General features: G+C 59.4%; 3 protein-coding genes across 6 annotated transcripts in view; 2 read left to right on the top strand and 1 right to left on the bottom strand.

Annotated features, from left to right (window-relative positions):
• Window positions 1–1316, top strand: part of GLG1 (golgi glycoprotein 1) — a 24523-nt gene extending 23207 nt beyond the window's left edge. Inside the window, exon 27 of the mRNA XM_073565325.1 lies at window positions 975–1316. Within this exon, the coding sequence (XP_073421426.1) occupies window positions 975–996 (22 nt within the window). The 3' untranslated portion in view covers window positions 997–1316. The remainder of the gene's footprint in view (window positions 1–974) is intronic.
• A 16243-nt stretch (window positions 1317–17559) lies between these two features.
• Window positions 17560–39884, top strand: PDPR (pyruvate dehydrogenase phosphatase regulatory subunit). Of its 3 annotated transcripts, none has more exons than XM_073565327.1 (18): window positions 17560–17709; window positions 17922–18145; window positions 25872–26005; window positions 28747–28828; window positions 28896–29059; window positions 29166–29287; window positions 33139–33256; window positions 33516–33665; window positions 34118–34310; window positions 34389–34513; window positions 34595–34750; window positions 34847–34980; window positions 35134–35282; window positions 38059–38171; window positions 38242–38336; window positions 38413–38502; window positions 38572–38754; window positions 38943–39884. In XM_073565327.1, exons 2-18 carry the CDS (start codon window positions 17931–17933, stop codon window positions 39312–39314), a joined length of 2595 nt encoding a protein of 864 aa, XP_073421428.1. In that variant the 5' UTR covers window positions 17560–17709; window positions 17922–17930; the 3' UTR covers window positions 39315–39884. The 3 variants fall into 3 exon arrangements, with proteins under 3 accessions (XP_073421428.1, XP_073421429.1, XP_073421427.1); XM_073565326.1 differs by having other exon boundaries at window positions 17586–17716; XM_073565328.1 differs by lacking the exon at window positions 38572–38754 and having other exon boundaries at window positions 17585–17716.
• Window positions 39885–65482: 25598 nt separating this feature from the next.
• LOC141079420 (fibulin-7-like) overlaps window positions 65483–66969 on the bottom strand; it is a 15757-nt gene continuing 14270 nt past the window's right edge. For both annotated transcript variants that reach the window (XM_073565330.1, XM_073565331.1), the window contains 3 exons: window positions 66255–66392; window positions 66048–66186; window positions 65483–65958 (listed from right to left, as the gene is read on the bottom strand). In XM_073565330.1, coding sequence (XP_073421431.1) covers window positions 65598–65958; window positions 66048–66186; window positions 66255–66392 — 638 coding nt within the window. In that variant the 3' untranslated portion in view covers window positions 65483–65597. The remainder of the gene's footprint in view (window positions 65959–66047; window positions 66187–66254; window positions 66393–66969) is intronic.

Raw genomic sequence — 66969 nt, 5'->3', positions numbered from 1 at the left:
GCTTCCAAAACTTTCACCGGACACCGACGGTTCACCCAACTGCTCATCAGAAGTATTAGTGACTCCAGCAGGGGGGAGGCTGCCATGACTTTGGGGGTCTCCACTCTGCTCCCTCCAGACTGACACATTGCACCAGAAGTTCTGCTCTCCGTCGTGGCCTGGGTCGCGCCCTTCACCTCGCTTTGTCTGAATTTGACTTTTCTTCTCTCATTGTGATGTCTGATATTTATCGGTTCCTTTCTTGTTTTGCTTGGTGTTGTGCTGCTTTCTGCTTCCCCTTCTCCCATGGCCAGGGCTCCCGAGCTCCACGGGCGGCCCCGAGCTCTCGAGCTCCACGATTGGACCCCGGGCTCCCGAGCTGTGACAGCGCCTGCTGGTGATTGCACTACTGTACCCGGCACTGGACACTCATGGGGGGGGATGCTGCGCTCTGCCTGCACCGTGCTGCCGCTGGGGTTCTGCGGGGCGCAGGGTCCCCCCATACATACCATGAGCACAGTGCCCCCCGTAGTGACGCAGCTGGAACGTTTCGCTGTGGGGGAAGGGGACGCACGGGGGAGGTTCTTGGTTCTGTGACTCTGCCTCAATGTGACCTGCAGGACTGACGGTTCTCGCAGCCGGTGCGGTACCGCTGGATTGTAAGTGCGCTTTTTTGCCCCGACATTAGAGCATTAACTTAACCCTTTGTCTTCCAGGATAGCTCTTGGTTTCCATGTTTTTCTGTTCCTCCCCACTTTAGCAGAGGCTCCCCCCAGCCCGTGCGCCTCTCCTACACTCCACTCCTGTCAGTGCAGGTACCGCCGCTGCCTCTGGGGGGCGCTCCCCCTGCTGTAGACCTGGATGCACTGTGGCAGGTGAAGCCGCCATCACAGTGTCACGTCCTGCATATTGCAGGGCTATCAGGGACGTGTCGCCCCGACACCAGGCAGCGCCGATCTTAACCCTTTCACTAAATGTTTTCCTCTTTTCATCAGCTACGGGAGAGTGTTCCATTAACTGCACTCAGACTCCAATCAACCCCTCCTGTATCTAACGCCAGGACTGCACCCGCACCCCAGACTCCATTACTGCTTTAACCCCTTCAGTCCTGTCCGGCCGTTCTGGTGGTGCCGTATACACTGGAGCTCAGCCCTCCGCACACAGGGAACGCGTCGCACCCTCATCTCCTCTGTAAATGGTTCCCCGCTGTGTATAGATACCCTCATTCTGTTCATGCTGTGTCATAATGAAATGTTACCGATGTTTAAGGCAAAATGTGCATTTTTTTTTCTGTACAGAAAATGGGAAGATTTAATAAAAAACAAAAATGCTACCTACACGCCTGTGCCGTCATGTGCCGTGGTCACAAGGAAGGCGAAGAGGGCGGCAAGGCCTGCTTGTGCCGAACTGGGGGACGTTACCGATGAGAAGCAGGGAAAGGGCAATTGTGTGATGGAGAGACTCGATTGTCCACTCTGGGGTCAGACTTTCTGTAAGATGGCGGATAAAATGAGCTGCAGCCGACCCATAGATCTCATACTGGAGGCTTGGCTGACGCTGACTGCGCGCCTTCTGCTTACAACTGCATACATCTGTGCTATGGAAAGGGCAACCCGCTGCCGGCCTCAGTCGTCCCAGCTCTTCTCCCCCTCTGGTTTCCCCTTCTCCTCTAGCTTACCCTGACCCAATCTCCTCTGGCTTCTGCCATCCCCACTACCTCCCCTGGCCCTGTCCCCTCTGGTTTCCCCAGTCCTCTCTAGCCTATCCAGGCCCCATCCCCTCTGGCTTTCCCTTTAGCATCTCCTGGCCCCATCCCCTCGTTTCCCCCTTCCGCTTTACATTCCCCTGCCCCATCCCCTCTGATTTCCCCTGTCCCCTCTAGCCTCCCCTGGCCTGTCCCCTCTAGTTTCCCCTTTAGGCTCTACTGGATCCATTGCCTCTGGTTTCTCCCCTGGCCCTGTCTCTTCTGGTTTCCCCTGTCCCCTCTAGCCTCCCCTGGCCCCATCCCCTCTGAGTTCCCCTTTAGCCTCCTGGCCCCATCGCCTCTGGTTTCCCCATTCTCCTGGCCCTGTCCCCTCTAGCCTCCCCTGGCCCCGACCCCTCTGGTTTCCCCTTTAGCCACTCCTGGCCCCATCCCCTCTGATTTCCCCTTTAGCCACTCCTGGCCCCATCCCCTCTGATTTCCCCTGTCCCCTCTAGCTTCCCCTGGGCCCATCCCCTCTGGTTTCCCCTGTCCCCTCTAGCCTCGTCCCGTCTAGTTTCCCCTTTAGCGTCTCCTGGACCCATCGCTTCCGGTTTCCCCCTTCCTCTATAGCCTCTCCCGGAGCCATCCCCCTCTGTTCTCCCTGTCTGGCTTCCCTATCTTCTCTGATTTCCTCTGTCCCTTCAGGCCTCTCCTGCCCCGTCCACCTCCGGCTGCTTATGTCCCTTTAATGAGAACAATAGTTACACCTGGACAACTTGTAGGTGGACATAACATGATGGAGGGGGCTGGCTTACAAGGGTTTTCCACTTTAAAATCATGCCCAAATGCTTTTATACATCAGAAGTATCAAACTCAGATGATCTTCGCCCTCCCTGGATCCTGCGCTGCTGCTTTGGTCACCATGTATTGGCTGCAGCGGTGACGTCCTTGCAGCCAGTCGGTGAGCTCTGCAGATGACCTCAGTGATTGGCTGCAGCGGCATTGGGCCCTGTAGTCTTAACGTTCCAGCTGCAGGCAGTATGCGGTAATAGGAGCAGCAGGGGAGACCCGTGCAGGATCCGGGGAGAGTGAGCGCTGTCTAGGGTCTTGATGTATAAAAGTGCACACTAGTGGGAAAATTTTCAATAAAAACCGCTAACCACCACCGCACCTCGAGGGTGGAGAGCAGGGGGGGCCGAGCCAATGACACCGCCGGTTCTGTGCCGTTACCGGTAAAGAGGTGAAGCCCCTAGTGCTGGGATGTCACTAGGAAGCAGGCGAAGCCCCCTATGCTGGCACGTCCCTAGGAAGCAGGCGAAGCCCCCTATGCTGGCACGTCCCTAGGAAGCAGGCGAAGCCCCCTATGCTGGCACGTCCCTAGGAAGCAGGCGAAGCCCCCTATGCTGGCACGTCCCTAGGAAGCAGGCGAAGCCCCCTATGCTGGCACGTCACTAGGAAGCAGGCGAAGCCCCCGATGCTGGGACGTCACTAGGAAGCAGGCGAAGCCCCCGATGCTGGGACGTCACTAGGAAGCAGGCGAAGCCCCCGATGCTGGGACGTCACTAGGAAGCAGGCGAAGCCCCCGATGCTGGGACGTCACTAGGAAGCAGGCGAAGCCCCCGATGCTGGAACGTCACTAGGAAGCAGGCGAAGCCCCCGATGCTGGGACGTCACTAGGAGGCAGGCGAAGCCCCCGTTGCTGGCACGTCACTAGGAAGCAGGCGAAGCCCCCGATGCTGGGACGTCAGTAGGAAGCAGGCGAAGCCCCCTATGCTGGGACGTCACTAGGAAGCAGGCGAAGCCCCCGATGCTGGGACGTCACTAGGAAGCAGGCGAAGCCCCCGATGCTGGGACATCAGTAGGAAGCAGGCGAAGCCCCCGATGCTGGGACATCACTAGGAAGCAGGCGAAGCCCGCGATGCTGGCACAACACTAGGAAGCAGGCGAAGCCCCCGATGCTGGCACATCACTAGGAAGCAGGCAAAGCCCCCGATGCTGGGACATCACTAGGAAGCATGCGAAGCCCCCGATGCTGGGACATCACTAGGAAGCAGGCGAAGCCCCCGATGCTGGGACATCACTAGGAAGCAGGCGAAGCCCGCGATGCTGGCACAACACTAGGAAGCAGGCGAAGCCCCTGATGCTGGCACGTCACTAGGAAGCAGGTGAAACTCCCGATGCTGGGACGTCACTAGGAAGCAGGTGAAGCCCCCAGTGCTGGGACGTCACTAGGAAGCAGGCGAAGCCCCCAGTGCTGGCACGTCACTAGGAAAGAGGTGAAGCCCCCGGTCATGTGCCATCACTATGAAGGAAGTGAAGCCCTGGTACCAGGAAATAGGTTAAGTTCCCGGTGCTGGAACGTAACTAGGAAGAAGGTGAATCACCCGGGCCTACGGTGTCACTAGGAAGGTGGTGAAGCCCCCGATCCTGTGCCGTCACTAGGAAGGAGGTGAAGCCCCTGATCCTGTGCCGTCACTAGGAAGGAGGTGAAGCCCCTGATCCTGTGCTGTCACTAGGAAAGAGGTGAAGCCCCTGATCCTGTGCCTTCACAAGGAAGGTGGTGAATCCCCTGATCCTGTGCCGTCACTAGGAAGGTGGTGAAGCCCCTGATCCTGTGCCGTCACTAGGAAAGAGGTGAAGCCCCTGATCCTGTGGCGTCACTAGGAAAGAGGTGAAGCCCCCGATCCTGTGGCGTCACTAGGAAAGAGGTGAAGCCCCCAATCCTGTGCCGTCACTAGGAAAAAGGTGAAGCCCGATCCTGTGCCGTCACTAGGAAGGTGGTGAAGCCCCTGATCCTGTGCCGTCACTAGGAAGGTGGTGAAGCCCCTGATCCTGTGCCGTCACTAGGAAAGAGGTGAAGCCCCTGATCCTGTGCCGTCACTAGGAAGGTGGTGAAGCCCCTGATCCTGTGCCGTCACTAGGAAGGTGGTGAAGCCCCTGATCCTGTGCCGTCACTAGGAAAGAGGTGAAGCCCCTGATCCTGTGCCGTCACTAGGAAGGTGGTGAAGCCCCTGATCCTGTGCCGTCACTAGGAAAGAGGTGAAGCCCCTGATCCTGTGCCGTCACTAGGAAAGAGGTGAAGCCCCCTGATCCTGTGCCGTCACTAGGAAAGAGGTGAAGCCGTCACTAGGAAAGAGGTGAAGCCCCTGATCCTGTGCCGTCACTAGGAAAGAGGTGAAGCCCCTGATCCTGTGCCGTCACTAGGAAAAAGGTGAAGCCCGATCCTGTGCCGTCACTAGGAAGGTGGTGAAGCCCCTGATCCTGTGCCGTCACTAGGAAGGTGGTGAAGCCCCTGATCCTGTGCCGTCACTAGGAAAGAGGTGAAGCCCCTGATCCTGTGCCGTCACTAGGAAGGTGGTGAAGCCCCTGATCCTGTGCCGTCACTAGGAAGGTGGTGAAGCCCCTGATCCTGTGCCGTCACTAGGAAAGAGGTGAAGCCCCTGATCCTGTGCCGTCACTAGGAAGGTGGTGAAGCCCCTGATCCTGTGCCGTCACTAGGAAAGAGGTGAAGCCCCTGATCCTGTGCCGTCACTAGGAAAGAGGTGAAGCCCCCTGATCCTGTGCCGTCACTAGGAAAGAGGTGAAGCCGTCACTAGGAAAGAGGTGAAGCCCCTGATCCTGTGCCGTCACTAGGAAAGAGGTGAAGCCCCTGATCCTTTGACGTCACTAGGAAAGAGGTGAAGCACCCGATGCTGGGATGTCAATGATAGAATGTTAATGTTTTAGTGATTTACATTTCCAGCCCGTAGATGAGATGTTTTCTGTCCAGAGAATCCCTGTGAGAAAGCCGAACAGCTTTTCAAGCAATTTTTGCAAGAATTATACTGTAGCTTAAAACTGAAATGTGGCAACAATTTTATGCCACTTTTAAAAATTGGGACTTGTGGTGGATTTCATTGAATCCTACACTGTTTGAGTTGGAAGGGACCTCCTGGGCCATCTGGTCCAACCCCCTGCTCAAAGCAGGATTCGCTAAATCATCCCAGTCAGATGTCTGTCCAGCCTCTGTGTGAAGACTTCTATTGAAGGAGAACTCACCACTTCTCGTGGCAGCTTGTTCCACTCATTGATCACTCTGTCAAAAAGTATTTTCTAATATCTAATCTGTCTCCTCCCATTCAGTTTCATCCCATTGCTTCTAGTCTTTCCTTGTGCAAATGAGAATAAAGTTGATCCTGCAGAATCTTATTCCACCTCCTTATTCCATGGCCATCCACTGGGAGGATGGAAGAGAAGACCACCTGCGCTCCCAGTTCTTTCACTTTCTTACCTAAGTTTTCAAAGTCTCTGCAGATGGTTTCTCTTCTCCTGTCTCTTCCTCTGTCTCTCTTCTCCTCCTGTCTCTTCCTCTGTCTCTCTTCTCCTCCTGTCTCTTCCTCTGTCTCTCTTCTCCTCCTGTCTCTTCCTCTGTCTCTCTTCTCCTCCTGTCTCTTCCTCTGTCTCTCTTCTCCTCCTGTCTCTTCCTCTGTCTCTCTTCTCCTCCTGTCTCTTCCTCTGTCTCTTCCTCTGTCTCTCTTCTCCTCCTGTCTCTTCCTCTGTCTCTTCCTCTGTCTCTCTTCTCCTCCTGTCTCTTCCTCTCTCTTTCTCCTCCTGTCTCTTCCTCTGTCTCTTCTCCTCCTGTCTTTTCTCCTCCTGTCTCTTCCTCTGTCTCTCTTCTCCTCCTGTCTCTTCCTCTGTCTCTCTTCTCCTCCTGTCTCTTCCTCTGTCTCTTCTCCTCCTGTCTCTTCCTCTGTCTCTCTTCTCCTGTCTCTTCCTCTTTCTCCTGTCTCTTCCTCTGTCTCTCTTTCTCCTCCTGTCTCTCTTCTCCTCCTGTCTCTTCCTCTCTCTCTCTCTTCTCCTCCTGTCTCTTCCTCTGTCTCTCTTCTCCTCCTGTCTCTTCCTCTGTCTCTCTTCTCTTGTCTCTTCCTCTGTCTCTCTTCTCCTCCTGTCTCTTCCTCTCTCTCTCTTCTCCTAATGTCTCTTCCTCTCTCTCTCTTCTCCTAATGTCTCTTCCTCTCTCTCTCTTCTCCTCCTGTCTCTTCCTCTCTCTCTTCTCCTCCTGTCTCTTCCTCTCTCTCTTCTCCTCCTGTCTCTTCCTCTCTCTCTCTCTCTCTCTCTCTCCTCCTCCTGTCTCTTCCTCTCTCTCTCTCCTCCTCCTGTCTCTTCCTCTCTCTCTTCTCCTCCTGTCTCTTCCTCTGTCTCTCTTCTCCTCCTGTCTCTTCCTCTGTCTCTCTTCTCCTCCTGTCTCTTCCTCTCCCTCTCTCTTCTCCTCCTGTCTCTTCCTCTCCCTCTCTCTTCTCCTGTCTCTTCCTCTGTCTCTCTTCTGTCTCTTCCTCTGTCTCTCTTCTGTCTCTTCCTCTGTCTCTCTTCTGTCTCTTCCTCTGTCTCTCTTCTGTCTCTTCCTCTGTCTCTCTTCCTCTGTCTCTTTTCTCCTCCTGTCTTTTCTCCTCCTGTCTCTTCCTCTCTCTCTCTCCTCCTCCTGTCTTTTCCTCTGTCTCTCCTGTCTTTTCCTCTGTCTCTCTTCTCCTCTCTTCCTCTGTCCCTCTTCTCCTCCTGTCTCTTCCTCTGTCTCTCGTCTCCTCCTGTCTCTTCCTCTGTCTCTCGTCTCCTCCTGTCTCTTCCTCTCTCTCTGTCTCCTCCTGTCTCTCTCTGTCTCCTCCTGTCTCTCTCTGTCTCCTCCTGTCTCTCTCTAAACTAAACCAAAAAAGGTGAACACAAGGCCGTAATAACATATAAAAAAATACAATTTTATTAAAGATCAAATAAAACCAATCGACAGGTAAGTATGGGAACGATGTAGGAAAACGCACACATAATGGTGGTACAAAGGGACGTACACATCCAGATTAATACATATCAGCCATAAGTATAGTAATCACACAATTGTGATTTAACCCACATGGGGAAAAAATACAATGTATAGTATCAAAGGGAAAATGATGGACACATAAATGCACAACTGGGATATATACCACAATTATTTCCCTAAGCCGTATCCATAAAGATCCCACTCTGCTGATAGCAAGTGACCACCATATATTAATCACTACCCCAAAAAACACCATGTAATGAAGGGGTTAAATTACCAGCAGGTCACAGCAGCAGCAGGGACTATGATGTATACTGGATGAGCACGTCAGCCCCTTTGACGCGCGTTTCGATCCTCCTTCATCAGGGGGCATAACTACAATGATGGCTGCCTGTCATTTTATACCGCCCGGTAAGAGCGCGTTTAACCGCGCGACCGGAAGTAGCGGTCCCGAACCGGAAGTGACGCGCACCGTTGTTAAGACACCGACGACGCCAGCCCGCGTCAGCGTCATGCTGGAGGAGGAACCACAGGAACCACCAATGCATAGAGACGCCGAGAGCAGGCAGGCGCAGGGGGTGATGACAAACAGGCGCGTACAGGTCGGGAGAGCTAGTCACACAGAAATCAACCTATTTAATTAAAATACATCAAGGTGACTACGGTGTAAAACTGGAGTATCGTAAATAGAGGCATATACAAAAAGTATACAAAAGATATATAAATATCATATATATACAAGAAGGAACAAGTGGATTAGGGAAATCCAAATATATAACAGCAAGATAAACATATATATGGGTATCAATCGCTTCTTCATCAGCGCTCCAACACTGATCATTAGACGTAGTTCCTCGTATGTTGTCAAAAAAAGCCGCTACTCCGATATACATCCAGCACACATAAGCCATCATCACGATGATAGTTTTACTAAAAAATAAAATAAATGTTAAAATATGGACCACACAAAACACGAGCGTTCTCACAACAACAGGGCAGTGTGATCAAAGGAATGGGGCGAAACTAATGTGTTCATTTAATCCAGATGGATGGACAGTACCCAATGTCCAAATCCACCTGGACTCTAACTGGGCCAATCTTTTAGATATATCTCCACCACGAATACCAACATTCAACATATCGATACCTCTAACCCTGAGAAGACTACCATTGCAACCATGGAACCTCCTGAAATGACGGGGAATGGTTTTTAGCGAAGTGGGGTCCTCAGTGGACATTGCTGCCTCAATACCCAATACGTGTCTTTCGGGGCTGACGTGCTCATCCAGTATACATCATAGTCCCTGCTGCTGCTGTGACCTGCTGGTAATTTAACCCCTTCATTACATGGTGTTTTTTGGGGTAGTGATTAATATATGGTGGTCACTTGCTATCAGCAGAGTGGGATCTTTATGGATACGGCTTAGGGAAATAATTGTGGTATATATCCCAGTTGTGCATTTATGTGTCCATCATTTTCCCTTTGATACTATACATTGTATTTTTTCCCCATGTGGGTTAAATCACAATTGTGTGATTACTATACTTATGGCTGATATGTATTAATCTGGATGTGTACGTCCCTTTGTATGTGCCTATGTACCACCATTATGTGTGCGTTTTCCTACATCGTTCCCATACTTACCTGTCGATTGGTTTTATTTGATCTTTAATAAAATTGTATTTTTTTTATATGTTATTACGGCCTTGTGTTCACCTTTTTTGGTTTAGTTTATGTGTTTTTGGTGATAGGTAGTTAAATCCGCAATAAATGTATGGTAGATGTACAAGCTAAATACCATGTATATATGTTTGACCTGTTGGTGTCCTGTCTCTCTCTGTCTCCTCCTGTCTCTCTCTGTCTTCTGTCTCTTTCTCTCTCTGTCTCCTCCTGTCTCTCTCGTCTCCTCCTGTCTCCTCCTGTCTCTCTCTGTCTCCTCCTGTCTCTCTCTGTCTCCTCCTGTCTCTCTCTGTCTCCTCCTGTCTCTCTCGTCTCCTCCTGTCTCTCTCTGTCTCCTCCTGTCTCTCTCTGTCTCCTCCTGTCTCTCTCTGTCTCCTCCTGTCTTTCTCTGTCTCCTCCTGTCTCTCTCTGTCTTCTGTCTCCTCCTGTCTCTCTCTGTCTCCTCCTGTCTCTCTCTGTCTCCTCCTGTCTCTCTCTGTCTCCTCCTGTCTCTCTCTGTCTTCTGTCTCTTTCTCTCTCTGTCTCCTCCTGTCTCTCTCGTCTCCTCCTGTCTCTCTCTGTCTCCTCCTGTCTCTCTCTGTCTCCTCCTGTCTCTCTCTGTCTCCTCCTGTCTCTCTCGTCTCCTCCTGTCTCCTCCTGTCTCTCTCTGTCTCCTCCTGTCTCTCTCTGTCTCCTCCTGTCTCTCTCTGTCTCCTCCTGTCTCTCTGTCTCCTCCTGTCTCTCTCTGTCTCCTCCTGTCTCTCTCTGTCTTCTGTCTCTTTCTCTCTGTCTCCTCCTGTCTCTCTCTGTCTCCTCCTGTCTCTCTCTGTCTCCTCCTGTCTCTCTCTGTCTCCTCCTGTCTCTCTCTGTCTCCTCCTGTCTCTCTCTGTCTCCTCCTGTCTCTCTCTGTCTCCTCCTGTCTCTTTCTCTCTCTGTCTCCTCCTGTCTCTCTCGTCTCCTCCTGTCTCCTCCTGTCTCTCTCTGTCTCCTCCTGTCTCTCTCTGTCTCCTCCTGTCTCTCTCTGTCTCCTCCTGTCTCTCTCTGTCTCCTCCTGTCTCTCTCTGTCTCCTCCTGTCTCTCTCTGTCTTCTGTCTCTTTCTCTCTGTCTCCTCCTGTCTCTGTCTCCTCCTGTCTCTCTCTGTCTCCTCCTGTCTCTCTGTCTCCTCCTGTCTCTCTGTCTCCTCCTGTCTCTCTCTGTCTCTCTCTGTCTCCTCCTGTCTCTCTCTGTCTCCTCCTGTCTCTCTCTGTCTCCTCCTGTCTCTTTCTCTCTGTCTCCTCCTGTCTCTCTCTGTCTCCTCCTGTCTCTCTCTGTCTCCTCCTGTCTCTCTCTGTCTCCTCCTGTCTCTCTCGTCTCCTCCTGTCTCTCTCTGTCTCCTCCTGTCTCTCTCTGTCTCCTCCTGTCTCTCTCTGTCTCCTCCTGTCTCTCTCTGTCTCCTCCTGTCTCTCTCTGTCTCCTCCTGTCTCTCTGTCTCCTCCTGTCTCTCTCGTCTCCTCCTGTCTCTCTCTGTCTCCTCCTGTCTCTCTCTGTCTCCTCCTGTCTCTCTCTGTCTCCTCCTGTCTCTCTCTGTCTCCTCCTGTCTCTCTCTGTCTCCTCCTGTCTCTCTCGTCTCCTCCTGTCTCTCTCTGTCTCCTCCTGTCTCTCTCTGTCTCCTCCTGTCTCTCTCTGTCTCCTCCTGTCTCTCTGTCTCCTCCTGTCTCTCTCGTCTCCTCCTGTCTCTCTCTGTCTCCTCCTGTCTCTCTCTGTCTCCTGTCTCTCTCTGTCTCCTCCTGTCTCTCTCTGTCTCCTCCTGTCTCTCTCGTCTCCTCCTGTCTCTCTCTGTCTCCTCCTGTCTCTCTCTGTCTCCTCCTGTCTCTCTCTGTCTCCTCCTGTCTCTCTCTGTCTCCTCCTGTCTCTCTCTGTCTTCTGTCTCTTTCTCTCTCTGTCTCCTCCTGTCTCTCTCGTCTCCTCCTGTCTCCTCCTGTCTCTCTCTGTCTCCTCCTGTCTCTCTCTGTCTCCTCCTGTCTCTCTCTGTCTCCTCCTGTCTCTCTCTGTCTCCTCCTGTCTCTCTCTGTCTCCTCCTGTCTCTCTCTGTCTCCTCCTGTCTCTCTCTGTCTCCTCCTGTCTCTCTCTCTCTCCTCCTGTCTCTCTCTCTCTCCTCCTGTCTCTCTCTGTCTTCTCCTGTCTCTCTCTGTCTCCTCCTGTCTCTCTCTGTCTCCTCCTGTCTCTCTCTGTCTCCTCCTGTCTCTCTCTGTCTCCTCCTGTCTCTCTCTGTCTCCTCCTGTCTCTCTCTGTCTCCTCCTGTCTCTCTCTCTCTCCTCCTGTCTCTCTCTGTCTCCTCCTGTCTCTCTCTGTCTCCTCCTGTCTCTCTCGTCTCCTCCTGTCTCTCTCTGTCTCCTCCTGTCTCTCTCTGTCTCCTCCTGTCTCTCTCTGTCTTCTGTCTCTTTCTCTCTGTCTTCTGTCTCTTTCTCTCTCTGTCTTCTGTCTCTTTCTCTCTCTGTCTCCTCCTGTCTCTCTCGTCTCCTCCTGTCTCCTCCTGTCTCTCTCTGTCTCCTCCTGTCTCTCTCTGTCTCCTCCTGTCTCTCTCTGTCTCCTCCTGTCTCTCTCTGTCTCCTCCTGTCTCTCTCTGTCTCCTCCTGTCTCTCTCTGTCTCCTCCTGTCTCTCTCTGTCTCCTCCTGTCTCCCTCGTCTCCTCCTGTCTCTCTCTGTCTCCTCCTGTCTCTCTCTGTCTCCTCCTGTCTCTCTCTGTCTCCTCCTGTCTCTCTCTGTCTCCTCCTGTCTCTCTCTGTCTCCTCCTGTCTCTCTCTGTCTCCTCCTGTCTCTCTCTGTCTCCTCCTGTCTCTCTCTGTCTCCTCCTGTCTCTCTCGTCTCCTCCTGTCTCTCTCTGTCTCCTCCTGTCTCTCTCTGTCTCCTCCTGTCTCTCTCTGTCTCCTCCTGTCTCTCTCTGTCTCCCTCTGTCTCCTCCTCTCTCTCTGTCTTCTGTCTCTTTCTCTCTCTGTCTCCTCCTGTCTCTCTCGTCTCCTCCTGTCTCCTCCTGTCTCTCTCTGTCTCCTCCTGTCTCTCTCTGTCTCCTCCTGTCTCTCTCTGTCTCCTCCTGTCTCTCTGTCTCCTCCTGTCTCTCTCTGTCTTCTGTCTCTTTCTCTCTCTGTCTCCTCCTGTCTCTCTCTGTCTCCTCCTGTCTCTCTCTGTCTCCTCCTGTCTCTCTCTGTCTCCTCCTGTCTCTCTGTCTCCTGTCTCTCTTGTCTCCTCCTGTCTCTCTCTGTCTCCTCCTGTCTCTCTGTCTCCTCCTGTCTCTCTCTGTCTCCTCCTGTCTCTCTCTGTCTCCTCCTGTCTCTCTCGTCTCCTCCTGTCTCTCTCTGTCTCCTCCTGTCTCTCTCGTCTCCTCCTGTCTCTCTCTGTCTCCTCCTGTCTCTCTCTGTCTCCTCCTGTCTCTCTGTCTCCTCCTGTCTCTCTCGTCTCCTCCTGTCTCTCTCTGTCTCCTCCTGTCTCTCTCTGTCTCCTCCTGTCTCTCTCTGTCTCCTCCTGTCTCTCTCTGTCTCCTCCTGTCTATCTCTGTCTCCTCCTGTCTATCTCTGTCTCCTCCTGTCTCTCTCTGTCTCCTCCTGTCTCTCTCTGTCTCCTCCTGTCTCTCTCGTCTCCTCCTGTCTCTCTCGTCTCCTCCTGTCTCTCTCTGTCTCCTCCTGTCTCTCTCTGTCTCCTCCTGTCTCTCTCTGTCTCCTCCTGTCTCTCTCTGTCTCCTCCTGTCTCTCTGTCTCCTCCTGTCTCTCTCTGTCTTCTGTCTCCTCCTGTCTCCTCCTGTCTCCTCCTGTCTCCTCCTGTCTCTCTCTGTCTCCTCCTGTCTCTCTCTGTCTCCTCCTGTCTCTCTCTGTCTCCTCCTGTCTCTCTCTGTCTCCTCCTGTCTCTCTCTGTCTCTCTCTGTCTCCTCCTGTCTCTCTCTGTCTCCTCCTGTCTCTCTCTGTCTCCTCCTGTCTCTCTCTGTCTCCTCCTGTCTCTTTCTCTCTCTGTCTCCTCCTGTCTCTCTCGTCTCCTCCTGTCTCCTCCTGTCTCTCTCTGTCTCCTCCTGTCTCTCTGTCTCTCTCTGTCTCCTCCTGTCTCTCTCTGTCTCCTCCTGTCTCTCTCTGTCTCCTCCTGTCTCTCTCTGTCTCCTCCTGTCTCTCTCTGTCTCCTCCTGTCTCCTCCTGTCTCCTCCTGTCTCCTCCTGTCTCTCTCTGTCTCCTCCTGTCTCCTCCTGTCTCTGTCTCCTCCTGTCTCTCTCTGTCTCCTCCTGTCTCTTTCTCTCTCTGTCTCCTTCTGTCTCCTGTCTCTCTCTGTCTCCTCCTGTCTCCTCCTGTCTCTTTCTCTCTCTGTCTCCTCCTGTCTCTCTCTGTCTCCTCCTGTCTCTTTCTCTCTCTGTCTCCTCCTGTCTCTCTGTCTCCTGTCTCTCTCTGTCTCCTCCTGTCTCTTTCTCTCTGTCTCCTCCTGTCTCTCTCTGTCTCTCTCTGTCTCCTCCTGTCTCTTTCTCTCTCTGTCTCCTCCTGTCTCTCTCTGTCTCCTCCTGTCTCTCTCTGTCTGTCTCCTGTCTCTCTCTGTCTGTCTCCTTCTGTCTCCTTCTGTCTCTCTCTGTCTTCTTCTGTCTCTCTCTGTCTCTCTCTGTCTCCTCCTGTCTCTCTCTGTCTCCTCCTGTCTCCTCCTGTCTCCTCCTGTCTCCTCCTGTCTCTCTCTGTCTCCTCCTGTCTCTTTCTCTCTCTGTCTCCTCCTGTCTCTCTCTGTCTCCTCCTGTCTCTCTCTGTCTCCTCCTGTCTCTTTCTCTCTGTCTCCTCCTGTCTCTTTCTCTCTCTGTCTCCTCCTGTCTCTCTCTGTCTCCTCCTGTCTCTCTCTGTCTCCTCCTGTCTCTCTCTGTCTCCTCCTGTCTCTCTCTGTCTCCTCCTGTCTCTTTCTCTCTGTCTCCTCCTGTCTCTCTCGTCTCCTCCTGTCTCCTCCTGTCTCTCTCTGTCTCCTCCTGTCTCTCTGTCTCCTCCTGTCTCTCTCTGTCTCCTCCTGTCTCTCTCTGTCTCCTCCTGTCTCTCTCTGTCTCCTCCTGTCTCTCTCTGTCTCCTCCTGTCTCTTTCTCTCTGTCTCCTCCTGTCTCTCTCGTCTCCTCCTGTCTCTCTCTGTCTCCTCCTGTCTCTCTCTGTCTCCTCCTGTCTCTCTCTGTCTCCTCCTGTCTCTCTCTGTCTCCTCCTGTCTCTCTCTGTCTCCTCCTGTCTCTTTCTCTCTGTCTCCTCCTGTCTCTCTGTCTCCTGTCTCTGTCTCCTCCTGTCTCCTCCTGTCTCTTTCTCTCTCTGTCTCCTCCTGTCTCTCTCTGTCTCCTCCTGTCTCTTTCTCTCTCTGTCTCCTCCTGTCTCTCTGTCTCCTGTCTCTCTGTCTCCTCCTGTCTCTTTCTCTCTCTGTCTCCTCCTGTCTCTCTCTGTCTCTCTCTGTCTCCTCCTGTCTCTTTCTCTCTCTGTCTCCTCCTGTCTCTCTCTGTCTCCTCCTGTCTCTCTCTGTCTGTCTCCTCCTGTCTCTCTCTGTCTGTCTCCTCCTGTCTCTCTCTGTCTGTCTCCTCCTGTCTCTCTCTGTCTCCTCCTGTCTCTTTCTCTCTCTGTCTCCTCCTGTCTCTCTGTCTCCTGTCTCTCTCTGTCTCCTCCTGTCTCCTCCTGTCTCTTTCTCTCTCTGTCTCCTCCTGTCTCTCTCTGTCTCCTCCTGTCTCTCTCTTTCTTTCTCTCTCTGTCTCCTCCTGTCTCCTCCTGTCTCTTTCTCTCTCTGTCTCCTCCTGTCTCTTTCTCTCTCTGTCTCCTCCTGTCTCTCTCTGTCTCCTCCTGTCTCTCTCTGTCTCCTCCTGTCTCTTTCTCTCTCTGTCTCCTCCTGTCTCTCTCGTCTCCTCCTGTCTCCTCCTGTCTCTCTCTGTCTCCTCCTGTCTCTCTGTCTCCTCCTGTCTCTCTCTGTCTCCTCCTGTCTCTCTCTGTCTCCTTCTCTCTCTGTCTCCTCCTGTCTCTCTCGTCTCCTCCTGTCTCCTCCTGTCTCTCTCTGTCTCCTCCTGTCTCTCTGTCTCCTCCTGTCTCTCTCTGTCTCCTCCTGTCTCTCTGTCTCCTCCTGTCTCTCTCTGTCTCCTCCTGTCTCTCTCTGTCTCCTCCTGTCTCTTTCTCTCTCTGTCTCCTCCTGTCTCTCTCGTCTCCTCCTGTCTCTCTCTGTCTCCTCCTGTCTCTCTCTGTCTCCTCCTGTCTCTCTCTGTCTCCTCCTGTCTCTCTCTGTCTCCTCCTGTCTCTCTCTGTCTCCTCCTGTCTCTTTCTCTCTCTGTCTCCTCCTGTCTCTCTCTGTCTCCTCCTGTCTCTCTGTGTCTCCTCCTGTCTCTCTCTGTCTCCTCCTGTCTCTCTCTGTCTCCTCCTGTCTCTCTCTGTCTCCTCCTGTCTCTCTCTGTCTCCTCCTGTCTCTCTCTCTCTCTCTGTCTCCTCCTGTCTCCTCCTGTCTCTCTCTGTCTCCTCCTGTCTCTCTGTCTCCTCCTGTCTCTCTCTGTCTCCTCCTGTCTCTCTCTGTCTCCTCCTGTCTCTTTCTCTCTCTGTCTCCTCCTGTCTCTCTCTCTCTCTCTGTCTCCTCCTGTCTCCTCCTGTCTCTCTCTGTCTCCTCCTGTCTCTCTCTGTCTCCTCCTGTCTCTCTGTCTCCTGTCTCTCTCTGTCTCCTCCTGTCTCTTTCTCTCTCTGTCTCCTCCTGTCTCTCTCGTCTCCTCCTGTCTCCTCCTGTCTCTCTCTGTCTCCTCCTGTCTCTCTGTCTCCTCCTGTCTCTCTCTGTCTCCTCCTGTCTCTCTGTCTCCTCCTGTCTCTCTCTGTCTCCTCCTGTCTCTCTCTGTCTCCTCCTGTCTCTTTCTCTCTCTGTCTCCTCCTGTCTCTCTCGTCTCCTCCTGTCTCTCTCTGTCTCCTCCTGTCTCTCTCTGTCTCCTCCTGTCTCTTTCTCTCTCTGTCTCCTCCTGTCTCTCTGTGTCTCCTCCTGTCTCCTCCTGTCTCTCTCTGTCTCCTCCTGTCTCTCTCTGTCTCCTCCTGTCTCTCTCTGTCTCCTCCTGTCTCTCTCTCTCTCTCTGTCTCCTCCTGTCTCCTCCTGTCTCTCTCTGTCTCCTCCTGTCTCTCTCTGTCTCCTCCTGTCTCTCTGTCTCCTGTCTCTCTCTGTCTCCTCCTGTCTCTTTCTCTCTCTGTCTCCTCCTGTCTCTCTCTGTCTCTTTCTCTCTCTGTCTCCTCCTGTCTCTTTCTCTCTCTGTCTCCTCCTGTCTCTCTCTGTCTCCTCCTGTCTCTCTCTGTCTGTCTCCTCCTGTCTCTCTCCGTCTGTCTCCTTCTGTCTCCTTCTGTCTCCTTCTGTCTCTCTCCGTCTGTCTCCTCCTGTCTCTCTCTGTCTCCTCCTGTCTCTCTCTGTCTCTCTCTGTCTCCTCCTGTCTCCTCCTGTCTCTCTCTGTCTCCTCCTGTCTCTCTCTGTCTCCTCCTGCATCTCTGTCTCCTGTCTCTCTCTGTCTCCTCCTGTCTCCTCCTGTCTCTTTCTCTCTCTGTCTCCTCCTGTCTCTCTCTGTCTCTCTCTGTCTCTCTCTGTCTCCTCCTGTCTCTTTCTCTCTCTGTCTCCTCCTGTCTCTTTCTCTCTCTGTCTCCTCCTGTCTCTCTCTGTCTCCTCCTGTCTCTCTCTGTCTGTCTCCTCCTGTCTCTCTCCTTCTGTCTCCTCCTGTCTGTCTCCTTCTGTCTCCCTCCTTCTGTCTCCTTCTGTCTCTCTCTGTCTCCTCCTGTCTCTCTCTGTCTCTCTCTGTCTCCTCCTGTCTCTCTCTGTCTCTTTCTCTCTCTGTCTCCTCCTGTCTCCTCCTGTCTCCTCCTGTCTCTTTCTCTCTCTGTCTCCTCCTGTCTCTTTCTCTCTCTGTCTCCTCCTGTCTTTCTGTCTCCTGTCTCTCTCTGTCTGTCTCCTCCTGTCTCTCTCTGTCTCCTCCTGTCTCTCTCTGTCTGTCTCCTCCTGTCTCTCTCCTTCTGTCTCCTCCTGTCTGTCTCCTTCTGTCTCCCTCCTTCTGTCTCCTTCTGTCTCTCTCTGTCTCCTCCTGTCTCTCTCTGTCTCTCTCTGTCTCCTCCTGTCTCTCTCTGTCTCTTTCTCTCTCTGTCTCCTCCTGTCTCCTCCTGTCTCCTCCTGTCTCTTTCTCTCTCTGTCTCCTCCTGTCTCTTTCTCTCTCTGTCTCCTCCTGTCTTTCTGTCTCCTGTCTCTCTCTGTCTGTCTCCTCCTGTCTCTCTCTGTCTCCTCCTGTCTCTCTCTGTCTGTCTCCTCCTGTCTCTCTCTGTCTGTCTCCTCCTGTCTCTCTCTGTCTGTCTCCTCCTGTCTCTCTCGTCTCCTCCTGTCTCTCTCGTCTCCTCCTGTCTCTCTTCCTAGAGCGCTTGCGCTGGACTCCTTAGGTCCCGCCCCCGTGCTGTGATTGGTTGTTCAGCTGACCGCCTTCAGGTCGCTGATTGGTTGTTCGTTGACCATGTGCGTCACCCAAACAAGAGTGGGGCGGTCCTGTGTGGCGCATTTTGATTGGCCGCGTGGGTGCGGCTAGCGCCGTGACGTCACGTGACGGGACGCGTCTCCCGGGGTCAGCGCGGTTCTATAAGTGAGGGACCGGCCGGAGCGGAGAGGTCAGAGGTGACTGCGCCCCCCGGGGAGTGCGGGAGCATGGACGGGACGGAGGCCTGATAGCCCGGGGAGCGGCGCCCCCTGCCGGGCTGACCTCTGTGTGTCCGGAGAGTCCCAGCCCTCCTGTAACGCGCGGTCCGGCGCTCCGCCGTCACCATGGCAACTGTTGGCAGAGCCGCGCGGCCCCGCTCACTGCTGTGTCTCTTCCCCGCAGAGTGGCACCATGCACGGCCGGCTGCTGGCGGAGCTCTGGGGGCCGGTGAGATGGCCCGGCTGGCGGAGACTGCGCCCCCCGCAAAGGACGGCCTCCACGGAGCCGCAGAGCCTGCCCCCGCGGGCCCAGGTGGTCGTGTGCGGAGGCGGCATCATGGGCGCGTCTGTGGCCTATCACCTCAGCAGGCTGGGCTGGCAGGACGTCGTCATCCTGGAGCAGGGACGGTGAGTGCGGCGGAACGGGGAGCGCAGCGGCGGAACAGGGAGCGCAGCGGCGGAACGGGGAGCACAGCTCCGGAGGGAAGTGCAACGGCGGAACAGCGCAGCTCCGGAGGGAAGCGCAGCGGCGGAACAGGGAGCGCAGCGGCGGAACAGGGAGCGCAGCTCCGGAGGTAAGCGCAGCGGCGGAACAGGGAGCGCAGCTCCGGAGGTAAGCGCAGCGGCGGAACGGGGAGCACAGCTCCGGAGGGAAGTGCAACGGCGGAACAGCGCAGCTCCGGAGGGAAGCGCAGCGGCGGAACAGGGAGCGCAGCGGCGGAACAGGGAGCGCAGCTCCGGAGGTAAGCGCAGCGGCGGAACGGGGAGCACAGCTCCGGAGGGAAGCGCAGCGGCGGAACAGGAAGCGCAGCTCCGGAGGGAAGCGCAGCGGCGGAACAGGGAGCGCAGCTCCGGAGGGAAGCGCAGCGGCGGAACGGGGAGCGCAGCTCCGGAGGGAAGCGCAGCGGTGGAACAGCGCAGCTCCGGAGGGAAGCGCAGCGGCGGAACAGGGAGCGCAGCTCCGGAGGGGAGCGCAGCGGCGGAACAGGGAGCGCAGCGGCGGAACGGGGAGCGCAGGTCCGGAGGGAAGCGCAGCGGCGGAACAGGGAGCGCAGCTCCGGAGGGAAGCGCAGCGGCGGAACGGAGAGCGCAGCTCCGGAGGGGAGCGTAGCGGCGGAACGGGGAGCGCAGCGGCGGAACGGGGAGCGCGGCTCCGGAGGGAAGCGCAGCGGCGGAACGGGGAGCGCAGCTCCGGAGGGAAGCACAGCGGCGGAACGGGGAGCGCAGCTCCGGAGGGAAGCACAGCGGCAGAACAGGGAGCGCAGCTCCGGAGGGAAGCGCAGCGGCGGAACAGGAAGCGCAGCGGCAGAACAGGGAGCGCAGGTCCGGAGGGAAGCGCAGCGGCGGAACAGGGAGCGCAGGTCCGGAGGGAAGTGCAGCGGCGGAACATGGAGCGCAGGTCCGGAGGGAAGCGCAGTGGCGGAACAGGGAGCGCAGTGGCGGAACAGGGAGCGCAGCTCCGGAGGGGAGCGCAGCGATGGGACGGGGAGCGCGGCTCCGGAGGGGAGCGCAGTGGCGGGACGGGGAGCGCGGCTCCGGAGGGGAGCGCAGCGGCGGGACGGGGAGCGCGGCTCCGGAGGGGAGCGCAGCGGCGGAACGGGGAGCGCGGCTCCGGAGGGGAGCGCAGCGGCGGGACGGGGAGCGCGGCTCCGGAGGGGAGCGCAGCGGCGGAACGGGGAGCGCGGCTCCGGAGGGGAGCGCAGCGGCGGAACGGGGAGCGCGGCTCCGGAGGGGAGCGCAGCGGCGGAACGGGGAGCGCAGCGGCGGAACGGGGAGCGCGGCTCCGGAGGGGAGCGCAGCGGCGGAACGGGGAGCGCGGCTCCGGAGGGGAGCGCGGCTCCGGAGGGGAGCGCAGCGGCGGAACGGGGAGCGCGGCTCCGGAGGGGAGCGCAGCGGCGGAACAGGCCGGAGGGGAGCGCAGCGGCGGAACGGGGAGCGCGGCTCCGGAGGGGAGCGCAGCGGCGGAACAGGCCGGACGGAAGCGCAGCGGCAGAACGGGGAGCGCAGCTCCGGAGGGAAGCGCAGCGGCAGAACGGGGAGCGCAGCTCCGGAGGGAAGCGCAGCGGCAGAACAGGGAGCGCAGCTCCGGAGGGAAGCGCAGTGGCGGAACAGGCCGGAGGGAAGCGCAGTGGCAGAACGGGGAGCGCAGCGGCAGAACAGGGAGCGCAGCGGCAGAACAGGGAGCGCAGCGGCAGAACAGGAAGCGCAGCGGCAGAACAGGGAGCGCAGCTCCAAAGGGAAGCGCAGTGGCGGAACGGGGAGCACAGCTCCGGAGGGAAGCGCAGTGGCGGAACAGGGAGCGCAGCTCCGGAGGGAAGCGCAGTGGCGGAACAGGGGGCGCAGCTCCGGAGGGAAGCGCAGCGGCGGAACAAGGAATACAGCTCCGGAGAGAAGCGCAGCGGCGGAACAGGGAGCGCAGCTCCGGAGGGAAGCGCAGGGTCTGCCGTGTATGTACTGAGACTTCACCAGCAGAACAGGGAGGGCAGCTCTGGAGGGATGCGCCAAACAAGGGAAAGAGCAATGCATAAGAACCCGCGCACAGCCAGGACCATCACAACACATTTTTATTATCACAACAAACTGTAAAAACCTGATTCCCCCCCCCCCATACTGAGGCAGCGGTGTACGGAGCATTCCTGGGGGGTCCCACTGCCCAAGAGCATGACAGGACACCAAGAACCCAATAAATAACATGGAATAGCACCACCCAACCATGCCACATCTAGGCAGAAAATAGGAGGTCAAGAGTTATTTTATACGTAGCTAGTTTTATTAATAAAGCAAAAATTGCATAAAAATCAAACAAAAAATACCGGTAACCAATCAGGCAACGGGGAGAATGTGGTCATAATATAAAACACTAATGACATAAATATTCCACACAGGTCAGCGATGAGGCTACGGGCTCTGTCACTCTATTATTATGTGTAGTTGAATCTTTTTCATACACCGGGCTGCTGGCACTCTCCTATAGATAGCATTTGCCTTTTCTGTGTATACATGCCCTCGTTTGTGCCCATAGACTCATCGCTGACCTGTGTGGATTTTCATGTCATTAGTGTTTTATATTCTGATCACATTCTCCCCGTTGCCTGATTGGTTACCGATATTTTTTGTTTGATCTTTATGCAATTTTTGCTTTATTAATAAAACTAGCTACGTATAAAATAACTCTTGACCTCCTTTTTTCTGCCTAGCTGTGGCATGGCTGGGTGGTTTGGGTGATGCTATAGAGTTAAGACATTTCTTTGTGCCATCTAGTGGAAATTTATGTATAAATAACATGGAATGCAGAAGACAAATCCGATCATTACCAGTGCGCCGATCACGGCTAATAATCCTACAGGAAAGCAAGGGACGCCGGAATCCATCCCGCTAGATAATTGGGGAACCTCGCTATAGCAGCAGGGGGTCAGAGGCGAGTAGCCGGAGCCCCCAGAAGGGTCTGATACACATGGAACATGAGGTAAGAGATGGGAGAGCACTGTCCACTGCTGCGTGTGACAGACGGGAAGAGATCGCCACTCCTGCACCACACCACACAGGGACAGATACACGGGCTGCGTACAACGGCAAGGTGGAGCAGATCTATATAGAATTGCCTTGTAATGTCTGCACTTCCTGTTCTGTCCAGATGTCACCGTATCCCAGAATTTTGTACCACTATTTAATGGGTTCTTTGTGTCCTGTCTCAATTTAGTTTGATTGATTAACGAGAAGAGAGAGAGCAAAAGAATAAAAAAAAAGATCTAAGCCTTAGCCTCCTATATATTCAGACATAGCTAGGGGGAGCATTTATGGAGGGGGCATTTATGCACATGTAATCGAAGTACATGTATGAAAGTACTGACAGTTATAACAGGGCAGGAGACAGGTAAGACATTTATATACCTCTATTCCCTGTACAATAGGAGTACAACAAATACACTCACTGGCCACTTTATTAGGTACACCATGCTAGTAAGGGGTTGGACCCCCTTTTGCCTTCAGAACTGCCTCAATTCTTCGTGGCAGAGATTCAACAAGGTGCTGGAAGCATTCCTCAGAGATTTTGGACCATATTGACATGATGGCATCACACAGTTGGCGCAGATTTGTCGGCTGCACATCCCTGATGCGAATCTCCCGTTCCACCACATCCCAAAGATGCTCTATTGGATTGAGATCTGGTGACTGAGGAGGCCATTTGAGTACAGTGAACTCATTGTCATGTTCAAGAAACCAATCTGAGATGATTCGAGCTTTATGACATGGCGCATTATCCTGCTGAAAGTAGCCATCAGATGTTGGGTACATTGTGGTCATAAAGGGATGGACATGGTCAGCAACAATACTCAGGTAGGCTGTGGCGTTGCAACGATGCTCAATTGGTACCAAGGGGCCCAAAGAGTGCCCAGAAAAAATTCCCCACACCATGACACCACCACCACCAGCCTGAACCGTTGATACAAGGCAGGATGGATCCATGCTTTCATGTTGTTTACGCCAAATTCTGACCCTACCATCCGAATGTCGCAGCAGAAATCGAGACTCATCAGACCAGGCAACGTTTTTCCAATCTTCTACTGTCCAATTTCGATGAGCTTGTGCAAATTGTAGCCTCAGTTTCCTGTTCTTAGCTGAGAGGAGTGGTACCCAGTGTGGTCTTCTGCTGCTGTAGCCCATTTGCCTCAAAGTTCGACGCACTGTGCGTTCAGAGATGCTCTTCTGCCTACCTTGGTTGTAACGGGTGGCAATTTGAGTCACTGTTGCCTTTCTATCAGCTCGAACCAGTCTGCCCATTCTCCTCTGACCTCTGGCATCAACATGGCATTTCCGGCCACAGAACTGCCGCTCACTGGATTTTTTTTCTTTTTCGGACCATTCTCTGTAAACCCTAGAGATGGTTGTGCGTGAAAATCCCAGTAGATCAGCAGTTTCTGAAATTCTCAGACCAGCCCTTCTGGCACCAACAATCATGCCACGTTCAAAGGCACTCAAATCACCTTTCTTCCCCATACTGATGCTCGGTTTGAACTGCAGGAGATTGTCTTGACCATGTCTACATGCCTAAATGCACTGAGTTGCCGCCATGTGATTGGCTGATTAGAAATTAAGTCTTAACACACAGTTGGACAGGTGTACCTAATAAAGTGGCCAGTGAGTGTATATACCATATGCATTTGTGTAATTTATATCCTGGCCGCTGCATTCACACACATCCACCGCCCTGGTATTAACTCTCTACACTCCGTCCATATTGGCCCCTCACTCCTTTCCTCTCCTATGTATAGCACTCACGCTCTTTTCACATTGTTAAATTGCACATATCCAGTCAGTCCCACCATTCAACATCAGAGACGCTGTCACAAATCACTTAACCATCTGCTCACTCTTTCTATCCTCCTCCTAGTCGCAGGAGCCATCTCTCCTAACCCCGGCCCTTCATGTTACGGTAAGGCAATCCCTTCACCTACTACACTCAGAGACCCCTCTAATCTCATTAATTTTCCCTGAGTGTCTTCTGTCTCTTTTAATTGTGCCCTCTGGAATTCTCGCTCAGTGTGTAACAAACGCTCCTTCATCCATGACTTCTTCCTTTCTAATTCTCTTAACCTCCTGGCTCTTACTGAAACCTGGATCCAGCAGTCAGACACTACTGCTGCTGCTGCTCTTTCATACGGGGGGCTACACTTCTCTCATACCCCAAGATCAGACAATAGAGCAGGTAGAGGCGTTGGTCTGCTCCTATCATCAAAATGTACCTTTCAGGTTATCCCTCAACTACCCTCACTAGTCTTCCCTTCTTTTGAGGTCCATGCCGTCAGACTCTACACCCCCTTCTCCATGCGAGTGGCGGTGGTGTATCGTCCTCCCGGCCCCTCCCATCAGTTCCTGGATCATTTTGCCACTTGGCTTCCACATTTTCTCTCCTGTGACATCCCTACCCTCATCATGGGAGATTTCAACATCCCCATTGCTCTTCCCCTCTCACCATCTGCTACTCACCTTTTATCTCTAACCTCCTCGTTCGGCCTTTCGCAGCTTACTAATTCTCCAACGCATGAAGACGGGAACTCCCTCGACTTGGTCTTCTCTCGGCTTTGTGCAGTGGATGATTTCACAAACTCCCCTCTCCCGCTCTCTGACCACAACCTTCTTTCATTCTCTATCAAGAACTGCCAGGCTGCTCAGGTCACCCCCACTGTCCAGACTTATAGAAACATACAGGCCATTAACACCCAGAAACTTATGAAGAACTTGCAGTCTTCATTGGCCCCTATCTCCTCCCTCTCATGTCCTGATTCTGCACTGAAGCATTACAATGAAACACTTCAAAGTGCCCTGGATGAATTTGCTCCTCCTATACATAGAACACCACAACGCAGACGGCGACAACCCTGTCACACGCGACAAACACGTTTCCTGCAGCGGTGCTCCAGGTGCGCCGAACGTCTGTGGAGAAAATCCAACCTACCCGAAGATTTCATCCATTCTAAGTTTATGCTCAGAACATACAACACTGCCCTTCACCTCTCCAAACAACCTATTTCAGCACCCTCATCACCTCACTGTCCAATAACCCGAAACGTCTCTGACACTTTTCATTCTCTACTCAACCCAAGAGTGCAGGTACCAACCACGGAGCTCCAAGCTGACGATCTGGCCAATTACTTCAAAGAAAAAATTGGGAGATAATTTCCTGTCGAATCTGGTCAATTCCCTCATACCATGCACTGTCCTCCCTTCCCCACTGCATCTAGCTCACTCTCTGTGTTTGAACCAGTCACAGAAGAAGAAGTAAGCAGGCTCCTTGCATCTTCTCGCCCAACCACTTGCACCAGTGACCCATTTCCGTCACATCTCCTCCAGTCCCTTTCCCCTGCTGTCACCCCTCACCTAACTAAAATATTTAACCTCTCTCTCTCTTCTGGTATTTTTCCCTCCTCCTTTAAGCATGCCATCATACATCCACTACTTAAAAAACCATCCCTCGACCAAAACTGTGCCGCAACTATAGACCTGTCTCTAATCTTCCCTTCATCTCTAAACTCCTGGAACGCCTGGTCCACTCCTGTCTTACCCGCTATCTCTCTGATAACTCTCTTCTCGACCCTCTCCAATCCGGCTTCCGCTCTTTACACTCCGCTGAAACTGCCCTCACTAAAGTCTCTAATGATCTGCTAACAGCTAAATCTAATGGTCACTACTCCATGCTAATTCTCTTGGATCTCTCTGCAGCATTCGACACTGTGGATCATCAGCTCCTCCTCACTATGCTCCGCTCCATTGGCCTCAAGGACACCGTTCTCTCCTGGTTCTCCTCCTATCTCTCTGACCGCTCCTTTACTGTTTCTTTTGCCGGTTTCTCCTCCTCTCATCTTCCCCTTACTGTTGGGGTTCCTCTAGGATCGGTTCCAGGCCCCCTCCTCTTCTCCTTCTACACTGCCCCTATTGGTCAAACAATCAGTAGATTTGGGTTTCAGTACCATCTCTATGCTGATGACACCCAATTATACCAGTAGAATAGTGAGTGCAGCTCTGGGGTATAATACAGGATGTAACTCAGGATCAGTAATGTAATGTATGTACACAGTGACTGCACCAGCAGAATAGTGAGTGCAGCTCTGGGGTATAATATAGGATGTAACTCAGGGTAAGTAATGTAATGTATGTACACAGTGACTGCACCAGCAGAATAGTGAGTGCAGCTCTGGAGTATAATACAGGAGGTAACTCAGGATCAGTAATGTAATGTATGTACACAGTGACTGCACCAGCAGAATAGTGAGTGCAGCTCTGGAGTATAATACAGGAGGTAACTCAGGATCAGTAATGTATGTACACAGTGACTGCACCAGCAGAATAGTGAGTGCAGCTCTGGAGTATAATACAGGAGGTAACTCAGGATCAGTAATGTATGTACACAGTGACTGCACCAGCAGAATAGTGAGTGCAGCTCTGGAGTATAATACAGGATGTAATTCAGGATCAGTAATGTAATGTATGTACACAGTGACTGCACCAGCAGAATAGTGAGTGCAGCTCTGGGGTATAATACAGGAGGTAACTCAGGATCAGGGTGAGCAGTGATTAGTCGCACTATTAGGTTTTCTTTGTCCTGCCCCTCATTCTCAGCTTCTCTGGTTCTCAGGTTGGCTGCCGGCTCTACGCGGTTCTGTGCCGGCGCTGTGAGCACGGTGAAACATATTTCTATAGAGACAGAAATGGCCGATTATTCCAACAAGCTTTATCAGCAGCTGGAGGCAGAGACCGGGGTTCCCACAGGTCAGTGATCCTCCGTGGAGATGTGCTGCGCTATATACAGCATTGTAAAGACCCCTGTACACAGCAGAATTCTGCAGTTTAAGAGCTGATGTCTCCCCCCAACTCCTTGCTTGATCAGTGTCTGCATTGAGCTCTAGCGATTTACATTCAGGAAAGTGACCTGAAACTGTACAGACATCGGATGTAGTGACAGGACTGCAGATAAATGCCGCCACGTGTTCTACATGGGACTGTCTCTTTACGGCCTAGTCACTTTCATGTTTTGAGCTGGAGAGAGGAAATGAAAGTGTCACATCCACACATTGACGGGATCATTCTTCCTATTATCCCCCCCCCCCCCCCCGTACATCATTGTGATATCCTATAATCCCACTCCCTTCATACATCATGGTGACATCCTATAATCCCCTCCCCCATACATCATGTTGACCTCCTGTAATCCCCCTCCCCCCCCATACATCATGGTGACCTCCTTTAATCCCCCTCCCCCATACATCATTGTGACATCCTATAATCCCACTCCCCCATACATCATGGTGACCTCCTGTAATCCCCCTCCCCCCATACATCATGGTGACCTCCTGTAATCCCCCTCCCCCATACATCATGGTGACCTCCTGTAATCCCCCTCCCCCCATACAACATGGTGGCCTCCTGTAATCTCCCCTCCCACATACATCATGGTGACATCCTATAATCTCCCTCCCCCATACATCATGGTGACATCCTATAATCCCCCTCCCCCATACATCATGGTGACATCCTATAATCTCCCTCCCCCATACATCATGGTGACATCCTATAATCCCCCTCCCCCATACATCATTGTGACATCCTATAATCCCACTCCCTTCATACATCATGGTGACATCCTATAATCCCCTCCCCCCCATACATCATGGTGACCTCCTGTAATCCCCCTCCCCCATACATCATTGTGACATCCTATAATCCCCCTCCCCCCCCATACATCATGGTAACCTCCTGTAATCTCCCTCCCCCATACATCATGGTAACCTCCTGTAATCTCCCTCCCCCATACATCATGGTGACCTCCTGTAATCCCCCTCCCCCATACATCATGGTGACCTCCTGTAATCCCCCTCCCCCCATACAACATGGTGGCCTCCTGTAATCTCCCCTCCCACATACATCATGGTGACATCCTATAATCCCCCTCCCCCATACATCATGGTGACATCCTATAATCTCCCTCCCCCATACATCATGGTGACATCCTATAATCTCCCTCCCCCATACATCATGGTGACATCCTATAATCTCCCTCCCCCATACATCATGGTGACATCCTATAATCTCCCTCCCCCATACATCATGGTAACCTCCTGTAATCTCCCTCCCCCATACATCATGGTGACCTCCTGTAATCCCTCTCCCCCATACATCATGGTGACATCCTATAATCTCCCTCCCCCATACATCATGGTAACCTCCTGTAATCCCCATACATCATGGTGACATCCTATAATCCCCCTCCCCCATACATCATGGTGACATCCTATAATCCCCCTCCCCCATACATCATGGTGGCCTCCTGTAATCTCCCCTCCCCCATACATCATGGTGACATCCTATAATCTCCCTCCCCCATACATCATGGTGACCTCCTGTAATCTCCCTCCCCCATACATTATGGTAACCTCCTGTAATCCCCCTCCCCCCATACATCATGGTGACCTCCTGTAATCCCCCTCCCCCCATACATCATGGTGACCTCCTGTAATCCCCCTCCCCCCATACATCATGGTGACCTCCTGTAATCCCCCCGTCCTCCTCACGTTATGGTGACCTGTGACCTCCTATGATCCCCCCCTCCTCCTCACGTTATGGTGACCTGTGATCTGCTATAATCCCCCCCCCCCCTCCCCCGTTATGGTAACCTGTGACCTCCTATAATCCCCCGTCCTCCTCACGTTATGGTGACGGTTGACCTCCTATAATCCCCCCCGTCCTCCCGTTATGGTGACGGTTCACCTCCTATAATCCCCCGTCCGCCTCTCGTTATGGTGACGGTTCACTTCCTATAATCCCCCGTCCTCCTCGTTATGGTGACGGTTGACCTCCTATAATCCCCCGTCCTCCTCCCGTTATGGTGACCTCCTATAATCCCCCATCCTCCTCCCGTTATGGTGACGGTTCACCTCCTATAATCCCCCGTCGTCCTCTCGTTATGGTGACGGTTGACCTCCTATAATCCCCCGTCCTCCTCGTTATGGTGACGGTTGACCTCCTATAATCCCCCGTCCTCCTCCCGTTATGGTGACCTCCTATAATCCCCCGTCCTCCTCCCGTTATGGTGACGGTTCACCTCCTATAATCCCCCGTCGTCCTCTCGTTATGGTGACGGTTCACTTCCTATAATCCCCCGTCGTCCTCTCGTTATGGTGACGGTTGACCTCCTATAATCCCCCGTCCTCCTCTCGTTATGGTGACGGTTGACCTCCTATAATCCCCCGTCCTCCTCCCGTTATGGTGACGGTTGACCTCCTATAATCCCCCGTCCTCCTCTCGTTATGGTGACGGTTGACCTCCTATAATCCCCCGTCCTCCTCTCGTTATGGTGACGGTTGACCTCCTATAATCCCCCGTCCTCCTCCCGTTATGATGACAGTTCACCTCCTATAATCCCCCGTCCTCCTCTTTACGTTATGGTGACCTTTGACCTCCCTGCGGTAGTCCGGCCTGTATGGGCTGATGCTCCCATTTCTTGTGTCCTGCAGGCTACCAGAGGACGGGATCCATCTTGCTGGCGCAGACCCAGGATCGGCTCATATCTCTCCGGCGTATGATGTCTCGGTTGAGGTGAGAGTTGGCGCAGCCTCCATCTTTATTGTCGTTGAGGCTGAGATTAACCTTTTGCTATTTATAGAATGAAGAACATCCCATGTGAGATCGTTACCCCTCGGCAGGTTGGCGAGCTCCACCCCCTGATTAATATTCATGATCTGGTGGGAGCCATGTATGTACCTGAGGACGCTGTGGTGTCGACAGCGGACGTGGCTCTGGCCATGGTTACTGCGGCACAGGGTAAAGGTAAGAGATGCAGGGGACGGGACGGGGTCTGCTCTCGGGGGGTCTTGTGTTGGGGCTCGTTATCCTTTGGGGTATAAAAGCCCCATGTCTTCTATCCTGTCTGCAGGCGTCCAGGTCCATGAGCACACCGCCGTCAACCACGTCCTGATAGAGCGGGGTCACGTGTGTGGCGTGGACACCGACCGCGGGCAGATCGAGTGCGAGTACTTTGTGAACTGCGCAGGCCAGGTAATGGGGGGCCGGTGGCCTCAGTAATAGAGCAGCGTCTCCTGGAGACTGGGGGGCTATCACCGACCCTGTGTCACTCGCTCCGGGCCCCCGCCATGGCTGAGGGTGCTCAGCAGAGTGCTGGCCGAATCGTTTCCTAACTGGAGCGTGCTCCTCGCCAGGGGCCGACAACCTTCCCTGACCATTGTCGGGGGCCGGGGGGGGAGGAATGTAGAAGGGTGGGTTCTGACCGGACTGTCTACAACTAAATATGAAGGAAACCCAGGAGATGGTGGTGAGTTATAGAAGGAGCAAGGAGGAGTACTCCCCGCTGGCCCGGAGGTGGAGAGGGCTGAGAGCTACAGATATTTGGGGGTTCACCTTGACTGCAGACTCGATTGGAGGTGTCACACGGAGAAGGGAATGAGCAGACTGTACTTTGTGCAATGTGTGCAGTAAAATGCTGGAAATGTTCTGCCAGGCCGTGGTGGCGAGCGCCATCTTTTTGCTCTCATTTGCTGGGGCAGCGGTGTGCGAGTAGAAGGCAAGCGCGGCTGTTGGCCTCCATCTGGGCTCTTGAGGAGGTTGTGGAGGACAGGACTCAGAAGAATAATGCACACCCACTATAGGAGCACATTCAGCAGCCGGCTAATCCTACTAAGGTGCAAGAAGGAGAACCTCACAAAATCGTTTGTGCCTCCTGCTATGGGGATGTCTAACAATTCACTAAGGGTGAAAGACAGCCGTGTCCTAGGGCTGGTGCACTAATTGCAATGATCCGAGAGGGAAGATTTATAGCACCTGCACACATTTGTTACGTAATGTGGTTAGTCATGTGGAAGATCTGTGTCCAGGAATTACTACATGTAACGCTGCTGTAATACCAGAATTTCCCTAATGTAGCCGGGTACACAGTGCTAGAGCGAAACTCTGCATCGCACTGACCTTCTGTTCTGCAGGTTTGTTACAGTGGATCAGTGCAGGTGCCCTGTATCAGTCCAGACACAGCAATACAACAGGGCTAAAGAGACTGGGCTCTTAGTGGATATGGTATATACTGGGCTCACTCAGTATTTGTCTGCTGTGTACTCCGGGTCTTCTGGTCATTAGCGGGTCAGTCGTCTGCAGTGTCGGCTGTGTACTCCGGGTCTTCTGGTCATTAGCGACTCAGTCGTCTGCAGTGTCGGCTGTGTACACCGGGTCTTCTGGTTATTAGCGGGTCAGTCGTCTGCAGTGTCAGCTGTGTACTCTGGGTCTTCTGGTCATTAGTGGGTCAGTCATCTGCTGTGTCGACTGTGTACTCCGGGTCTTCTGGTCATTAGTGGTTCAGTCGTCTGCAGTGTCGGCTGTGTACTCCAGGTCTTCTGGTCATTAGCGGGTCAGTCGGCTGTGTACTCCGGGTCTTCTTGTCATTAGTGGGTCAGTCGTCTGCAGTGTCGGCTGTGTACTTCGGGTCTTCTGGTTATTAGCGGGTCAGTCGTCTGCAGTGTCAGCTGTGTACTTCGGGTCTTCTGGTTATTAGCGGGTCAGTCGTCTGCAGTGTCTGCTGTGTACTCCGGGTCTTCTGGTCATTAGCGGGTCAGTCGTCTGCAGTGTCGGCTGTGTACTCCGGGTCTTCTGGTCATTAGCGACTCAGTCGTCTGCAGTGTCGGCTGTGTACACCGGGTCTTCTGGTTATTAGCGGGTCAGTCGTCTGCAGTGTCAGCTGTGTACTCTGGGTCTTCTGGTCATTAGTGGGTCAGTCATCTGCTGTGTCGACTGTGTACTCCGGGTCTTCTGGTCATTAGTGGTTCAGTCGTCTGCAGTGTCGGCTGTGTACTCCAGGTCTTCTGGTCATTAGCGGGTCAGTCGGCTGTGTACTCCGGGTCTTCTTGTCATTAGTGGGTCAGTCGTCTGCAGTGTCGGCTGTGTACTTCGGGTCTTCTGGTTATTAGCGGGTCAGTCGTCTGCAGTGTCAGCTGTGTACTCCGGGTCTTCTGGTCATTAGCGGGTCAGTTGTCTGCAGTGTCGGCTGTGTACTCCGGGTCTTCTGGTTCTTAGCGGGTCAGTCGTCTGCAGTGTCGGCTGTGTACTCCGGGTCTTCTGGTTCTTAGCGGGTCAGTCGTCTGCAGTGTCGGCTGTGTACTCCGGGTCTTCTGGTTCTTAGCGGCTCAGTCGTCTGCAGTGTCGGCTGTGTACTCTGGGTCTCCTGGTCGTTAGCGGCTCAGTCGTCTGCAGTGTCGGCTGTGTACTCTGGGTCTCCTGGTCGTTAGCGGCTCAGTCGTCTGCAGTGTCGGCTGTGTACTCCGGGTCTTCTGGTCATTAGCAGGTCAGTCGTCTGCAGTGTCTGCTGTGTAATAATATAATAAATTTTATTTCTATAGCGCCGATGTATTCCGCAGCACTTTACATTTCAGAGGGGATTTGTACCGACCATAGACATTACAGCATAACAATAATCACATAGATTATAACAAATACCAAGAGGAGTGAGGGCCCTGCTCGCAAGCTTACAGTCTATGAGGAAAGAGGTAGACACGGAAGGTGGGTGGTAACAATTGCCCTAATTGTATGGACCAGCCATAATGTTAAGTGTGTATCAGTACAGACACAGAGGGCTAATGGATGCATAAAGCATGTGGGAACATGATGCAGGGAATCTGGTTATGGTAAAACTTTTGGCTGTGCCACACAGGGATAGATTAGGTTAATGGGTTGAGGCGATAGGCCAGTCTGAATAAATGCGTTTTCAGGGCACGCTTTAAATTGTGGGGATTGGGGACTAATCGTATTGACCTGGGAAGTGCATTCCAAAGAATTGGCGCAGCACGTGTATAGTCTTGGAGACGGGAGTGGGAGGTTCTGATTATTGAGGATGCTAACCTCAGGTCATCAGCAGAACGGAGGGCGCGGGTAGGGTGGTTGACTGAAACAAGGGAGGAGATGTAGGGTGGTGCTGAGCCATGGAGGGCATTGTGGGTGAGGGTAATAAGTTTATACTGAATTCTGGAGTGGATGGGTAGCCAGTGTAATGACTGGCACAAGGTAGAGGCATCGGTGTAATGATTGGTGAGGAATATGATCCTGGCTGCAGCATTCAAGACAGATTGGAGGGGGGAGAGTTTGGTAAGCGGGAGACCGATTAGAAGAGAGTTACAATAGTCGAGACGAGAATTAATGTACTCCTGGTCTTCTGGTCATTAGCGGGTCAGTCGGCTGTGTACTCCTGGTCTCCTGGTCGTTAGCGGCTCAGTCGTCTGCAGTGTCGGCTGTGTACACCGGGTCTTCTGGTTATTAGCGGGTCAGTCGTCTGCAGTGTCGGCTGTGTACTTCGGGTCTTCTGGTTATTAGCGGGTCAGTCGTCTGCAGTGTCGGCTGTGTACTCCGGGTCTTCTGGTCATTAGCGGGTCAGTCGTCTGCAGTGTCGGCTGTGTACTCCGGGTCTTCTGGTCATTAGCGGGTCAGTCGTCTGCAGTGTCGGCTGTGTACTCCGGGTCTTCTGGTTATTAGCGGGTCAGTCGTCTGCAGTGTCGGCTGTGTACTCCGGGTCTTCTGGTCATTAGCGGGTCAGTCGGCTGTGTACTCCGGATCTCCTGGTCATTAGCGGGTCAGTCGTCTGCAGTGTCGGCTGTGTACTCCGGGTCTTCTGGTTATTAGCGGGTCAGTCGTCTGCAGTGTCGGCTGTGTACACCGGGTCTTCTGGTTATTAGCGGGTCACTCGTCTGCTGTGTACTCCATCTCTTCTGGTTGTTAGCGGCTCAGTCGGCCACGGTGTCTGCTGTGTACTGTGCAGTCTTCACTCCAGTGAATGAGGCTTTGTGACTCTTCGCTGTCGTGGTTCATCGCCCGGTCCCTGTCCTCAGCTCTTGTTTTTACCTTTGCTTCTCTTGCAGTGGGCCTACGAGCTCGGTCTCTCCAACGAGGAGCCAGTCAGTATTCCTCTTCATGCCTGCGAGCACTTCTACCTCCTGACCCGTCCTCTGCGCACGCCGCTGCAGGATAACACGCCAAGTACGTGCAGCTTGTCTCATCTGTACACTGCAGGGTTGCTCCTGTCCGTGGGGGTGTCTGGGGGTCCTCATGTCCCAGGAGTGCACATGTTATATCTTATACAGGATAGTGGGGGTCGGGTGCCCATTATCTTTATATGATCAGTCGTGGTAATTAAGGATGGCAGAATTCACAGGGGAGGATGACAGCGCCTCACCCCATACACAGGTCCAGTATGGCCGGCTGTAGTCATGACCTTGTCCTTTGCCCCGGCCTCTAGGTGTCGTGGACCCTGATGGCAGGATTTACATCCGCAGCTGGCAAGGTGGTATTCTTTCTGGAGGCTTCGAGAAAAACCCCAAACCAATCTTTACAGAGGGCCGCAATCAGCTGGAAATCCAGAATCTGCAGGAGGACTGGGATCACTTTGGTAAGATGGACGTGGTCAGTGATTGTCACCGATCATCTTCGTATAATCATTGGGCCACGTTAAGGGGACAGAGGATAATTTGCTGATCGCCGGGTTTCAGACCTCTGGAATCCCCCGTAATCCCAAGTACAGGGGGGCTCTGGGGTCCAGGACCAAGACTGTGCGGCCCGGTATTATACGGACTGGAGGTGGCGTGCGACTTATGCTCCATTCATTGTGTATGGGACTGCCAGAGAGGGCCCAGCACAGCGCTCTGCTCGGTCAGTCACGTGGACAGTGAATGGCTCAGAGTTCGAGCATGTGCACCTCCACCCCATATAAGGTGGGGCTCTGCAGACCCCCAGTGTTCTGTGAGTTATCCCCCAGTCTATGCATAGGGAATGACCCTATGAGAGTCCCCTTCTAGAAGGGGGTATTTCTTTGTTGCTGTACATGTGGGGGTCTCGCTGCAGAACCGCTGCTCAGTGCTTTGCTGCGCCGGATGCCGTCCCTGGAGGCGCTGGAGATCCTGCGTCTTGTCAACTGCCCAGAATCCTTCACTCCAGACATGCGCTGTGTGATGGGGGAGAGTCCGACCCTTCTGAGATACTTCACACTTGCCGGAATGAACTCCCAGGGCTGCTCTCTTGGAGGAGGAGCTGGAAAGTAAGTGCCCCCCACACTCCCACCTCCTGAGAGATTGACGTCCCTGTCTGAGACCACCGTCTATGCTTCTTGACTCAGGTTCCTCGCAGAGTGGATGGTCTACGGTTACCCACAAGATAATGTGTGGCCCCTGGACATCAAGCGCTTTGGAGCCCTGCAGAGCAGCCGGACCTTCCTGCGGCACAGAGTGATGGAAGTCATGCGTAGGTGCCGGCCGGTGATTATGTCCTGGACCTGAGCTCTGATAGACCCTTACACCGATCCTGTGCTCTCCTCTGCTGCAGCGCTCATCTATGACCTGAAGGTGCCACGCTGGGACTTCCAGACCGGGCGACAGCTGCGTACCTCCCCCCTCTATGACCGTCTGGATGCTCAGGGTGCCCGATGGATGGAGAAGCATGGATTTGAGAGGGCCAAGTACTTTATCCCCCCTGGGAAAGGTCAGGAGCATCCACTGAGTCTGGGGCATTAGGACGGCAGAGACCTTGCTAGGACAAAGCCTCCATGTTGTAACCCTGCTCCGTCTTCCTCCACAGATCTACTGTCTCTGGATCAGAGCAAAACCTTCTATAAGCCAGACTGGTTTGATATCGTGGGCTCCGAGGTGAAGTGCTGCAAGGAGGCCGTGTGTGTCATAGACATGTCGTCCTTCACCAAGTTTGAGATCAGCGTGAGTTCCGTGTGCTCTGTGCCTCCTCTCTGCGTGCTCGGTGGCTCCTCTCTGTGCTTCCTCTCGGCACCTCCTCTCGGCGTCTCCTCAGCCTCCTCTCGTGCAGTCTCTGTATCCACCTGATGACACTGCGACATCTTGTCTCATCTCCAGTCCCCGGGGGATCAGGCTCTGGACACCCTCCAGTATCTCCTCTCCAATGATGTGGATGTTCCTGTGGGCCACATTGTCCACACCGGGATGCTGAACGAGCGCGGAGGATATGAGAACGACTGCAGTGTGGTGCGACTCCAGAAACGCAGGTAAAGGGTGGTCTTGTCATGTCACAGCGGGTGTGGACCATGGTGGGATGTAGGGAATGGCGGCTCCTATGTGGGCCCTGCACCCTCTAGTGATGGCTTCCCCGGGGTTGGATGCTGTCAGATTTCTGCTGACCACAGATGTAACGGGGGCATCCGATCATTCAGAGAGACTAAGTGTCGGCAGTTATTTGTAAGCCGGGCATCATCGGGGGTCCTGACCTACTGTTTTCTAGCACTGAGCCCCCAGAATGCGAGTCCAGTCCCTGGAGCCTCCATGGCTGATGATCTGCTTGTGTTGGTGATGAATGTGTTATGTAAGGTGCAGCAGTCACACCTCAGTGTCTGGACGCCACCTTAAAGGGGTGTTCCATCTTTACCTCAAATGTGAAAAAAATAGGAGAATGAACTTTACGCGCCCCCTGCTGTTTCACTGCTCTGTTTCACCCTTCACCCCGATGTTCTACGCGCCCCTTGCTGGTTCACTGCTGTTTCCGCCTTCCCCCCGATGTTCCACGCGATCCCTGCTGGTTCACTGCTGTGTTTCCGCCTTCACCCCGATGTTCTACGCGCCCCCTGCTGGTTCACTGCTGTGTTTCCGCCTTCACCCCGATGTTCTACGCGCCCCCTGCTGGTTCACCGCTCTGTTTCCGCCTTCACCCCGATGATCTACGCGCCCCCTGCTGGTTTCACCGCTCTGTTTCCGCCTTCGCCCCGATGTTCCACGCGATCCCTGCTGGTTCACTGCTGTGTTTCCGCCTTCACCCCGATGTTCTACGCGCCCCCTGCTGGTTCACTGCTCTGTTTCCGCCTTCGCCCCGTTGTTCTACGCGCCCCCTGCTGGTTCACCGTTCTGTTTCCGCCTTCGCCCCGATGTTCTACGCGCCCCCTGCTGGTTCACCGTTCTGTTTCCGCCTTCGCCCCGATGTTCTACGCGCCCCCTGCTGGTTCACCGCCTTGTTTCCGCCTTCGCCCCCATGTTCTACGCGCCCCCTGCTGGTTCATCGCTCTGTTTCCGCCTTCACCCCCATGTTCTACGCGCCCCCTGCTGGTTTGTCGCTGGTTCCGCCTTCGCCCCCATGTTCTACGCGCCCCCTGCTGGTTCACCGCTCTGTTTCCGCCTTAGCCCCGATGTTCTTCGCGCCCCCCTGCTGGTTCACCGCTCTGTTTCCACCTTCGCCCCGATGTTCTACGCGCCCCCTGCTGGTTCACCGTTCTGTTTCCGCCTTCGCCCCGATGTTCTACGCGCCCCCTGCTGGTTCACCGTTCTGTTTCCGCCTTCGCCCCGATGTTCTACGCGCCCCCTGCTGGTTCACCGCCTTGTTTCCGCCTTCGCCCCCATGTTCTACGCGCCCCCTGCTGGTTCATCGCTCTGTTTCCGCCTTCACCCCCATGTTCTACGCGCCCCCTGCTGGTTTGTCGCTGGTTCCGCCTTCGCCCCCATGTTCTACGCGCCCCCTGCTGGTTCACCGCTCTGTTTCCGCCTTAGCCCCGATGTTCTTCGCGCCCCCCTGCTGGTTCACCGCTCTGTTTCCACCTTCGCCCCGATGTTCTACGCGCCCCCTGCTGGTTCACCGCTCTGTTTCCGCCTTCGCCCCGATGTTCTACGCGCCCCCTGCTGGTTCACTGCTCTGTTTCCGCCTTCGCCCCGATGTTCTACGTGCCCCCTGCTGGTTCACCGCTCTGTTTCCGCCTTCGCCCCGATGTTCTACGCGCCCCCTGCTGGTTCACCGCTCTGTTTCCGCCTTCACCCCGATGTTCTACGCGCCCCCTGCTGGTTCATCGCTCTGTTTCCGCCTTCGCCCCGATGTTCTACGCGCCCCCTGCTGGTTCATCGCTCTGTTTCCGCCTTCGCCCCGATGTTCTACGCGCCCCCTGCTGGTTCACCGCCTTGTTTCCGCCTTCGCCCCCATGTTCTACGCGCCCCCTGCTGGTTCATCGCTCTGTTTCCGCCTTCACCCCCATGTTCTACGCGCCCCTTGCTGGTTTGTCGCTGGTTCCGCCTTCGCCCCCATGTTCTACGCGCCCCCTGCTGGTTCACCGCTCTGTTTCCGCCTTAGCCCCGAAGTTCTACGTGCCCCCTGCTGGTTCACCGCTCTGTTTCCGCCTTCGCCCCGATGTTCTACGCGCCCCCTGCTGGTTCACCGCTCTGTTTCCGCCTTCACCCCGATGTTCTACGCGCCCCCTGCTGGTTCACTGCTCTGTTTCCGCCTTCACCCCGATGTTCTACGCGCCCCCTGCTGGTTCATCGCTCTGTTTCCGCCTTCGCCCCGATGTTCTACGCGCCCCCTGCTGGTTCACTGCTCTGTTTCCGCCTTCACCCCGATGTTCTACGCGCCCCCTGCTGGTTCATCGCTCTGTTTCCGCCTTCGCCCCGATGTTCTACGCGCCCCCTGCTGGTTCATCGCTCTGTTTCCGCCTTCGCCCCGATGTTCTACGCGCCCCCTGCTGGTTCACCGCTGTTTCCACCTCCTCCCCGCTGCATGTTGATGTGGCTGCAGCAGGGATGTCACGACTACGGCGTATGTCCGCTGCAGCCAGTCACTTAGCTGTAATGACGATGCCGATGTAGACGTCCTGCTGAGCTCAGTGATTGGCTGCAGTGGTCACTTGCTGTAGTTTTGACATCACTGCTCAGACTGGTGAGCCGTGTCGGAGGCCTTGGGGTAAGTAAGGTTCGTTTCTTAGTTTTGCGCTGACCGCGTCTTGAATTTAAAGGGTTTTTCCACTTTTCCTGTGAATCTCATTGGTTGGAGCATTAACCCTTCCTGTCCCGCAGCTTTTTCATGATCTCCCCCACAGACCAGCAGGTGCATTGCTGGTCTTGGCTGAAGCAGCATTGGCCAAGCGACAGTGACTTGTTTCTTGAAGACGTGACCTGGAAATATACAGGTATGAAGACGGCGCTGCTGCGCGCACAGCTTGTGCTCGCTGGTGTCAGCCTTGCCTTTTTGTCTTGCAGCTTTAAACTTGATTGGTCCCCGAGCCATGGATGTGCTATCGGAGCTGTCGTACGCCCCAATGACCCCGGACCACTTCCCGACCTTATTCTGTAAGGTTAGTGACCCCGTCGCCCGCTGCGGCCCGTCTGTCCCGGCGCAGCCTCATCCTCCGCGTTCTGCCTTTCCTGCAGGAGATGAGTGTGGGGTACGCCAATGGCATCCGGGTGATGAGCATGACGCACACGGGCGAGCCGGGCTTCACCCTCTACATTCCCATTGAGGTGAGCAGCTGGCCCCGGTATATGGGGGTGTCATTGTACCAGTGACGTTCCTGATGTCTCCCCCCACAGTACGCGCTGCACGTCTACAATGAGATCATGAGTGTGGGCCAGAAGTATGGCATCCGCAACGCCGGCTACTACGCCCTGCGGAGCCTGCGCATCGAGAAGTTCTTCGCCTTCTGGGGGCAGGACCTGGACCCCTTCACCACGCCGCTCGAATGTGGCCGAGAGTTCCGGGTGAAGCTGGACAAGGTAGAGGAGACCCTGACCGGGGGGAGGCGGTGCGTGCAGCAGACGACGTGCATGGTCACATCCCGGGACCGTCCCTGGCAGCTGCAGCCCCCCCAGTGCGGGCGATGCGCATCTGCAGTGCTGCACACTTTTAGGGATGTCGTGGGGGGGTCGCACTGTGTAACCGCTCTCTCTTCCCCCTCCCCCAGGGCTACGACTTCATCGGCCGGGACGCTTTGCTGCGGCAGCGGGAAGAGGGGATAATGAAGCGATTTACAATGTTCATCCTGGAGGACCATGACACGGACCTGGACTTGTGGCCCTGGTGGGGGGAGCCCATCTACCGCAATGGGGAGCATGTGGGCAAGACCACCAGCAGTGCCTATAGCTACACCTTGGGGCGACACGTGTGTCTGGGGTTCATCCACAGCCCCAACCCCATCACCCCGGAGTTCATCAACCGCGGGGAGTACGAGATCGAGATCGCCGGCCAGAGATTCCAGGCCAAAGCCAAACTCTACCCCTTCAGCTCCCTGTTCACACAGAGACGCAGGAAGGAAGACCTGGAGCTGGGCTACTGAGCGGGAGGGGTTAATGCCGCGGCCTGGGGTCCCACAGGGTCGGGGCTTTATTCCTTGGTTGTATGGCATGTGAAGGAAGCAGGGGTCCTAATGCCAACAGGTGAGTGTGGCCCCCAGGGGCCCATCTGCTGCACCCACACTTATCACTGATACCTATATGCAACCGGAGGGTGGTCTCATTCAGCCGCAGCGTTACCATGGAGACCTGAGGGCAGACCCCCTACTCTGCCACCAGATCAAAGAAGCTATATAAGTGATGGGCCCAGAGGGTCTCCGGGGTGCGGACCCCATTTTGATATTTATCGAATTATACAACATCCGGTGCCTGTTTTCATAAAGTTTCCGCCATGTTATTGTCGGTCCTGGTGCCGGAGAGAAGGACGGATCCATGGACCGTGAGTGATGGCCGCCCCATAAACTGCAGGACTGATCGGCCCCGGACCCTCCACTTTATTATTACAGGGTCCCCTCCCCATAATAATCCAGCGAGGTTTCTACCATTTCTACACTTCTTGTATATACAGGAGCTGACAATAAACGTGTCCATCAGGGGGCGCCGCTTATCTCTTATCTGGAGTGTGATGGATTGTCGGGGGGAAGGGGGGGTGGGGGTGGAGGGTGCTCGCCTACCTCCGAGTATGTGGCGATGTGGGGGGCGCTGGTCACCCTGTGTAGGTATGGGACGGTGTGGGCTGTGGGGGGCGCTGGTCACCCTGTGTAGGTGTGGGGGGGGGCGCTGGTCACCCTGTGTAGGTATGGGACGGTGTGGGGGGCGCTGGTCACCCTGTGTAGGTGTGTGGGGGGGGCGCTGGTCACCCTGTGTAGGTGTGTGGGGGGGTGCTGGTCACCGTGTGTGGGGGGGAGCTGGTCACCCTGCGTAGGTATGGGACAGTGTGGGCTGTGGGGGGCGCTGGTCACCCCGTGTAGGTGTGTGGGGGGTGCTGGTCACCCTGTGTAGGTGTGTGGGGGGGGCTGGTCACCCTGTGTAGGTATGGGACGGTGTGGGCTGTGGGGGGCGCTGGTCACCCTGTGTAGGTGTGTGGGGGGGTTGCTGGTCACCCTGTGTAGGTGTGTGGGGGGGGGGGGGCTGGTCACCCTGTGTAGGTGTGTGGGGGGGCGCTGGTCACCCTGTGTAGATATGGGACGGTGTGGGCTGTGGGGGGCGCTGGTCACCCCGTGTAGGTGTGTGGGGGGGGGCGCTGGTCACCCTGTGTAGATATGGGACGGTGTGGGCTGTGGGGGGTGCTGGTCACCCTGTGTAGGTGTGTGGGGGGGGCGCTGGTCACCCTGTGTAGGTATGGGACGGTGTGGGCTGTGGGGGGCGCTGGTCACCCTGTGTAGGTGTGTGGGGGGGTTGCTGGTCACCCTGTGTAGGTGTGTGGGGGGGGGGGGCTGGTCACCCTGTGTAGGTGTGTGGGGGGGCGCTGGTCACCCTGTGTAGATATGGGACGGTGTGGGCTGTGGGGGGCGCTGGTCACCCCGTGTAGGTGTGGGGGGGGGGGTGCTGGTCACCCTGTGTGGGGGGGCGCTGGTCACCCTGTGTAGGTATGGGATGGTGGGGGGCACTGGTCACCCTGTGTAGGTATGGGACGGTGTGGGCTGTAGGGGGCGCTGGTCACCCGGTGGGGGGGGGGGGGGCGCTGGTCACCCTGTGTAGGTATGGGACGGTGTGGGCTGTGGGGGGCGCTGGTCACCCTGTGTAGGTGTGGGGGGGGCGCTGGTGACCCTGTGTAGGTATGGGACGGTGTGGGCTGTGGGGGGCGCTGGTCACCCTGTGTAGGTGTGGGGGGGGCGCTGGTCACCCTGTGTAGGTATGGGACGGTGTTGGCTGTGGGGGGCGCTGGTCACCCTGTGTAGGTATGGGACGGTGTGGGCTGTGGGGGGCGCTGGTCACCCTGTGTAGGTGTGGGGGGGGCGCTGGTCACCCTGTGTAGGTGTGGGGGGGGCGCTGGTCACCCTGTGTAGGTATGGGACGGTGTGGGCTGTGGGGGGCGCTGGTCACCCTGTGTAGGTGTGGGGGGGGGCGCTGGTCACCCAGTGTAGGTATGGGACGGTGTGGGCTGTGGGGGGCGCTGGTCACCCTGTGTAGGTGTGGGGGGGGCGCTGGTCACCCTGTGTAGGTATGGGACGGTGGGGGGCGCTGGTCACCCTGTGTAGGTGTGGGGGGGGCGCTGGTGACCCTGTGTAGGTATGGGACGGTGTGGGCTGTGGGGGGTGCTGGTCACCCTGTGTAGGTATGGGACGGTGTGGGCTGTGGGGGGAGCTGGTCACCCCGTGTAGGTGTGTGGGGGGGGGTGCTGGTCACCCTGTGTAGGTGTGTGGGGGGGCGCTGGTCACCCTGTGTAGGTATGGGACGGTGGGGGGTGCTGGTCACCCTGTGTAGGTGTGTGGGGGGCACTGGTCACCCTGTGTAGGTATGGGACGGTGTGGGCTGTGGGGGGCGCTGGTCACCCTGTGTAGGTGTGGGGGGGGGCGCTGGTGACCCTGTGTAGGTATGGGACGGTGTGGGCTGTGGGGGGCGCTGGTCACCCTGTGTAGGTGTGGGGGGGGCGCTGGTCACCCTGTGTAGGTATGGGACGGTGTTGGCTGTGGGGGGCGCTGGTCACCCTGTGTAGGTGTGGGGGGGGGCGCTGGTCACCCTGTGTAGGTATGGGACGGTGTGGGCTGTGGGGGGTGCTGGTCAGCCTGTGTAGGTGTGGGGGGGGCGCTGGTCACCCTGTGTAGGTATGGGACGCTGTGGGGGGTGCTGGTCACCCTGTGTAGGTATGGGACGGTGTGGGCTGTGGGGGGCGCTGGTCACCCTGTGTAGGTATGGGACGGTGTGGGCTGTGGGGGGCGCTGGTCACCCTGTGTAGGTATGGGACGGTGTGGGCTGTGGGGGGCGCTGGTCACCCTGTGTAGGTGTGGGGGGGGGGGCGCTGGTCACCCTGTGTAGGTATGGGACGGTGTGGGCTTTGGGGGGCGCTGGTCACCCTGTGTAGGTGTGGGGGGGGGGGGCGCTGGTCACTCTGTGTAGGTATGGGACGGTGTGGGCTGTGGGGGGCGCTGGTCACCCTGTGTAGGTGTGGGGGGGGGCGCTGGTCACCCTGTGTAGGTATGGGACGGTGTGGGCTGTGGGGGGCGCTGGTCACCCTGTGTAGGTGTGGGGGGGGCGCTGGTCACCCTGTGTAGGTATGGGACGGTGTGGGCTGTGGGGGGCGCTGGTCACCCTGTGTAGGTATGGGACGGTGTGGGCTGTGGGGGGGTGCTGGTCACCCTGTGTAGGTATGGGACGGTGTGTGGGGGGGTGCTGGTCACCCTGTGTAGGTATGTGGGGGGTGCTGGTCACCCCTGTGTAGGTGTGGGCTGTGGGGGGTGCTGGTCACCCTGTGTAGGTATGGGACGGTGTGGGCTGTGGGGGCGCTGGTCACCCTGTGTAGGTATGGGACGGTGTGGGCTGTGGGGGGCGCTGGTCACCCTGTGTAGGTATGGGACGGTGTGGGCTGTGGGGGGGTGCTGGTCACCCTGTGTAGGTATGGGACGGTGTGGGCTGTGGGGGGGTGCTGGTCACCCTGTGTAGGTATGGGACGGTGTGTGGGGGGGTGCTGGTCACCCTGTGTAGGTATGTGGGGGGTGCTGGTCACCCCTGTGTGGGCTGTGGGGGGCGCTGGTCACCCTGTGTAGGTATGGGACGGTGTGGGCTGCGGGGGGCGCTGGTCACCCTGTGTAGGTATGGGACCATGTGTGGGGGGGTGCTGGTCACCCTGTGTAGGTGTGTGGGGGGGCGCTGGTCACCCTGTGTAGGTGTGGGGGGGGCGCTGGTCACCCTGTGTAGGTATGGGACGATGTGGGGGGTGCTGGTCACCCTGTGTAGGTGTGGGGGGGGGGGGCGCTGGTCACCCTGTGTAGGTATGGGACGGTGTGGGCTGTGGGGGGGTGCTGGTCACCCTGTGTAGGTATGGGACGGTGTATGGGGGGGTGCTGGTCACCCTGTGTAGGTATGTGGGGGGTGCTGGTCACCCCGGTGGGGGGCGCTGGTCACCCTGTGTAGGTATGGGACGGTGTGGGCTGTGGGGGGGGTGCTGGTCACCCTGTGTAGGTATGGGACGGTGTGTGGGGGGGTGCTGGTCACCCTGTGTAGGTATGGGACGGTGTGTGGGGGGGTGCTGGTCACCCTGTGTAGGTATGGGACGGTGTGGGCTGTGGGGGGGTGCTGGTCACCCTGTGTAGGTATGTGGGGGGTGCTGGTCACCCCTGTGTAGGTGTGGGCTGTGGGGGGCGCTGGTCACCCTGTGTAGGTATGGGACCGTGTGTGGGGGGGTGCTGGTCACCCTGTGTAGGTGTGTGGGGGGGAGCTGGTCACCGTGTAGGTGGCGCTGCTCACCCTGTGTAGGTATGGGACTGTGTGGGCTGTGGGGGGCGCTGGTCACCCGGTGTGGGGGGGGGGGGGGCCCTGGTCACCCTGTGTAGGTATGGGACGGTGTGGGCTGTGGGGGGCGCTGGTCACCCTGTGTAGGTGTGGGGGGGGGGGCGCTGGTCACCCTGTGTAGGTATGGGACGGTGTGGGCTGTGGGGGGCGCTGGTCACCCTGTGTAGGTGTGGGGGGGGCGCTGGTCACCCTGTGTAGGTATGGGACGGTGTGGGCTGTGGGGGGCGCTGGTCACCCTGTGTAGGTGTGGGGGGGCGCTGGTCACCCTGTGTAGGTATGGGACGGTGGGCTGTGGGGGGCGCTGGTCACCCTGTGTAGGTGTAGGGGGGGCGCTGGTCACCCTGTGTAGGTATGGGACGGTGTGGGCTGTGGGGGGCGCTGGTCACCCTGTGTAGGTGTGGGGGGGCGCTGGTCACCCTGTGTAGGTGTGGGCTGTGGGGGTGCTGGTCACCCTGTGTAGGTGTGGGGGGGGGCGCTGGTCACCCTGTGTAGGTATGGGACGGTGTGGGCTGTGAGGGGGTGCTGGTCACCCTGTGTAGGTATGGGACGGTGTGTGGGGGGGTGCTGGTCACCCCTGTGTAGGTGTGGGCTGTGGGGGGCGCTGGTCACCCTGTGTAGGTATGGGACCGTGTGTGGGGGGGTGCTGGTCACCCTGTGTAGGTGTGTGGGGGGGTGCTGGTCACCCTGTGTAGGTGTGGGGGGGCGCTGGTCACCCTGTGTAGGTATGGGACGGTGTGCGCTGTGGGGGGTGCTGGTCACCCTGTGTAGGTGTGGGGGGGGCGCTGGTCACCCTCTATAGGTATGGGAAGGTGTGGGCTGTGGGGGGGTGCTGGTCACCCTGTGTAGGTATGGGACGGTGTGTGGTGGGGTGCTGGTCACCCTGTGTAGGTATGTGGGGGGTGCTGGTCACTCCTGTGTAGGTGTGGGCTGTGGGGGGCGCTGGTCACCCTGTGTAGGTGTGGGCTGTGGGGGGCGCTGGTCACCCTGTGTAGGTATGGGACCATGTGTGGGGGGGTGCTGGTCACCCTGTGTAGGTATGGGACGGTGTGGGCTGTGGGGGGGTGCTGGTCACCCTGTGTAGGTATGGGACAGTGTGTGGGGGGGTGTTGGTCACCCTGTGTAGGTATGGGACGGTGTGTGGGGGGGCGCTGGTCACCCTGTGTAGGTATGGGACGGTGTGAGCTGTGGGGGGGTGCTGGTCACCCTGTGTAGGTATGGGACGGTGTGTGGGGGGGTGCTGGTCACCCTGTGTAGGTATGTGGGGGGTGCTGGTCACCCCTGTGTAGGTGTGGGCTGTGGGGGGCGCTGGTCACCCTGTGTAGGTATGGGACGGTGTGGGCTGTGGGGGGCGCTGGTCACCCTGTGTAGGTATGGGACCGTGTGTGGGGGGGTGCTGGTCACCCTGTGTAGGTATGGGACGGTGTGGGCTGTGGGGGGTGCTGGTCACCCTGTGTAGGTGTGAGGGGGGCGCTGGTCACCCTGTGTAGGTATGGGACGGTGTGGGCTGTGGGGGGGTGCTGGTCACCCTGTGTAGGTATGGGACGGTGTGTGGGGGGGTGCTGGTCACCCTGTGTAGGTATGTGGGGGGTGCTGGTCACCCCTGTGTAGGTGTGGGCTGTGGGGGGCGCTGGTCACCCTGTGTAGGTATGGGACGGTGTGGGCTGTGGGGGGCGCTGGTCACCCTGTGTAGGTATGGGACGGTGTGTGGGGGGGTGCTGGTCACCCTGTGTAGGTATGGGACCGTGTGTGGGGGGGTGCTGGTCACCCTGTGTAGGTATGGGACGGTGTGGGCTGTGGGGGGGTGCTGGTCACCCTGTGTAGGTATGGGACGGTGTATGGGGGGGTGCTGGTCACCCTGTGTAGGTATGGGACGGTGTGTGGGGGGGGGCGCTGGTCAGCCTGTGTAGGTATGGGACGGTGTGGGCTGTGGGGGGGGTGCTGGTCACCCTGTGTAGGTATGGGACGGTGTGTGGGGGGGTGCTGGTCACCCTGTGTAGGTATGTGGGGGGTGCTGGTCACCCCTGTGTAGGTGTGGGCTGTGGGGGGCGCTGGTCACCCTGTGTAGGTATGGGACGGTGTGGGCTGTGGGAGGCGCTGGTCACCCTGTGTAGGTATGGGACCGTGTGTGGGGGGGTGCTGGTCACCCTGTGTAGGTGTGTGGGGGGGGTGCTGGTCACCCCTGTGTAGGTATGTGGGGGGGGCGCTGGTCACCGTGTAGGTGGCGCTGGTCACCGTGTAGGTGTGTGAGGGGGTGCTGGTCACCCTGTGTAGGTATGGGACGGTGTGGGCTGTGGGGGGGCGCTGGTCACCGTGTAGGTGGTGCTGGTCACCCTGTGTAGGTGTGTGGGGGGGGTGCTGGTCACCCTGTGTACGTGTGTGGGGGGGGGGGTGCTGGTCACCCTGTGTAGGTATGTGGGGGGTGCTGGTCACCCTGTGTAGGTATGTGGGGGGTGCTGGTCACCCCGTGTAGGTATGTGGGGGGTGCTGGTCACCCCGTGTAGGTATGTGGGGGGTTGCTGGTCACCGTGTAGGTGTGGGGGGGGCGCTGGTCACCCTGTGTAGGTATGTGGGGGGTGCTGGTCACCCTGTGTAGGTGTGTGGGGGGGCGCTGGTCACCGTGTAGGTGTGTGAGGGGGTGCTGGTCACCTTGTGTAGGTATGGGACGGTGTGGGCTGTGGGGGGGCGCTGGTCACCGTGTAGGTGGTGCTGGTCACCCTGTGTAGGTGTGTGGGGGGGGTGCTGGTCACCCTGTGTAGGTATGGGACGGTGTGGGCTGTGGGGGGCGCTGGTCACCCTGTGTAGGTATGGGACCGTGTGTGGGGGGGTCCTGGTCACCCTGTGTAGGTGTGTGGGGGGGTGCTGGTCACCCTGTGTAGGTGTGTGAGGTGGCGCTGGTCACCGTGTAGGTGGGCGCTGGTCACCCTGTGTAGGTATGTGGGGGGTGCTGGTCACCCTGTGTAGGTGTGTGGGGGGGCGCTGGTCACCGTGTAGGTGGCGCTGGTCACCGTGTAGGTGTGTGGAGGGGCGCTGGTCACCCTGTGTAGGTATGTGGGGGGTGCTGGTCACCCTGTGTAGGTATGTGGGGGGTGCTGGTCACCCTGTGTAGGTGTGTGGGGGGGCGCTGGTCACCGTGTAGGTGTGTGAGGGGGTGCTGGTCACCCTGTGTAGGTATGGGACGGTGTGGGCTGTGGGGGGGCGCTGGTCACCGTGTAGGTGGTGCTGGTCACCCTGTGTAGGTGTGTGTGGGGGGGGGTGCTGGTCACCCTGTGTAGGTATGTGGGGGGTGCTGGTCACCTTGTGTAGGTGTGTGTGGGGGGTGCTGGTCACCCTGTGTAGGTATGTGGGGGGTGCTGGTCACCCTGTGTAGGTATGTGGGGGGTGCTGGTCACCCTGTGTAGGTGTGTGGGGGGGCGCTGGTCACCGTGTGGGGGGGCGCTGGTCACCGTGTAGGTGGCGCTGGTCACCGTGTAGGTGTGTGGGGGGCGCTGGTCACCCCGTGTAGGTATGTGGGGGGGGTGCTGGTCACCGTGTAGGTGGCGCTGGTCACCGTGTAGGTGTGTGGGGGGGCGCTGGTCACCCAGTGTAGGTATGTGGGGGGTGCTGGTCACCCTGTGTAGGTATGTGGGGGGTGCTGGTCACCCTGTGTAGGTATGTGGGGGGGTGCTGGTCACCCTGTGTAGGTATGTGGGGGGGTGCTGGTCACCCTGTGTAGGTGTGTGGGGGGGCGCTGGTCACCGTGTAGGTGTGTGAGGGGGAGCTGGTCACCTTGTGTAGGTATGGGACGGTGTGGTCTGTGGGGGGGCGCTGGTCACCGTGTAGGTGGTGCTGGTCACCCTGTGTAGGTGTGTGTGGGGGGGTGCTGGTCACCCTGTGTAGGTATGTGGGGGGTGCTGGTCACCCCTGTGTAGGTATGGGACGGTGTGGGCTGTGGGGGGCGCTGGTCACCCTGTGTAGGTATGGGACGGTGTGGGCTGTGGGGGGCGCTGGTCACCCTGTGTAGGTATGGGACCGTGTGTAGGGGGGCGCTGGTCACCCTGTGTAGGTATGGGACGGTGTGGGCTGTGGGGGGCGCTGGTCACCCTGTGTAGGTATGGGACCGTGTGTAGGGGGGTGCTGGTCACCCTGTGTAGGTGTGTGGGGGGGGTGCTGGTCACCCTGTGTAGGTGTGTGGGGGGGGTGCTGGTCACCCTGTGTAGGTGTGTGGGGGGTGCTGGTCACCCTGTGTAGGTATGTGGGGGGGGTGCTGGTCACCCTGTGTATGTGTGTGGGGGGGGTGCTGGTCACCCTGTGTATGTGTGTGGGGGGGGTGCTGGTCACCCTGTGTAGGTGTGTGGGGGGGGTGCTGGTCACCCTGTGTAGGTGTGTGGGGGGGGGCGCTGGTCACCCTGTGTAGGTGTGTGGGGGGGCGCTGGTCACCCTGTGTAGGTGTGGGGGGGCGCTGGTCACCCTGTGTAGGTGTGGGGGGGCGCTGGTCACCCTGTGTAGGTGTGGGGGGGCGCTGGTCACCCCGTGTAGGTATGGGACGGTGTGGGCTGTGGGGGGCGCTGGTCACCCTGTGTAGGTGTGGGGGGGGCGCTGGTCACCCTGTGTAGGTGTGGGGGGGCGCTGGTCACCCCGTGTAGGTATGTGGGGGGGGTGCTGGTCACCGTGTAGGTGGCGCTGGTCACCCTGTGTAGGTGTGGGGGGGGGCGCTGGTCACCCAGTGTAGGTATGGGACGGTGTGGGCTGTGGGGGGCGCTGGTCACCCTGTGTAGGTGTGGGGGGGGGCGCTGGTCACCCTGTGTAGGTATGGGACGGTGTGGGCTGTGGGGGGCGCTGGTCACCCTGTGTAGGTGTGGGGGGGGCGCTGGTGACCCTGTGTAGGTATGGGACGGTGTGGGCTGTGGGGGGTGCTGGTCACCCTGTGTAGGTATGGGACGGTGTGAGCTGTGGGGGGCGCTGGTCACCCCGTGTAGGTGTGTGGGGGGGTGCTGGTCACCCTGTGTAGGTGTGTGGGGGGGGCGCTGGTCACCCTGTGTAGGTATGGGACGGTGGGGGGCGCTGGTCACCCTGTGTAGGTGTGTGGGGGGCACTGGTCACCCTGTGTAGGTATGGGACGGTGTGGGCTGTGGGGGGCGCTGGTCACCCTGTGTAGGTGTGGGGGGGGCGCTGGTGACCCTGTGTAGGTATGGGACGGTGTGGGCTGTGGGGGGCGCTGGTCACCCTGTGTAGGTGTGGGGGGGGCGCTGGTCACCCTGTGTAGGTATGGGACGTGTTGGCTGTGGGGGGCGCTGGTCACCCTGTGTAGGTGTGGGGGGGGGCGCTGGTCACCCTGTGTAGGTATGGGACGGTGTGGGCTGTGGGGGGTGCTGGTCACCCTGTGTAGGTGTGGGGGGGCGCTGGTCACCCTGTGTAGGTATGGGACGGTGTGGGCTGTGGGGGGTGCTGGTCACCCTGTGTAGGTATGGGACGGTGTGGGCTGTGGGGGGCGCTGGTCACCCTGTGTAGGTGTGGGGGGGGCGCTGGTCACCCTGTGTAGGTATGGGACGGTGTGGGCTGTGGGGGGCGCTGGTCACCCTGTGTAGGTGTGGGGGGGGGCGCTGGTCACCCTGTGTAGGTATGGGACGGTGTGGGCTGTGGGGGGCGCTGGTCACCCTGTGTAGGTGTGGGGGGGGGGCGCTGGTCACCCTGTGTAGGTATGGGACGGTGTGGGCTGTGGGGAGCGCTGGTCACCCTGTGTAGGTGTGGGGGGGGCGCTGGTCACCCTGTGTAGGTATGGGACGGTGTGGGCGGTGGGGGGCGCTGGTCACCCTGTGTAGGTGTGGGGGGGGGTGCTGGTCACCCTGTGTAGGTATGGGACTGTGTGGGCTGTGGGGGGCGCTGGTCACCCTGTGTAGGTATGGGACGGTGTGGGCTATGGGGGGGTGCTGGTCACCCTGTGTAGGTATGGGACGGTGTGTGGGGGGGGTGCTGGTCACCCTGTGTAGGTATGTGGGGGGTGCTGGTCACCCCTGTGTAGGTGTGGGCTGTGGGGGGCGCTGGTCACCCTGTGTAGGTATGGGACAGTGTGGGCTGTGGGGGCGCTGGTCACCCTGTGTAGGTATGGGACGGTGTGGGCTGTGGGGGGGTGCTGGTCACCCTGTGTAGGTATGGGACGGTGTGTGGGGGGGTGCTGGTCACCCTGTGTAGGTATGTGGGGGGTGCTGGTCACCCCTGTGTAGGTGTGGGCTGTGGGGGGCGCTGGTCACCCTGTGTAGGTGTTGGGGGGCGCTGGTCACCCTGTGTAGGTGTGGGGGGGGGCGCTGGTCACCCTGTGTAGGTATGGGACGGTGTGGGCTGTGGGGGGCGCTGGTCACCCTGTGTAGGTGTGGGGGGGGCGCTGGTCACCCTGTGTAGGTATGGGACGGTGTGGGCTGTGGGGGGCGCTGGTCACCCTGTGTAGGTGTGGGGGGGGGCGCTGGTCACCCTGTGTAGGTATGGGACGGTGTTGGCTGTGGGGGGCGCTGGTCACCCTGTGTAGGTGTGGGGGGGGGCGCTGGTCACCCTGTGTAGGTATGGGACGGTGTGGGCTGTGGGGGGTGCTGGTCACCCTGTGTAGGTGTGGGGGGGCGCTGGTCACCCTGTGTAGGTATGGGACGGTGTGGGCTGTGGGGGGTGCTGGTCACCCTGTGTAGGTATGGGACGGTGTGGGCTGTGGGGGGCGCTGGTCACCCTGTGTAGGTGTGGGGGGGGCGCTGGTCACCCTGTGTAGGTATGGGACGGTGTGGGCTGTGGGGGGCGCTGGTCACCCTGTGTAGGTGTGGGGGGGGGCGCTGGTCACCCTGTGTAGGTATGGGACGGTGTGGGCTGTGGGGGGCGCTGGTCACCCTGTGTAGGTGTGGGGGGGGGCGCTGGTCACCCTGTGTAGGTATGGGACGGTGTGGGCTGTGGGGGGCGCTGGTCACCCTGTGTAGGTGTGGGGGGGGCGCTGGTCACCCTGTGTAGGTATGGGACGGTGTGGGCGGTGGGGGGCGCTGGTCACCCTGTGTAGGTGTGGGGGGGGGTGCTGGTCACCCTGTGTAGGTATGGGACTGTGTGGGCTGTGGGGGGCGCTGGTCACCCTGTGTAGGTATGGGACGGTGTGGGCTATGGGGGGGTGCTGGTCACCCTGTGTAGGTATGGGACGGTGTGTGGGGGGGGTGCTGGTCACCCTGTGTAGGTATGTGGGGGGTGCTGGTCACCCCTGTGTAGGTGTGGGCTGTGGGGGGCGCTGGTCACCCTGTGTAGGTATGGGACAGTGTGGGCTGTGGGGGCGCTGGTCACCCTGTGTAGGTATGGGACGGTGTGGGCTGTGGGGGGGTGCTGGTCACCCTGTGTAGGTATGGGACGGTGTGTGGGGGGGTGCTGGTCACCCTGTGTAGGTATGTGGGGGGTGCTGGTCACCCCTGTGTAGGTGTGGGCTGTGGGGGGCGCTGGTCACCCTGTGTAGGTGTGGGGGGGGCGCTGGTCACCCTGTGTAGGTGTGGGGGGGGCGCTGGTCACCCTGTGTAGGTATGGGACGGTGTGGGCTGTGGGGGGCGCTGGTCACCCTGTGTAGGTGTGGGGGGGGCGCTGGTCACCCTGTGTAGGTATGGGACGGTGTGGGCTGTGGGGGGAGCTGGTCACCCTGTGTAGGTGTGGGGGGGGCGCTGGTCACCCTGTGTAGGTATGGGACGGTGGGGGGTGCTGGTCACCCTGTGTAGGTGTGGGGGGGGCGCTGGTCACCCTGTGTAGGTATGGGACGCTGTGGGGGGGGTGCTGGTCACCCTGTGTAGGTAAGGGACGGTGTGTGGGGGGGTGCTGGTCACCCTGTGTAGGTATGGGACGGTGTGTGGGGGGGGTGCTGGTCACCCTGTGTAGGTATGTGGGGGGTGCTGGTCACCCCTGCGTGGGCTGTGGGGGGCGCTGGTCACCCTGTGTAGGTATGGGACGGTGTGGGCTGCGGGGGGCGCTGGTCACCCTGTGTAGGTATGGGACCATGTGTGGGGGGGTGCTGGTCACCCTGTGTAGGTGTGTGGGGGGGCGCTGGTCACCCTGTGTAGGTGTGGGGGGGGCGCTGGTCACCCTGTGTAGGTATGGGACGATGTGGGCTGTGGGGGGTGCTGGTCACCCTGTGTAGGTGTGGGGGGGGGGCGCTGGTCACCCTGTCTAGGTATGGGACGGGGGGGGGCTGTGGGGGGGTGCTGGTCACCCTGTGTAGGTATGGGACGGTGTGTGGGGGGGTGCTGGTCACCCTGTGTAGGTATGTGGGGGGTGCTGGTTACCCCGGTGGGGGGCGCTGGTCACCCTGTGTAGGTATGGGACGGTGTGGGCTGTGGGGGGCGCTGGTCACCCTGTGTAGGTATGGGACAGTGTGTGGGGGGGTGCTGGTCACCCTGTGTAGGTATGGGACGGTGTGTGGGGGGGGCGCTGGTCACCCTGTGTAGGTATGGGACGGTGTGGGCTGTGGGGGGGTGCTGGTCACCCTGTGTAGGTATGGGACGGTGTGTGGGGGGGTGCTGGTCACCCTGTGTAGGTATGGGACGGTGTGTGGGGGGGTGCTGGTCACCCTGTGTAGGTATGGGACTGTGGGGGGGTGCTGGTCACCCTGTGTAGGTATGGGACGGTGTGTGGGGGGGTGCTGGTCACCCTGTGTAGGTATGTGGGGGGTGCTGGTCACCCCTGTGTAGGTGTGGGCTGTGGGGGGCGCTGGTCACCCTGTGTAGGTATGGGACGGTGTGGGCTGTGGGGGGCGCTGGTCACCCTGTGTAGGTAGGGGGGTGCTGGTCACCCTGTGTAGGTGTGTGGGGGGGTGCTGGTCACCCTGTGTAGGTGTGTGGGGGGGGTGCTGGTCACCCTGTGTAGGTGTGTGGGGGGGGTGCTGGTCACCCTGTGTAGGTGTGTGGGGGGGGTGCTGGTCACCCTGTGTAGGTGTGTGGGGGGGGTGCTGGTCACCCTGTGTATGTGTGTGGGGGGGCGCTGGTCACCCTGTGTAGGTGTGTGGGGGGGGGCGCTGGTCACTCTGTGTAGGTGTGTGGGGGGGGCCGCTGGTCACCCTGTGTAGGTGTGTGGGGGGGTGCTGGTCACCCTGTGTAGGTATGGGACCGTGTGTGGGGGGGTGCTGGTCACCCTGTGTATATGTGTGGGGGGGGGGTGCTGGTCACCCTGTGTAGATATGTGGGGGGCGCTGGTCACCCTGTGTATATGTGTGGGGGGGGTGCTGGTCACCCTGTGTAGGTATGTGGGGGGTGCTGGTCACCCTGTGTAGGTATGTGGGGGGCGCTGGTCACCCTGTGTAGGTGTGTGAGGGGGTGCTGGTCACCCTGTGTAGGTATGTGGGGGGTGCTGGTCACGCTGTGTAGGTGTGTGGGGGGGTGCTGGTCACCCTGTGTAGGTGTGTGAGGGGGGCGCTGGTCACCCTGTGTAGGTGTGTGGGGGGGCGCTGGTCACCCTGTGTAGGTGTGTGAGGGGGCGCTGGTCACCCTGTGTAGGTGTGTGATGGGGTGCTGGTCACCCTGTGTAGGTGTGGGGGGGGGCGCTGGTCACCCTGTGTAGGTGTGTGGGGGGTGCTGGTCACCCTGTGTAGGTGTGGGGGGGGTGCTGGTCACCCTGTGTAGGTGTGGGGGGGGTGCTGGTCACCCTGTGTAGGTATGTGGGGGGTGCTGGTCACCCTGTGTAGGTGTGGGGGTGGGTGCTGGTCACCTGTGTGGGGGGGGTGCTGGTCACCCTGTGTAGGTGGCGCTGGTCACCCTGTGTAGGTGTGTGAGGGGGCGCTGGTCACCCTGTGTAGGTGTGAGGGGGGGCGCTGGTCACCCTGTGTAGGTGTGTGGGGGGGCGCTGGTCACCCTGTGTAGGTGTGTGGGGGGGTGCTGGTCACCCTGTGTAGGTGTGTGGGGGGGCGCTAGTCACCCTGGGTAGGTGTGTGGGGGGTGCTGGTCACCCTGTGTAGGTGTGTGGGGGGGCGCTGGTCACCCTGTGTAGGTATGGGACCGTGTGTGGGGGGGTGCTGGTCACCCTGTGTAGGTGTGTGGGGGGGTGCTGGTCACCCTGTGTAGGTGTGGGGGGGGCGCTGGTCACCCTGTGTAGGTATGGGACGGTGTGCGCTGTGGGGGGTGCTGGTCACCCTGTGTAGGTGTGGGGGGGGCGCTGGTCACCCTCTGTAGGAATGGGAAGGTGTGGGCTGTGGGGGGGTGCTGGTCACCCTGTGTAGGTATGGGACGGTGTGTGGTGGGGTGCTGGTCACCCTGTGTAGGTATGTGTGGGGTGCTGGTCACTCCTGTGTAGGTGTGGGCTTTGGGGGGCGCTGGTCACCCTGTGTAGGTATGGGACGGTGTGGGCTGTGGGGGGCGCTGGTCACCCTGTGTAGGTATGGGACCGTGTGTGGGGGGGGTGCTGGTCACCCTGTGAGGTATGGGACGGTGTGGGCTGTGGGGGGGTGCTGGTCACCCTGTGTAGGTATGGGACGGTGTGTGGGGGGGTGTTGGTCACCCTGTGTAGGTATGGGACGGTGTGTGGGGGGGGCGCTGGTCACCCTGTGTAGGTATGGGACGGTGTGAGCTGTGGGGGGGTGCTGGTCACCCTGTGTAGGTATGGGACGGTGTGTGGGGGGGTGCTGGTCACCCTGTGTAGGTATGGGACGGTGTGTGGGGGGTGCTGGTCACCCTGTGTAGGTATGTGGGGGGTGCTGGTCACCCCTGTGTAGGTGTGGGCTGTGGGGGGCGCTGGTCACCCTGTGTAGGTATGGGACGGTGTGGGCTGTGGGGGGCGCTGGTCACCCTGTGTAGGTATGGGACCGTGTGTGGGGGGGTGCTGGTCACCCTGTGTAGGTGTGGGGGGGGCGCTGGTCACCCTGTGTAGGTATGGGACGGTGTGGGCTGTGGGGGGTGCTGGTCACCCTGTGTAGGTGTGGGGGGGGAGCTGGTCACCCTGTGTAGGTATGGGACGGTGTGGGCTGTGGGGGGGTGCTGGTCACCCTGTGTAGGTATGGGACGGTGTGTGGGGGGGTGCTGGTCACCCTGTGTAGGTATGTGGGGGTGCTGGTCACCCCTGTGTAGGTGTGGGCTGTGGGGGGCGCTGGTCACCCTGTGTAGGTATGGGACGGTGTGGGCTGTGGGGGGCGCTGGTCACCCTGTGTAGGTATGGGACGGTGTGTGGGGGGGTGCTGGTCACCCTCTGTAGGTATGGGACCGTGTGTGGGGGGGTGTTGGTCATTCTGTGTAGGTATGGGACGGTGTGGGCTGTGGGGGGGTGCTGGTCACCCTGTGTAGGTATGGGACGGTGTGTGGGGGGGTGCTGGTCACCCTGTGTAGGTATGGGACGGTGTGTGGGGGGGGCGCTGGTCACCCTGTGTAGGTATGGGACGGTGTGTGGGGGGGGCGCTGGTCACCCTGTGTAGGTATGGGACGGTGTGGGCTGTGGGGGGGTGCTGGTCACCCTGTGTAGGTATGGGACGGTGTGTGGGGGGGTGCTGGTCACCCTGTGTAGGTATGTGGGGGGTGCTGGTCACCCCTGTGTAGGTGTGGGCTGTGGGGGGCGCTGGTCACCCTGTGTAGGTATGGGACGGTGTGGGCTGTGGGGGGCGCTGGTCACCCTGTGTAGGTATGGGACCGTGTGTGGGGGGTGCTGGTCACCCTGTGTAGGTGTGTGGGGGGGGTGCTGGTCACCCTGTGTAGGTATGTGGGGGGTGCTGGTCACCCCTGTGTAGGTATGTGGGGGGTGCTAGTCACCCCTGTGTAGGTGTGGGCTGTGGGGGGCGCTGGTCACCCTGTGTAGGTATGGGACGGTGTGGGCTGTGGGGGGCGCTGGTCACCCTGTGTAGGTATGGGACCGTGTGTGGGGGGGTGCTGGTCACCCTGTGTAGGTGTGTGGGGGGGTGCTGGTCACCCTGTGTAGGTGTGTGGGGGGGGTGCTGGTCACCCGGTGTAGGTGTGTGGGGGGGTGCTGGTCACCCGGTGTAGGTGTGTGGGGGGGGTGCTGGTCACCCGGTGTAGGTGTGTGGGGGGGTGCTGGTCACCCTGTGTAGGTGTGTGGGGGGTGCTGGTCACCCTGTGTAGGTGTGTGGGGGGGTGCTGGTCACCCTGTGTAGGTGTGTGGGGGGGTGCTGGTCACCCTGTGTAGGTATGTGGGGGGTGCTGGTTACCCTGTGTAGGTGTGTGGGGGGGCGCTGGTCACCCTGTGTAGGTATGTGGGGGGTGCTGGTCACCCTGTGTGGGGGGGTGCTGGTCACCCTGTGTAGGTGTGTGAGGTGGCGCTGGTCACCGTGTAGGTGGGCTCTGGTCACCCTGTGTAGGTGTGTGGGGGGGCGCTGGTCACCCTGTGTAGGTGTGTGGGGGGGCGCTGGTCACCCTGTGTAGGTATGTGTGGGGGGGCGCTGGTCACCCTGTGTAGGTATGTGGGGGGTGCTGGTCACCCTGTGTAGGTGTGGGGGGGTGCTGGTCACCCTGTGTAGGTGTGTGGGGGGGTGCTGGTCACCCTGTGTAGGTATGTGGGGGGTGCTGGTCACCCTGTGTAGGTGTGTGGGGGGGGGTGCTGGTCACCCTGTGTAGGTGTGTGTGGGGGGGTGCTGGTCACCCTGTGTAGGTGTGTGGGGGGGCGCTGGTCACCCTGTGTAGGTGTGTGTGGGGGGTGCTGGTCACCCTGTGTAGGTGTGTGTGGGGGGTGCTGGTCACCCTGTGTAGGTGTGTGTGGGGGGTGCTGGTCACCCTGTGTAGGTGTGTGGGGGGGCGCTGGTCACCCTGTGTAGGTATGTGGGGGGGCGCTGGTCACCGTGTAGGTGGCGCTGGTCACCGTGTAGGTGTGTGGGGAGGCGCTGGTCACCCTGTGTAGGTATGTGGGGGGTGCTGGTCACCCTGTGTAGGTATGTGAGGGGTGCTGGTCACCCTGTGTAGGTGTGTGGGGGGGCGCTGGTCACCGTGTAGGTGGCGCTGGTCACCGTGTAGGTGTGTGGGGGGGGCGCTTGTCACCCTGTGTAGGTATGTGGGGGGTGCTGGTCACCCTGTGTAGGTATGTGGGGGGTGCTGGTCACCCTGTGTAGGTGTGTGGGGGGGCGCTGGTCACCGTGTAGGTGGCGCTGGTCACCGTGTAGGTTTGTGAGGGGGGTGCTGGTCACCCTGTGTAGGTATGGGACGGTGTGGGCTGTGGGGGGGCGCTGGTCACCGTGTAGGTGGTGCTGGTCACCCTGTGTAGGTGTGTGGGGGGGGTGCTGGTCACCCTGTGTACGTGTGTGGGGGGGGTGCTGGTCACCCTGTGTAGGTATGTGGGGGGTGCTGGTCACCCTGTGTAGGTATGTGGGGGGTGCTGGTCACCCTGTGTAGGTATGTGGGGGGTGCTGGTCACCCTGTGTAGGTGTGTGGGGGGGTGCTGGTCACCCTGTGTAGGTGTGTGGGGGGGTGCTGGTCACCCTGTGTAGGTGTGTGGGGGGGTGCTGGTCACCCTGTGTAGGTATGTGGGGGGTGCTGGTCACCCTGTGTAGGTATGTGGGGGGTGCTGGTCACCCTGTGTAGGTATGTGGGGGGTGCTGGTCACCCTGTGTAGGTGTGTGGGGGGGCGCTGGTCACCCTGTGTAGGTGTGTGGGGGGGCGCTGGTCACCGTGTAGGTGGCGCTGGTCACCGTGTAGGTGGCGCTGGTCACCGTGTAGGTGTGGGGGGGGGCGCTGGTCACCCTGTGTAGGTATGTGGGGGGTGCTGATCACCCCGTGTAGGTATGTGGGGGGGTGCTGGTCACCGTGTAGGTGTGGGGGGGGGGCGCTGGTCACCCTGTGTAGGTATGTGGGGGGTGCTGGTCACCCTGTGTAGGTGTGTGGGGGGGCGCTGGTCACCGTGTAGGTGTGTGAGGGGGTGCTGGTCACCTTGTGTAGGTATGGGACGGTGTGGGCTGTGGGGGGGCGCTGGTCACCGTGTAGGTGGTGCTGGTCACCCTGTGTAGGTGTGTGGGGGGGGGTGCTGGTCACCCTGTGTAGGTATGGGATGGTGTGGGCTGTGGGGGGCGCTGGTCACCCTGTGTAGGTATGGGACCGTGTGTGGGGGGGTCCTGGTCACCCTGTGTAGGTGTGTGGGGGGGTGCTGGTCACCCTGTGTAGGTGTGTGAGGTGGCGCTGGTCACCGTGTAGGTGGGCGCTGGTCACCCTGTGTAGGTATGTGGGGGGTGCTGGTCACCCTGTGTAGGTGTGTGGGGGGGCGCTGGTCACCGTGTAGGTGTGGGGGGGGGCGCTGGTCACCCTGTGTATGTATGTGGGGGGTGCTGGTCACCCTGTGTAGGTATGTGGGGGGTGCTGGTCACCCTGTGTAGGTGTGTGGGGGGGCGCTGGTTACCGTGTAGGTGTGTGAGGGGGTGCTGGTCACCCTGTGTAGGTATGGGACGGTGTGGGCTGTGGGGGGGCGCTGGTCACCGTGTAGGTGGTGCTGGTCACCCTGTGTAGGTGTGTGGGGGGGGGGTGCTGGTCACCCTGTGTAGGTATGTGGGGGGTGCTGGTCACCCTGTGTAGGTATGTGGGGGGTGCTGGTCACGCTGTGTAGGTATGTGGGGGGTGCTGGTCACCCTGTGTAGGTATGTGGGGGGTGCTGGTCACCCTGTGTAGGTGTGTGGGGGGGCGCTGGTTACCGTGTAGGTGGCGCTGGTCACCGTGTAGGTGTGTGGGGGGGCGCTGGTCACCCTGTGTAGGTATGTGGGGGGTGCTGGTCACCCCGTGTAGGTATGTGGGGGGGTGCTGGTCACCGTGTAGGTGGCGCTGGTCACCGTGTAGGTGTGTGGGGGGGCGCTGGTCACCCTGTGTAGGTATGTGGGGGGCGCTGGTCACCCTGTGTAGGTATGTGGGGGGTGCTGGTCACCCTGTGTAGGTATGTGGGGGGTGCTGGTCACCCTTTGTAGGTGTGTGGGGGGGCGCTGGTCACCGTGTAGGTGTGTGAGGGGGCGCTGGTCACCTTGTGTAGGTATGGGACGGTGTGGTCTGTGGGGGGGCGCTGGTCACCGTGTAGGTGGTGCTGGTCACCCTGTGTAGGTGTGTGGGGGGGGGTGCTGGTCACCCCTGTGTAGGTATGTGGGGGGTGCTGGTCACCCCTGTGTAGGTGTGGGCTGTGGGGGGCGCTGGTCACCCTGTGTAGGTATGGGACGGTGTGGGCTGTGGGGGGCGCTGGTCACCCTGTGTAGGTATGGGACCGTGTGTGGGGGGGTGCTGGTCACCCTGTGTAGGTGTGTGGGGGGGGTGCTGGTCACCCTGTGTAGGTGTGTGGGGGGGGGTGCTGGTCACCCTGTGTAGGTGTGTGGGGGGGGTGCTGTTCACCCTGTGTAGGTATGTGGGGGGGTGCTGGTCACCCTGTGTATGTGTGTGGGGGGGCGCTGGTACCCTGTGTAGGTATGTGGGGGGGGTGCTGGTCACCCTGTGTAGGTGTGTGGGGGGGGCGCTGGTCACCCTGTGTAGGTGTGTGGGGGGGGGCGCTGGTCACCCTGTGTAGGTGTGTGGGGGGGGCGCTGGTCACCCTGTGTAGGTGTGTGGGGGGGTGCTGGTCACCGTGTGTAGGTATGGGACCGTGTGGGGGGGGGTGCTGGTCACCCTGTGTAGGTGTGTGGGGGGGGTGCTGGTCACCCTGTGTATATGTGTGGGGGGGTTGCTGGTCACCCTGTGTAGGTATGTGGGGGGTGCTGGTCACCCTGTGTAGGTATGTGGGGGGTGCTGGTCACCCTGTGTAGGTATGTGAGGGGGTGCTGGTCACCCTGTGTAGGTATGTGGGGGGTGCTGGTCACGCTGTGTAGGTGTGTGGGGGGGTGCTGGTCACGCTGTGTGGGCGGGTGCTGGTCACCCTGTGTAGGTGTGTGAGGGGGCGCTGGTCACCCTGTGTAGGTGTGTGGGGGGGCGCTGGTCACCCTGTGTAGGTGTGTGAGGGGGCGCTGGTCACCCTGTGTAGGTGTGTGAGGGGGGTGCTGGTCACCCTGTGTAGGTGTGTGGGGGGGTGCTGGTCACCCTGTGTAGGTATGTGGGGGGTGCTCGTCACCCTGTGTGGGGGGGGGGGTGCTGGTCACCTGTGTGGGGGGGTGCTGGTCACCCTGTGTAGGTGTGTGAGGGGGGCGCTGGTCACCCTGTGTAGGTGTGTGAGGGGGCGCTGGTCACCCTGTGTAGGTGTGTGAGGGGGCGCTGGTCACCCTGTGTAGGTGTGTGAGGGGGCGCTGGTCACCCTGTGTAGGTGTGTGAGGGGGTGCTGGTCACCCTGTGTAGGTGTGGGGGGGGGCGCTGGTCACCCTGTGTAGGTGTGGGGGGGGGCGCTGGTCACCCTGTGTAGGTGTGGGGGGGGGGGCGCTGGTCACCCTGTGTAGGTGTGGGGGGGGGGCGCTGGTCACCCTGTGTGGGGGGGTGCTGGTCACCCTGTGTAGGTGTGAGGGGGGGCGCTGGTCACCCTGTGTAGGTGTGAGGGGGGGCGCTGGTCACCCTGTGTAGGTGTGTTGAGGGGGTACTGGTCACCGTGTGTAGGTGTGTGGGGGGGCGCTGGTCACCCTGTGTAGGTGTGGGGGGGTGCTGGTCACCCTGTGTGGGGGGGTGCTGGTCACCCTGTGTAGGTGTGGGGGGGTGCGCTGGTCACCCTGTGTAGGTGTGTGGGGGGGCTGCTGGTCACCCGGTGTGGGGGGGGGTGCTGGTCACCCTGTGTGGGGGGGGGGGGCGCTGGTCACCCTGTGTAGGTGTGGGGGGGGGGTGCTGGTCACCCTGTGTGGGGGGTGCTGGTCACCCTGTGTAGGTGTGGGGGGGGTGTGCTGGTCACCCTGTGTAGGTGTGGGGGGGGCGCTGGTCACCCTGTGTAGGTATGGGGGGGGGGGTGCTGGTCACCCTGTGTAGGTGTGGGGGGGGCGATGGTCACCCTGTGTAGGTGTGGGGGGGGGGTGCTGGTCACCCTGTGTAGGTGTGGGGGGGGGGTGCTGGTCACCCTGTGTAGGTGTGGGGGGGGGGTGCTGGTCACCCTGTGTGGGGGTGCTGGTCACCCTGTGTAGGTGTGTGAGGGGGGCGCTGGTCACCCTGTGTAGGTGTGTGGGGGGGGCGCTGGTCACCCTGTGTAGGTGTGTGGGGGGGCGCTGGTCACCCTGTGTAGGTGTGTGGGGGGGCGCTGGTCACCCTGTGTAGGTGTGGGGGGGGGCGCTGGTCACCCTGTGTAGGTGTGGGGGGGGGCGCTGGTCACCCTGTGTGGGGGGGTGCTGGTCACCCTGTGTAGGTGTGGGGGGGGGGTGCTGGTCACCCTGTGTAGGTGTGGGGGGGGGGTGCTGGTCACCCTGTGTAGGTGTGGGGGGGGGGGGTGCTGGTCACCCTGTGTAGGTGTGGGGGGGGGTGCTGGTCACCCTGTGTAGGTGTGTGGGGGGGTGCTGGTCACCCTGTGTAGGTGTGGGGGGGGTGCTGGTCACCCTGTGTAGGTGTGTGGGGGGGTGCTGGTCACCCTGTGTAGGTGTGTGGGGGGCGCTGGTCACCCTGTGTAGGTGTGTGGGGGGGTGCTGGTCACCCTGTGTAGGTGTGTGGGGGGTGCTGGTCACCCTGTGTAGGTGTGGGGGGGGGGGTGCTGGTCACCCTGTGTGGGGGGTGCTGGTCACCCTGTGTGGGGGGTGCTGGTCACCCTGTGTAGGTGTGGGGGGGGGGGGTGCTGGTCACCCTGTGTGGGGGGTTGCTGGTCACCCTGTGTGGGGGGGTGCTGGTCACCCTGTGTAGGTGGGGGGGGTGCTGGTCACCCTGTGTAGGTGTGGGGGGGGGGGTGCTGGTCACCCTGTGTAGGTGTGTGGGGGGTGCTGGTCACCCTGTGTAGGTGTGGGGGGGGGTGCTGGTCACCTGTGTAGGTGTGGGGGGGGGGTGCTGGTCACCCTGTGTAGGTGTGGGGGGGTGCTGGGTCATCCTGTGTAGGTGTGTGGGGGGCGGTGCTGGTCACCCTGTGTAGGTGTGGGGGGGGGGGTGCTGGTCACCCTGTGTAGGTGTGGGGGGGGGGGTGCTGGTCACCCTGTGTAGGTGTGTGGGGGGTGCTGGTCACCCTGTGTAGGTGTGGGTGCTGGTCACCCTGTGTAGGTATGGGGGGGGCGCTGGTCACCCTGTGTAGGTATGGGGGGGGCGCTGGTCACCCTGTGTAGGTGTGGGGGGGGCGCTGGTCACCCTGTGTAGGTGTGGGGGGGGCGCTGGTCACCCTGTGTAGGTGTGTGGGGGGGGCGCTGGTCACCCTGTGTAGGTGTGTGGGGGGTGCTGGTCACCCTGTGTAGGTGTGGGGGGGGGGGCTGGTCACCCTGTGTAGGTGTGTGGGGGGGGGGGCTGGTCACCCTGTGTAGGTGTGGGGGGGGGTGCTGGTCACCCTGTGTAGGTGTGTGGGGGGGGTGCTGGTCACCCTGTGTAGGTGTGTGGGGGGGGTGCTGGTCACCCTGTGTAGGTGTGTGGGGGGGGTGCTGGTCACCCTGTGTAGGTGTGTGGGGGGGCGCTGGTCACCCTGTGTAGGTGTGGGGGGGGTGCTGGTCACCCCTGTGTAGGTGTGGGGGGGGTGCTGGTCACCCGGTGTGGGGGGGGGGTGCTGGTCACCCTGTGTGGGGGGTGCTGGTCACCCTGTGTAGGTATGGGGGGGGGGTGCTGGTCACCCTGTGTAGGTGTGGGGGGGGGTGCTGGTCACCCTGTGTGGGGGGGGGTGCTGGTCACCCTGTGTAGGTGTGGGGGGGGGTGCTGGTCACCCGGTGTGGGGGGGGGGTGCTGGTCACCCTGTGTGGGGGGTGCTGGTCACCCTGTGTAGGTATGGGGGGGGGTGCTGGTCACCCTGTGTGGGGGGTGCTGGTCACCCTGTGTAGGTGTGTGGGGGGCGCTGGTCACCCTGTGTAGGTGTGTGGGGGGGCGCTGGTCACCCTGTGTAGGTGTGTGGGGGGCGCTGGTCACCCTGTGTAGGTGTGTGGGGGGGCGCTGGTCACCCTGTGTAGGTGTGGGGGGGGTGCTGGTCACCCTGTGTAGGTGTGTGGGGGGGCGCTGGTCACCCTGTGTAGGTGTGTGGGGGGGCGCTGGTCACCCTGTGTAGGTGTGTGGGGGGGTGCTGGTCACCCTGTGTAGGTGTGTGGGGGGGCGCTGGTCACCCCTGTGTAGGTGTGGGGGGGGGGTGCTGGTCACCCTGTGTGGGGGGGGTGCTGGTCACCCTGTGTAGGTATGGGGGGGGGGGTGCTGGTCACCCTGTGTAGGTGTGGGGGGGGGTGCTGGTCACCCTGTGTGGGGGGGGGGGTGCTGGTCACCCTGTGTAGGTGTGGGGGGGGTGCTGGTCACCCGGTGTGGGGGGGGGGTGCTGGTTACCCTGTGTGGGGGGTGCTGGTCACCCTGTGTAGGTATGGGGGGGGGTGCTGGTCACCCTGTGTGGGGGGTGCTGGTCACCCTGTGTAGGTGTGGGGGGGGGTGCTGGTCATCCTGTGTAGGTGTGGGGGGGGGGTGCTGGTCACCCCGGTGTGGGGGGGGGGTGCTGGTCACCCTGTGTGGGGGGTGCTGGTCACCCTGTGTAGGTGTGGGGGGGGGTGCTGGTCACCCTGTGTGGGGGGTGCTGGTCACCCTGTGTAGGTGTGGGGGGGGGTGCTGGTCACCCTGTGTGGGGGGGTGCTGGTCACCCTGTGTAGGTGTGTGGGGGGTGCTGGTCACCCTGTGTAGGTGTGGGGGGGGGTGCTGGTCACCCTGTGTAGGTGTGGGGGGGGGGTGCTGGTCACCCGGTGTGGGGGGGGGGTGCTGGTCACCCTGTGTGGGGGGTGCTGGTCACCCTGTGTAGGTGTGGGGGGGGGTGCTGGTCACCCTGTGTGGGGGGTGCTGGTCACCCTGTGTAGGTGTGGGGGGGGGTGCTGGTCACCCGGTGTGGGGGGGGGGTGCTGGTCACCCTGTGTGGGGGGTGCTGGTCACCCTGTGTAGGTATGGGGGGGGGTGCTGGTCACCCTGTGTAGGTGTGGGGGGGGGTGCTGGTCACCCTGTGTAGGTGTGGGGGGGGGGTGCTGGTCACCCGGTGTGGGGGGGGGGTGCTGGTCACCCTGTGTGGGGGGTGCTGGTCACCCTGTGTAGGTGTGGGGGGGGGTGCTGGTCACCCTGTGTGGGGGGTGCTGGTCACCCTGTGTAGGTGTGTGGGGGGGGTGCTGGTCACCCTGTGTAGGTGTGGGGGGGGGTGCTGGTCACCCTGTGTGGGGGGGTGCTGGTCACCCTGTGTAGGTGTGGGGGGGGGTGCTGGTCACCCTGTGTGGGGGGGGTGCTGGTCACCCTGTGTAGGTGTGGGGGGGGGGTGCTGGTCACCCTGTGTAGGTGTGTGGGGGGGTGCTGGTCACCCTGTGTAGGTGTGGGGGGGGGTGCTGGTCACCCTGTGTAGGTGTGTGGGGGGGCGCTGGTCACCCTGTGTAGGTGTGTGGGGGGGGTGCTGGTCACCCTGTGTGGGGGGGTGCTGGTCACCCTGTGTAGGTGTGGGGGGGGGCACTGGTCACCCTGTGTAGGTGTGTGGGGGGGTGCTGGTCACCCTGTGTGGGGGGGTGCTGGTCACCCTGTGTAGGTGTGTGGGGGGGTGCTGGTCACCCTGTGTAGGTGTGTGGGGGGGCGCTGGTCACCCTGTGTAGGTGTGTGGGGGGGGTGCTGGTCACCCTGTGTGGGGGGGTGCTGGTCACCCTGTGTAGGTGTGGGGGGGGGGTGCTGGTCACCCTGTGTGGGGGGGTGCTGGTCACCCTGTGTAGGTGTGTGGGGGGGTGCTGGTCACCCTGTGTAGGTGTGGGGGGGGGCGCTGGTCACCCTGTGTGGGGGGGTGCTGGTCACCCTGTGTAGGTGTGGGGGGGGGTGCTGGTCACCCTGTGTAGGTGTGTGGGGGGCGCTGGTCACCCTGTGTAGGTGTGGGGGGGGGGTGCTGGTCACCCTGTGTAGGTGTGGGGGGGGTGCTGGTCACCCTGTGTAGGTGTGGGGGGGGTGCTGGTCACCCTGTGTAGGTGGGGGGGGGGGGGTGCTGGTCACCCTGTGTGGGGGGGTGCTGGTCACCCTGTGTAGGTGTGGGGGGGGGCGCTGGTCACCCTGTGTAGGTGTGTGGGGGGGCGCTGGTCACCCTGTGTAGGTGTGGGGGGGGGGGCGCTGGTCACCCTGTGTAGGTGTGTGGGGGGGCGCTGGTCACCCTGTGTAGGTGTGTGGGGGGGCGCTGGTCACCCTGTGTAGGTGTGTGGGGGGGCGCTGGTCACCCTGTGTAGGTGTGGGGGGGGGCGCTGGTCACCCTGTGTACGTGTGGGGGGGGGCGCTGGTCACCCTGTGTACGTGTGGGGGGGGGCGCTGGTCACCCTGTGTAGGTGTGGGGGGGGGCGCTGGTCACCCTGTGTAGGTGTGGGGGGGGGGGGTGCTGGTCACCCTTTGTAGGTGTGTGGGGGGGCGCTGGTCACCCTGTGTAGGTGTGTGGGGGGGCGCTGGTCACCCTGTGTAGGTGTGGGGGGGGGGTGCTGGTCACCCTTTGTAGGTGTGTGGGGGGGTGCTGGTCACCCTGTGTAGGTGTGTGGGGGGGCGCTGGTCACCCTGTGTAGGTGTGTGGGGGGGCGCTGGTCACCCGGTGTGGGGGGGGGCGCTGGTCACCCTGTGTAGGTGTGTGGGGGGGTGCTGGTCACCCTGTGTAGGTGTGTGGGGGGGGTGCTGGTCACCCTGTGTAGGTGTGTGGGGGGCGCTGGTCACCCGCCTCGGTGTAGGTGTGTGGGTGGAGGCCTCCTCACCTGCGTGTTATTCCCGGACCTCCACAAGTCACCCTTTGTCCGCGGCCCCCCGTCCTTGTGTTACCCCGCCGTGATGGCCGTGCCCCCCCCTCCCTCTCATCCTCAGACCAGACGTGCCGGATGAAGCTTGTTTATTCACCAGACCCATGAATTCGGTGAGGAGCGGTGGAGCCCTGATTAACCCTTCGGGGCAGAAGCTGGGCGGATTAACCCCCAAGGTACCGGCTCCCTAGAAGGTATACTGCGAGACGAATAGCGTGACGGTGAAGACGTGTCGGCCCGGCGGCCCCTGTGCGGACGTCTCTGCCATCTCCACGTCCACCTGGATCTCGGCCGGGCCGCTCACGGGCCTGGTGAGGAGCAGCTCCCCGCGGTGCCGGCCGGCTTGTCGGACTTCCAGGCCACGGGGCCCTTTGCCTCTGGTCAGGGTGAAGAGCTGGCTGTCCGCCTGGGAGCGGGGGGCCGTCATGGTGAACAGCACGCGGGGCACCGGCAGCTGGGACTGTAGAGGGATGTAGTGGAAGGAGACGGAGTGGGGGGCGTCCAGGCAGCCGCTGCTTCCCACCGGGCAGGGGGTCCGCTCACACTGGCTGCAGAGAGACAGGAGGGGATTCAGGGGCCACAGCAGGAAACGTGCGCCCCCCAGAGGTGCGATGCCATCACCTCCGCTCATACTCACTGGCTGGAGACCTTGACGTAGCTGGCGTTGATTTTGGGCTTGGGACACTCCGGCCGCACGCAGGTGAAGCCGCCATAGAGATTAACGCATTGTGCTCCTGCAGGACAGGCCGCCTCCTGGGAGACACATTCATCTACATCTGGAGAAGGAGCACGGAGTGAGGAGCTGTGCGCCGACCACCTCTGAGCTGCAGCGTGTCCACCATACCTTTACAAGTGTTGGGCTGTGACTCGAGGAGGTACCCCCGCGGACACACACACTGGTACGCCCCCGGCGTGTTCACACATTGGTGCACGCAGAGCTTAGAGCCGGCCTTTCCTTGGTACAAACCACATTCATCGATGTCTGGGGGGAGAAGACGCAGAATGAGGGGAGGAGACACCGCAGCACTGGTACAATGCACCGATACATTGTGACAGCCCTGCAGCTGTGGGACGGGCAGGGTGCGCATTCAGCCTCTGGATGTGGACAGTGTGAGAACATCGGTGAGAGCGGAGCCAGTGTGATGTGGCGCTGGGGCGGAGCCGGGCACGTGGCGCTGAGGCAGAGCCAAGCACGTGGCGCGGGGGCGGAGCCAAGCACGGGGCGCTGGGGCGGAGCCAAGCACGTGGCGCGGGGGCGGAGCCAAGCACGTGGCGCTGAGGCAGAGCCAAGCACGTGGCGCTGAGGCGGAGCCAAGCACGTGGCGCGGGGCGGAGCCAAGCACGTGGCACTGAGGCGGAGCCAAGCACGTGGCGCGGGGCGGAGCCAAGCACGGGGCGCTGGGGCGGAGCCGGGCACGTGGCGCTGGGGCGGAGCCAGTGTGTGATGTGACGCTGGGGCGGAGCCGGGCACGTGGCGCTGGGGCGGAGCCAGTGTGTGATGTGACGCTGGGGCGGAGCCGGGCACGTGGCGCTGGGGCGGAGCCAGTGTGTGATGTGAC

This window comes from Dendrobates tinctorius, unplaced genomic scaffold (assembly GCF_039654945.1).
Source record: "Dendrobates tinctorius isolate UK_male_01 unplaced genomic scaffold, ASM3965494v1 ptg000663l, whole genome shotgun sequence".
Lineage (NCBI taxonomy): Eukaryota > Metazoa > Chordata > Amphibia > Anura > Dendrobatidae > Dendrobates > Dendrobates tinctorius.
The sequence above is the reverse complement of the archived record's forward strand: the minus strand, read 5'-3'. Positions and strand labels throughout refer to the sequence as shown.

Excerpts from the sequence above, each read along its gene's own strand:
- PDPR (XM_073565327.1), top strand. The coding sequence starts at position 17,931 with ATGCACGGCCGGCTGCTGGCGGAGCTCTGGGGGCCGGTGAGATGGCCC. Across the intron at positions 34,751-34,846 it reads CTTTATCCCCCCTGGGAAAG|ATCTACTGTCTCTGGATCAG; the intron begins GTCAGGAGCATC and ends CTTCCTCCACAG. Across the intron at positions 38,337-38,412 it reads TCCCGACCTTATTCTGTAAG|GAGATGAGTGTGGGGTACGC; the intron begins GTTAGTGACCCC and ends CCTTTCCTGCAG.